General features: G+C 39.3%; 3 protein-coding genes across 5 annotated transcripts in view; 1 reads left to right on the top strand and 2 right to left on the bottom strand.

The window, feature by feature from the left end:
• Window positions 1–1,217: 1,217 nt before the first annotated feature.
• LOC135461657 (monocarboxylate transporter 12-like) lies at window positions 1,218–27,330 on the bottom strand. Its single transcript, XM_064738843.1, is given in 6 exon segments — window positions 1,218–2,859; window positions 3,382–3,754; window positions 4,163–4,404; window positions 4,407–4,441; window positions 4,821–5,154; window positions 27,040–27,330. Coding segments are annotated over 6 exon segments (1,902 nt in total). The 5' UTR covers window positions 27,266–27,330; the 3' UTR covers window positions 1,218–2,167.
• Window positions 27,331–37,780: 10,450 nt separating this feature from the next.
• On the bottom strand, window positions 37,781–47,959 carry LOC135482042 (transaldolase-like). The gene is made up of 9 exons (XM_064761868.1): window positions 47,743–47,959; window positions 45,381–45,504; window positions 44,524–44,631; window positions 43,422–43,553; window positions 42,447–42,507; window positions 41,452–41,566; window positions 40,506–40,635; window positions 39,846–39,913; window positions 37,781–38,018 (listed from the first exon to the last, which is right to left on the bottom strand). The coding sequence occupies exons 1-9, from the start codon at window positions 47,834–47,836 to the stop codon at window positions 37,858–37,860; spliced, it is 993 nt and encodes a 330-aa protein (XP_064617938.1). The 5' UTR covers window positions 47,837–47,959; the 3' UTR covers window positions 37,781–37,857.
• A 519-nt stretch (window positions 47,960–48,478) lies between these two features.
• LOC135481764 (synaptotagmin-1-like) overlaps window positions 48,479–60,948 on the top strand; it is a 37,791-nt gene continuing 25,321 nt past the window's right edge. For 2 of the 3 annotated variants that reach the window (XM_064761450.1, XM_064761447.1), the window contains exon 1: window positions 59,072–59,233. The gene's annotated coding sequence lies outside the window, so the exon portion shown is untranslated. Of the gene's footprint in view, window positions 48,508–50,342; window positions 50,425–59,071; window positions 59,234–60,948 lie in introns of those variants that run through there. The other variant, XM_064761448.1, reaches the window with a different exon arrangement.

Here is a 60,948-nt window from a genome sequence, read left to right as displayed (position 1 = left end):
AATGTAACCTCTCCTCTCATGTACCTCCCGTGTTTTTTGTCCTTGTTACAAACATAACCTCTCCTCTCGTATACCCCATGTGTTTTTTTTTTGTCCTCGTTACATAGGCAGCCTCTCCTCTCGCGTACCTTCTTTGGAACTGGTCCTTATTACAACGTTACCACAACCTATCGTGTATCTCAATTTAACTCTGTTCACGTCTTGTACATCTTATTGTAAAAGCGTACACATTTGGTATATATATCCCAGTAGCACGATTCACCTCTGGTATACGTCCTTGTAACACGGTTTATATCCCGTGTTTGACTACACTTGCGTTGAACTTTTTCACCAATAGGAAGCCTTCATCCCTTCTTTCATCTGGTACTGGGAATACAGCAAATAGAGAGCTGTAAACATTAAATTCGGACTACATTTTCGTGGAAGGGACAAGTGTTTGAAGGCAGATCTGCTTTGATATGATACAGTATGCAGACACTCATCTTACATTTGTACAAATTTAGCTGAGTGACAATCTATATAATAAAACCGATGCCTGTAAGAATATATATTTACATGTATCCAGTCACTTAACCCGCCAGCACTGAAGATAATATGCAATGTCAAGATGAAATGACCCGTATTCAAGTTGGTATCGTCAGTGTAGATATACTAGCAACTAGGATGTATCACATAGTCCGTCGGCCGCCAAAAATTACGGCCACTTGTAGGAAAAAAAGCCACGATCTTTGACAGCCGGACACGTGGATGTACAGTGGAAGATATAACACACACAGAGCTTCAATACATAGGCTGAATATTTAACCGATTTTTAAACCACGTGTCATCGTTATAAGTTCTCAACTTGAAAATAGTCACCATTTGCTCAATGGCAAGTTTTGGCAGCCGATTGCGAGCGGGAAAAGTAGCGAATATCTGGACCCTCTTCTTAATATAAAACAATAGTTACACAGTCCGCTTTAACATTGCTATATCTCGTGTAAAAATAGGGGTGGCCAACTAAACCTTGTCCACCGGGGGATATGTCATGGACACGGCTCAGGCTGGACTAGAGTCGATATCAACTTCTAAGAAAACTTGGTATTTGAGTTACTGGAAAAAAGTAACGCTTCTTTCTCTTTCGCTTTTGGTAATGATGATACGACTTGCTCTTCATGTATTGTCGACATGGCACCACTTAATGTTTACGTACTGCGAATAAGGTGCTACTCGCTGTTTATGTGTTGTCGACATGGCACCACTTAATGTTTACGCATTGTGAACATGGTGCCACTCGCTGTTTATGTATTGTCGAAATGGCACCGCTTAATGTTTACGCATTGTGAACATGGTGCCACTCGCTGTTTATGTATTGTCGACATGCATCACTTAATGTTTACGCATTGTGACCCTGGTGCCACTTGCTTTTTATGTATTGCCGACATGGCACCACTTAATGTTTACGTATTGTGACCCTGGTGCCACTTGCTGTTTATGTATTGCCGACATGGCACCACTTAAGGTTTACGTATCGTGAATATGGTGCCACTCGCTGTTTATGTATTGTCGACATGGCACCACTTAATGTTTACGTATCGTGAGCATGGTGCCACTCGCTGTTTATGTATTGTAGACATGGCACCATTTAATGTTTACGCATTGCGAACTTGGTGCTACTCGCTGATTATAGTTTCGAGGAAATATTCCATACCGTAGACACACAACTCGTTTTTGGTGGTTTGAAAATGGTACGCTTTTCTGTTAATGGTGTTACGAAAAACTTGCTTACGTGTTGTGAATAATGTACCATTTCATTCTACGATCTTATGAATGAAAGTTCTCAATGTTTACATGTTATAGGGTTGTCACCATATGAGACATGTGGTACAAATACATGACTGTGTCCCAGCGGCCTATTCACTGATCACCAGCTCTGACCATTTGATAATAAGAATAGTCAATGGGAGAAACTCCGCTGTCAGCAGTACTCTAAAACATGACCACCTTTAACTTCTTAGGTTCGCTCTGAAGAACAAAGTAGAGACACACGAGAACTTCGTGGGGGGAAAGGTTGTCATAACACTGACCTCATGCCAGCCTTGTACCCACCAGGCTACGGTTGTCTTTCAGAGTGTCTCCTAAATCGATGGATCGATGTTACATTTTTGTTACACAAGACTCATCCGAATCACACCTGAGCTTCACACAAGTTGATGTACAAGTCGCTGTCGTAAGACACAGTCGCTGTGGATTCCTTCTCCTGACTCGGCGGATCAAACAGTTCTACTTTCACCACTTTCTCCTTACGATCGTTCAGGTGTTTCTCTTGTCTGTTGTTTTTGTCCGACGATGATGAATTCTCAGAGATCAGGTGACACGGGTCCATGCCACTGCTGCTGTTACTCAAATCTTTATCTTCTTGGTCCTTTCGCCCCATCAAATAGTCCGCAACCTTGTCTAGCGTCGAGACATGGGGTACCTCTTTCAAATCGCACTGGCCCATTTCTCTTTCCTCCGAGATTTTGGACAGGACGCTCTGTTTTTGCTTCTCCTTATGAGTGAGATAACACTGAAGCTGCATGTTGTTGGCGTCGCGGACCGGCGGTTTCCTCAGCTGAATCGGTGAGATAACGTATTGGGCGTTGTTGAGCGGTTTAGAGATAACGCCATCGGCGGTGATGTCCAAAAGGGCGGCAGCCTCGGCAATTTGCTGGTCACAGGTACACGTGTGTTTCTGCAAGACGTCGGCGTTAGAGTGATGTGTCTCAGCGAAGGACATGACGAAAAACAAAAGACCGCCAGTCACCGTGCAAATGCCAGCGAATATGTAACCCTTGCCCGTTGTAGGGGAGGGCGGAGTGCGGATGTCGTTGAGGTACACTGAAAATGAATACAGAATAATGCGAAATGTTGTCAATCGAAAACGCTGTCATACAGAGATAGAATTCCTTTAATTGTACTGCACACCGTCTGGAAGATTTATTCAACATCACATCATCATTATTATTTTCCTTTTTGGCCCCTTTTTTTTACAAATTAATAATTATTGAATAAAACTAATCAAAGCCTACATCACAACGCAAGAAAAGTGGTTAGACATATTCACCAAACTATTTACCAAAAATACAAATATTGTATGTCAGATAACATCTAATTATTTATATATGCACTTGATACAAGTGTTTACTGAAAATTTTTAATTTTTGTCAGTTTTAAAAAGCAAATCCTCGAAAATTTCAAAGCATCATCCTATGATACATTGTTTGGTTTGCACGATCTGGCTCGCATGTGTATGTACACAATATCGTATCATGAAGATAAAAACAATAACAGGATGAAGTACCACTCGTCACAATTATAATCTCTTCTCTTGGAAAAAATGATGCGTATTAAAAGCCTTACCAGCGATGGGTGTGCCAACAAGAATGGACAAACACTGTGCGGCGCAGATAAAACCCCAGGCTCTTTCCATGATCTTAGTCTTCACCAGTTCGTACGTGTACATCTTCAGGCTGAAACAGTAGCCACCGTAACAAATGCCGAACACCCACGCGAACAAGGCGAATGCATTGTAGTCGTGCGCCATTGTGAGAAGTAGGCAGAGGACGCCGCAGCTCAAGGAGGCCGACTGGCAGAGGTAGCGGCGGGAGATGATACACTTGTTGTTGTTGCGGATGATGATGTAGCCGTGGGTGCAGCAGCCGATCATAAGGCCTATCCCCATGTACACGTTCAGAAGTATCAGAGCGTCGTTGTTGGCGAAGTCGTAGTTGATCTGGCGATTGTGGGAAGCTGGCTCACTTGATGTCGTTTTGTCCCAAGCTGTGTGTGTCTGAAGAAAAACGATAACCGAGTTTAATGCCAACCAAGTATAATAAAAAAAAACAAGAAATTTTAAAGAAAAAGCATGGCATTACTCAATGCTTGGTTGGTTATCATCTGTAAAACCTTTATAAATGCCAAAATATGAAATGCAAAATTCCCTGATCTTAGGTAGGTGATGACAAATATGTTTGTCTTCCTGTAGAAACGCCCTGGATTTGGTTCTCTTGGTAAAGCTTTTGTCAAATGTGGACCCTCACCAATTAAGCTTTTGTCAAAGTTGTAACGCCAATAAAACCGCGAACTTTGTCAATAAATTCAAAGCAGAGGGAACAGTATGACAAGTGGAACTGGTCAGTACAATACCTACCAGCAGAATGACCGGGACGTGAATTCCTAGGGCTATTAATGACGTTATCACCATCAGCATTTGAACGGAGCGCATGCGCAGAGCGCTAAAGTCGAAGTATGGCGGTTTGTCAGCGTTTCTATCTCGACGTGTTCTCTTCTGGCTCTTGATGTGCAGAATGACTTTCCTCCGGGGGTGATAGAGAGATGCTGGACGATACAAAGACCCGGCCAGGATGGTCAACACTAGCAAACGGCCACACACTGTAAGCCATGCATCCAGCTTAGGGTCCTGCAAAACAACACATGCGTACTGAAGTAGCATACTACTATCGCCGGATAGAATCTAGCCCTCGCTGCTTTGGATGCGACTTTTAGGCAGGAGGTTTGTCAGCTACCTGGCGAAGGACGGTTTATTTTCCTTCAAGGACGCTCAGTTTCCTCCATCCATAAACCAAACTGCAGTCAAATAAATAAATGTAAATGTACACTTTTATTTTGTTAGTTTCAGGGCATCAACTACCACTAATAATTTGCATTTTATTGTATTGTGATTTTCTGTAAAAGAACTTACATACTGAGTGAAAAATAAGTAGCACACAAAAATGTAGACTAATCTTCGCTTCATTAAGGATATCGTTTACTGTATATTGTATCAAAGATATACTTACTTGTAGAGTTTGGAGAAAAGCACAGACATGACGGCCGCGCCTAACCCCGTGCCAGACAGGACGATGACTTCCGCCAGCTCTCGCCTCTCCTTGAAATAGCGACCGATCATCATGTTAGCCGTAGACACGGTGATGCCTGTGCCCAGGGAAAAGACAACCCCATGGCTGATGAACAGCTGCTCCACCTGGGTGGAGAACGCGAGAAAAAGGCACCCGAGGGAGGAGATGAGCCCGCCGATGACGGCGTACAAGCGAGGGCTCTTCCGCCGGCAGATCGTTGTGATGACGGGTGAGAGTAGGAGGGTGACGCTGAGACCCAAGCTACCCAGCCAAACTGAAACAAAACAATCACAGGCATTACTGGTGTGTATAGGCTACCGAGCTAAATTGAAACAAAACAATCACAGACATTACTGGTGTGTATGGGCTGTCGAGCCAAACTGAAACAAAACAACCACAGCCATTACTGGTGTATATACGCTCAGCTAAACTGAAACAAAACAACCACAGGCATTACTGGTGTATATACGCTCAAATAAACTGAAACAAAAAAATAACAGACATTTCTGGTGTGTATATAGGCTGTCGAGACAAACTGAAACAAAACAACCACAGACATTACTGGTGTATATACGCTCAGCCAAACTGAAACAAAACAACCACAGACATTACTGGTGTATATACGCTCAGCCAAACTGAAACAAAACAGCCACAGACATTACTGGTGTATATAAGCTCAGCGAAACTGAAACCAAACAACCGCAAGCATTACTGGTGGATATAGAGCATAACGTGATAATTAACAAGGTATGGTCTTTATTTTCACTACAGCTACCAACGACAGCTAGCCAAATTTCGTCATCCGCCATTTTCAATAAAAAAGATGAAGTCGTGGATCGCTTGAATTGAAATCAACAAGATGTACACCATTAAAAGTGCGACTTACAACTTGTTTGGAAGCCTTAACATTAATTTTTACTTTAAAAACATGAATTCATAATAACGGGAAGCTGGTTTTCGTTGTGCACAACGTCCGGGTTTCATGTTAGTGAATAAAACGCTTCAGAGCGGTTAATGTGGCAACCGCATGAGCTGTGAACATGGACCAACTGATTGGTGTTTTACGCCGTACTCAAGAATATTTCACTTATACGACGGCGGGTAGCATTATGATAAAAAGGAAACCAGGCAGAGCACGAGGGAAACACACGACCATCCGCAGGTTATTGGAAGACGTTCTGACGTACGGTCGGAGAGGAAGCCAGAATCAGCTGGACTTGAACTCACAGCGACCGCATTGGTGTTACTTTAGTAGAACAGAAATTATGAAAAAGAAACTGTGGTAAGTGGTTTGTAGATGGAGTACGTGAAAGGCAAGCACAAAAGTTAGAGAGAGAGAGAGAGAGAGAGAAAAAGAGAATGTCTTTTAAATGTAAACAGACATTCGAACAAAAATACCTGTACAAATACCACCTTAAACTGTCTTAAAATAAACCCAACTGGCGTTAGTTTGAGACAAATTCACCCATATTTTCGCAAACCCACTTATTATCATCGAAACACTTAATAGACACGCGGCCAAATTGAGAAGGGCAGTCAGTCTGATTTAAGAACGTCAGCTAAAACTGTAGCCGATTTACGTAAATGCTCTACGCAAGTCAGGTTATCCGAGACCGCAATTTGGCCCCGCTCTGACGTCACGCCAAAGCTTGTCGATGCTTGTCCCATTAAGTCAATTGAAAGTCAACTGTATCGAAATAGTTATAGTGAGGATTGTGTATCGAGGTAATGGGACGTCGGGCAATGCTGGAAACGAGTTTAGCAAGCCATCAACACAGGGCATCTTAAGGCACTTAGGGAATACAGATGAAATGGGGCCAAAGAATGTAGGGGACATGGCATGTGTAAAAGGTCATAGGCAAATCAGTCCGCAAGGGTCTTTTTTATAAAAGTGAATGGAACAAAATGGCTGTTGATGTAACTTTTAGAAACCATGTTTGTTTGATAATTATAGAGATTTTGTACAGACAAGTTATTGTACCCCTAAAGCAGCTATACCATAATCATTGTTTGCACAATTGATTGGCCGGTTGAATTGATTGGTGTTTGACGCCGCACTCAAATATATTTCACTTATGACACCACAGTGGTGTTTCCAGTCTGATAAGTGCATTGTGGAAGCAGTGCCAGGAAGTCATCACTGGTCTTTGATGAACTTTCTTCCTCATGTCACGGATGGATCCCCCTTCCTCACCCCACCCCCACATGTTACGCATGGATCCCCGCTCCCTCACCCCACCCTCACATGTTACGGATGGATGCCCGCTGCCTCACCCCACCCCCACATGTTACGGATGGATCTCCGCTCCCTCACCCACCCCCACATGTTACGGGTGGATCCCAGTTCCCTCACCCGACCCCCACGATACGGATGGATCCCCGCTCCCTCACCCCACCTCAACATGTTACGGATGGATCCCAGTTCCATTCCCGCCCCTCTTGTAAAGCGAGTTCAATGTGTTGTGGTGGAAGGCAAATCTTCTGCATTAAATTTTTACCTAATACCAGTTACACTTTCATGCGAACCCAGGCGACTGCTTATTGTAACGGGGCAATTCCAGTTGGGAACTGTATCTTAAAATCTCCCTAATGAAAGATGGAAATGAAGAATTCATGATTTTGTGGACACACAGTGACTAACGTCCTAAAATGGCAACGGATGACCTTTGGTTTAACACAACAATGAGACTTAGTTAATTCAACCTTGCGCTACTTCATACCTTTTGTTTCGGAGTTGGAAGTTATTATTGACAAACGTAGATGTAGGGCCTACTCAAGAGAGAACACTGTTTGTGAGTACGCTGTCGCTATCAGTTTGCCCAGCTCATGCTGGCTTCCTATCTGGCCGTATATGGAAGGTCTGTCAACAACCTGCAGATGGCTGCGGATTCCCCCCTAGCTCTGCCCGGTTTCCTTCCACCATAATGCTGGCCGCCGTCGTGTAAGTGAAATATTCCTGAGTACGGCGTAAAACACCGATCAAAATAATAACTATTTGGGTCCCATAATCTGTTACATCCAAACTTGCAAACTTTAGTTACTTCTAAAGTTACCATTTAATTTGCATACATTAACTAATGTATAGGGTCGTAATAGGTAGCAGATGGGGGAATCAAACCAAGTTCAGACACAACGTACTTATTACCGTCTCCGTCCTTCTAGAAAACGCTCTCTGCATTGGTCAGAAAAGGTAACTCATATATGGCAAGAAAAAACAACACAAAAAACTTTTTAAAAAGGGCAACGCAATGAGAAACCATAGAGCCCTCAATTTTTTTTTGATGGGTGCCTTTTCCAAGACATCAGCCATCTGCAACGTTCCAAGAACTTCTGAGTGAATTGAGGAATACCTTGTTTACAAGTCTGTCCAGCCTAGAGGCACCGCCGCGTACGTCACACAAGGGGAAAGCCCTCCGGTATAATGCATGGTTACCATGAATCCAGCACTTAGATGTAATCCAGCCTGAACTGGGGTAATTTCCTCGAAACTCATCGCTTCTTTTTAATCCGAGAGCCAATTAAGTCCAGAGCTCTCAGAACAAATGTTCCTCAACCTGTGATATATGCCGTCTGTACAAACGCACCATAGTGTTGTGTTGAAGGCTATCATATTGCACAGACATCAAGTGACTTGGTGTCTCACGTCTCGTTCAATAAATGGCGTACAAGTTGGGTTTACCTATGAGTGGGGGAATGTATCATTCACAGCCGAATTGTGAAAATAAGTAATCTGAAGTTATACTATTGCGTAATGACTACTACACTCATCTACAGCTTGCCAGGGGTCTGGGGTTCAAATCCCGGGCACTGCTATAAGGGTATTAAGGAGTGGTCTTTATAAAGCTTGATCTTTCTCATTAACTAGACATCCGCCGTCGCTGGATTTAAAGGGCACTACAGGCCCTCCACAAGGTACGACTTTCCTGGACTTGCATTTGTACAAAGACAACAGGGTTTCCAGTCAAGTCGATTATATGACAGGGGGGATAGTTTCAGTTTTGACGTTCTGAATTGTCCTTACTTCAATAGTACTCACCAGCGCGCTGTTTGTGTGTTCAAGTCCAGCTCATGCTGGCTTCCTCTCCGGCCGTACATGTGAAGGTGTGCCAGCAGCCTGCGGATGGTCGTGGGTTTCCCCCGGGCTCTGCGCGGTTCCCTCCCACCATAATGCTGGCCGCCGTCGCATAAGTGAAATATTCTTGAGTAGGGCGTAAAACACCAATCAAATAAATAAATAAATAAACACTTGGATAGTAATATACCGAAGAGTGTTGCATATGACATGAGCATGTGAGCATATCCGGCCTTGTAGTAATTGTTATGTGTTGTGTGATTTCAGTCCGTCAGTCATTCACAAGTTACTAATGTACAAACAAGTGTGTCAAAGAAGTCAAAAGCAAAGCCATGTATTTCTACAAACAGTGACATGTCCAATTATTTTTACAAACAGTATCATGTCCAAGTATTTCTACAAACACTGTCATGTCCATGTATTTCTACAAACAGTGACATGTCCATGTATTTTTACAAACAGTGTCATATCCATGTATTTTTACAAACTGTGTCATGTCCATGTATTTCTACGAACAGTGTCATGTCCATGTATTTTTACAAACAGTGTCATATCCATGTATTTTTACAAACAGTGGCATGTCCAAGTATTTCTACAAACAGTATTATGTCCAATTATTTCTACAAACAGTATTACGTCCAAGTATTTTTACAAACAGATTCATGTCCAAGTATTTCTACAAACAGCATCATGTACAAGTGTTTCTACAAACAGTATCCTGTCCAAGTTTTTCTTCAGAGTAAGATCCGCGCGTTTCTACAAACAGTGTCATGTTCATGTGTTTCTACAAATAGTCTCATGTCCATGTATTGCTACAAATAGTATCCTGTCCAAGTTTTTCTTCAGAGTCAGATCCGCGCGTTTCTACCAACAGTGTCATGTCCACGTGTTTCTACAAATAGTCTAATGTCCATGTATATCTACTATGTCATGTCCCTGTATTAGAAATACAGGGACATGTTCCTGCCCATTTATTTCTACAAACAGTGTCATGCCCATGTATATCTACAATCTCATGTCCATGTGTTTCTACGAACACTGTCATGTCCATGTATTTCTACAAACAGTGTCATGTCCATGTATTTCTACAAACAGTGTCATGTCCAAGTATTTCTACAAACAGTGTCATGTCCATTTATTTCTACAGTGTCATGTCCATGCATTTTTACAAACAGTGTCATATCCATGTATTTTTACAAACAGTGTCATGTCCATGTATTTCTACAAACAGTGTCATGTTCATGTATTTTTACAAACAGTGTCATGTTCATGTATTTTTACAAACAGTATTATGTCCATGTCCAACTAGACTTAGAGGGTAAGTGAACAATTGTATGTTCTTTAACCATGATTTCTCGAAACACGTTGTGCATCTTATTGTACCAGCATCGCTGTGTTCCTGAACAACTGCTACAAGCAAGGTCATGTCACAAACTGCTCTGTATTGAAACAGAAGCCAAACACCGACAGTGAAGACACGATTTGGAAGCCTTGAAACAACATGCAGTTCTACTTTTTTTATTTATTTATTTGGTTTTATACACCGTACTCTTCAATATTTCACGCATACGACGGTGGCCATCATTCTGGTGGGAGTTGCTAGGAAATTAACCCAGAATGGGGACAAGAAACGAAGTCATCATATTTATCTGAGTTCAACTCTTTCCCAGAAAATAAAAAATATTGTGGTTGTTGTCTCCAATAAGTGTTCTGTTAATGTGACATCTGCGTTCTAACCACTGATTGGCTGAATGCTTTTTTATTTGAGACTGAGCTTGGTCAGTTTATTGATTGGTGGAATGCTCTTTTTAGAGACGTGGTTTGTCAGACCATTGGTTGATTGAAAGTTCTTTTTGGAAATGTGCTTTGCCAGTCAGTTTGTCCATTGCAAGGCAGTACAGCAAAGTCATCAAAATAACTTCTATGGCAGCGCCGGTCCAGTGTGGCGTAGCAAATGACGAAAACTCTCTGTAGTAGTCTACCGCTACTGGCTGCCAGGAATTCTGGTTAGGTAGTCATTTGTCATCTTTGCTCTTTGAGGAAACTCATCTGGGGACCGATCTAGAATAGGTAATGGCTTGTCGTACCATGCAATCATGGTAAATCTTTGCTAACTGCAATTTGTTGCTAGTTTAGTTTTTACTTTCTCAGAGTTTTATATTTATACATCATTTTGGTTACTTGCAACAAAAACACCAGAGACCTATATTCACAAGAGGTGTATATTCCCACTGAGACGGCCACGTCTCCACCTATCTCCTTATACACAGAGCCTACATATCCCAAGTTTGGATTCAAATTCGTTCACTCAAGTAACTCATCTTTTCAGTAAACTTCATTGCCTGTGCGATGCCTAAAGGACTATGATCTTTCCGACATCGTTCAGTGGACAGAGCTGGGGATATTAAGAGGCAGGTTAAGTGTCTCCGCCCTGTTATATTACGTCCTTCACCTCACAGCTACTTCCTGGTTGATTCTACAGACGGGGTTGAAGGTATTGATGTAAGTCATACAGTTCAACCGCACATCTGTGGTCTGTTCTATATTTACGCACACAATATCGGTTTACCTGGTAAAACCGTGCTTATAACGAAGACGAACTTTTCAACTCCGGTTTAAAAGGCGTCGTTAATCAAATACGTCCATTTCGTATTAAATCGGGATACGGTAGTATATTTATAAGACTGAGTTTGACAACTGATTTGGATATAGTGTTTGGACTTTACACTGAAAACTGTTGCTCCTTTATTTGCGGCAAGCCTTACTTCATGAACTGGTGGCTGCTTCCCTTTCGAACGAGACAAGTTTCATTTGACTCTCTGATGACTGATTCTGTTTCGTTTGGAACAAATGCTATTCCATACATACAGTTTTGTATGAGGAAGGTGTTAATGGCTATGTGGTGGAAATGAGCATTGAAAATGTGTATCGATTTTGATTGGTTTACGAATGGCAAGCAATTGCTAGGTTTGGCAATAAAACCCAATGCCAGCTGTCTCCCTATGAAATGGAAACAAATATGAAACGCTCTAAAAATTAGACCTATATAGATTACAATTAATGTCCGCTAAATAACCAAATTAATCTTTGGCCACTTTGCCCAGAGACCATTTGCCTTAGTCAGCACCAGATAAACACCTGCACAGGTAGAACAAATATTAATTACCTTAGAAGTTTCTTCTAGAATAACAGCATTATGTTTCTTTAGCTTTCTTATAAGACACCATAATACTGGTTATGCAGTTCTTATTTCCTTAAGCTATTATTCTATATTGTATTCTGTATATTATAATAGACCATTAATTTGCTTTATTTTAGCAAACATATCTTCGTTTTTCGTTTTATTGAGATATCCAAGGTCGCGATTTTGTTCATCAATATGCAGGTAATGTAAGGCGCTACGCATTTCCATTTTAGGTAAACACATCCATTGTCTCTTTTATAAGACATTATATATTACTGTATAGTTTCTAATTTGATTAAAATTTTTTTTTATCAAGGAGGGATATTTTTAGTTATTTTACATCTAAATTGACGAATTGTATGGTCCTAGAGAGAAATCTGGTAAAAGAAACGCCAATACCTGGTTACAGTTATAATTCTACATTTCCAAGGGTTCTCTTTCATATATGTGCTTCGCCTTCTAAATTGCGTCATAACCCATTTATATCTTAATAATTAATAGTGAGGTAGTCCATGTTATTACCAGGTGAAATCTGGGTTTGTGTGCTAGTTTTAAAGAAAAATTATGCAACTTCATTCTCCTACAAACCGGTTTGATCACGGCAATGTATGATACACAATCATGAAACATATCTCCACCCATCTTTTACTTTACTTATCAGAAATATGTACAAAGATATAACATCAAAGAAGAAAACAAAATTAAAAAAAAAATGAAATTAAGAAGAAGAAAGAAAAAAATGTATAAAAATAATAGCTCTGGATTCAAATTTCTGCAAACCTATTTTTCTGTTTGTTCGTATTTTTTCAGTGATGGTTTGGTTGTTTATCTGAAATGATCCACCCATTTATTCCAGGGAGCAAGAGTTATTTTCTGACGCGGACGAAACCCATAATCGAGGGTTTTATATGTGTTTTCACGCACTTCGGTGCAACAAGGTACTTACCACCTGCAAATAGCCACAGTTACACAAAAGGCGATGGCATATGGAAATATCAAGGCTATTTTGACGAGCACTTTGACGTCATTAATGATAACAACAATGGAAAAAAACCAACGACTGTCCGCCCAGGTCATTATTATACTCTCAGTGACGTAATAGCTCCACAAACATCGCTTGTTGGAAAGTTTGAAAGCCGGTGCCACAATGTCAGAGCACAGTTGATAATGAATCAGGATGACCATACGAATCATTTAAGGATAAAGGAAGTAAGCAAGGAAAAGTCGTAGGAAGTGGGTCCACCAAGTTGTGATCTTCTTTCTGAAAGCGTTATATGCGATCGTTTCTTTCTTACATATGCCAAGCAAATTCCACAAAAACGATATCTGACGTTTGTAGTGCTGAAAAGGGTCGGGCATATCACAACTAAAGGTTGAAAGGAATTCATTAAATCGTATACTAATACGATGTTCGAACATGTTTAGAACGTTTTATATCGTAAAGAATCATCGAATGTTTCACTTTTCCCATGTAAGATCAAGATGGAAAGAATTTGTCTTCACGGCAATTTTCGGGTCTAAATTTAGGCGTTCAAATATTCTTCATTTTGAGACATGTTTCCCATTTTGACTGAAGGTATGACTTTTTTTCCACAATCGCGCTACAGGAGTATAACTTGTATCCTTTCATACTCTAGACTCATGAAAACACTTATAAAACTATTTTCACCCCATCCATTATATGTATGCTTGGGGTTTAACTTCACCCCAACCAATCAACATGCAATCCCACAATATATATGCCTTTTATGAATGCGATGTATTTGCACCAAAAGAGCAATTATTCGTTAACGCAAACTTTCGGTGACACCAGGGACCAAGAGACACCGACATATATTGGTTGTTCTCGGCGACATGAAGGGTGTTTAAGTGTGTGACCTTTGTGAAGAAATCTTTTAATTTTAGCAAAACCGGTGGATGAAAATAGAACGGAGAACAGCGCTAATCTTTTCCATTACATGCTATAGACTTTACCATATCGATTGATTCCAGGATTCACGGTTTAGGCTTTATACTGAAACCTGTCTGCTACCGAGAGTCTTTGGTTTGTAAACCAAGGTATCAGACTACTCGATGTCAAATTTTCTAAAAGTTAAGGTGAAGTGTGCAAATGATCCGACATTTCTACAAGGATCACTTTTGTTTTTCGCAGTTTTATTCAAAACGCATGACAAAATAATCAAGATGGTTATAGGTCTAAAACTTGACGGCATCACGAGTATACAGAAGGTGGATCACTCTCAAAACATTCCATACAGTTCTCACTTAAAACAATAAGTAGGCTATAGACTATGCAATAGTTCGGAAGTTTTATTTTTATATATTCTTATACCAGCAATCAACCGATATTGACGTTTCAGGTCATACGAGTTTATTTAGAGAGGTTTTATTCCTGCACTGGGGCAGGCATACCGCTTCCCGCTCAATGTCAATTCGGGTACAAGCTGAACTGATCATTGTTATCTAGCAATGCATGTGTAATACGTCAATAATCTGCTCATAAAACGTCATCAGAATAAGTCATGAATAATAAACTACATAAGTGTGGCCCAAATTACTTTAGACGTGAAACGTTCCCCAACATTAGTTAGGGATATGACGTCCGCAAATATCCAGTTGTTTACGTTTTTGGCACTATATACCGAAATGATGTTATGACTTCAACGCCACGGATACATTATATGACGTGGTCAGCTATAGAATCGTATATAATGACTGCTGGTGACCAATTCAGGCATCAGCTGAGTGTATGCAAGGCGTGGGGTGTAAATGGTCCTTCTCTGTCTTCCCATAGGCTTGCCAGTCTTACCCTGGACTATCCCCTAACAACGCCACAGATTTAGCGACAATTAGCTGGAACTGCACATGTATCTATCACTACTTAACCAGGTGACTCGAACAAATGTCAAGGTCGAAGCTGTATAGCCACACATATGAACCAAATCCAGGACGCTGTCTTAAAATAAGACGCTGACGAAAACCATGGCAACTTATAAAATGGTACCGAACATGTACAAATCATAAGTTACTGCATGTGGCTCCATTGGATGACTGTATATGGGGACAACGGGCCTGCATATATGAGTTATAGCTGTAAACTAGATCGTTAGAGCCTAGGCCTGTATGATCACAGACCCAAAGTGGATGCTAAGACGAACGATTCAATCCGTCATCACCTGATCAGTGTCGTTCAAAAGAAGACCTAAAGCAACTGAATAGACTTTAACCATTTCCATCCGTTTAAACATCCATTTTTTTCTATACCTTAGTTTATCCAAGTGTTTCTCTTAAAGCCGAGTTAAAGCTTCATGGTTTGTGGCGCTGTCAAATCGTCGAATTCGGATAGCTAAATGAAAGTGATTTGTGGCGCTGTCAAATCGTCGAATTCGCATAGCTAAATGAAAGTGATATGTCGCGCTGTCAAATCGTCGAATTCGGATAGCTAAATGAAAGTGATTTGTCGCGCTGTCAAATCGTCGAATTCGGATAGCTAAATGAAAGTGATATGTCGCGCTGTCAAATCGTCGAATTCGAATAGCTAAATGAAAGTGATATGTCGCGCTGTCAAATCGTCGAATTCGGATAGCTAAATGAAAGTGATATGTCGCGCTGTCAAATCGTCGAATTCGGACAGCTAAATGAAAATAGGGCAAGCTGTGGTCCAAGGTCTATTAATGTCGGTTTAACACGAAGAGAGTTAACTGTTTTGTACGCCTTCCTCAGGACACAATGGCAAAAATTGATCACTCTGAACAGTCAACTACATAAACATGTTTCCATGAATATGTTTATCATTTATGCTAAACGCAAACAGAAGACGTATGAGGATTATCAGTTGTAATTATAAAGGCTACAGCACAGAGTGTAAAACCAGAGTAGCGACGATAGTGTGGTAATTGGCAAACAATCACACGTAACCCGTGAAATCTGGCCTCTTGTCAATTTACCTCGGTTTGGATTTTGATCACGCGGAATTAGACACAATTATAAACCAGAGTTCTTCATAAACTTTCTTAATTTGACCCAGCTCTTGATTTAACGAGTCATCGTGTGGATGAACTCTTGTTACACTCTTAAAACGCAAATGTTCAAATGACAACATTTTCCAAATATTAACATAATATATTACATACATACTTAATTTGAGTGTCAACATATGCCCTGTGACGACTGTAGCGCATCCAAGCTGTAAAATAGTGTTAGATTACAAGAAATTTGTAAAATTTATAATGGAAAACGCATCATAATGGTACTGGTGCGAAGAATAATCCCTAAAAATGTAAATTTGACAGTGCTACAAATTACATCATTTACACAAGGTTTTCAATGCTCAGGTAACGGCCCCGATAACTCAGTTGGTAGAACGTCCGCTTCAGGGGGCGGTAGTTCCAGGGTCTATCCTGGGTAGGGTCACACCTAAGACTTTCAAAGACGAACTTGTAACTTCCTCGCTTGGAGTTCAGCATGGAAGGGATAATGCGACGACTGGTTGACCAGTATCGGTATGACGGCCTGTTGGGGGCGCCTTACTTGCCTTCGGTAAGTCGTCTCACTGAAGCAGCACTAGATAAAAGAGCGGTGGAAATCCGTCCTGCAACAAGGAGGTACATTACATGCATTCTAAGGACTTCGTCCTCAGATGACTGAAAAAGTGTTAAGCACAATAAATCGGTTTTACTCCTTGTACTATAGTCTCTTATATTTTTAGTAGTATTAGTTCTAACACTTTAGAAGGTGGCAGTCTAACTTGATAAAAGATTTCCCTTCGTCACCATTGCTAAATTGCTGGATATTTATATCACATATAACTTTGGTTTAAGAGTGTAGTTGCGTATAATATCACCACTATACAATAAACCATTGCAAACGCGCAAGTACAATATACACTGGAAACAACTGCTAAAAACCTATTGTTTATGTAAAGTGCATAAACCAGAGTGGGAGTTGTGGTTTTCTAACTGTGCACTAGCCTATACGGTATATAGCTGATTACCGTTTACACAGTGCACCTGTGAAACACACTGTGCATTCCTTGACACGCACTCTACACACGTGACTCGCAATTTTTCTTTTACATTAAATACACTTTATAGCATATATATCCAAAGAGATTTTTGAAGAAACTAGAACTACGAAGCAGCATGTATATAGACTGTTAACCAAAAGTCATTTTTTCCAAAAAAGTTTCTCGCACACTCATTTTTTTCTGAAAACGTTTCTAAGTGCAATGACTCAAGTTTCAAGCAACCCTCAACAACAGTCATTGTTAATGTAAACAACTGAAATTGATGTATAAAGCTTCATGTCTATTTTTCTCGTCACGATATGACTGAAATACTGCTAAACTGGTGTAAAGCCATTATCATTCATTATTCTTTATTTTCAGGTCAACAGATGGCGGTGAAAGACAAAGGGAATCAATAACGCATATAAAGACGACGTACGAATTTAAGTGAGACATGGCAAATCACAGACTTAAACGAACATTTGGTCCTGGTTATTGCTAGTCAAAGTATATGGAAACATCATCTGTTTCGTGGAATACAAAGCCTTATTATAGATTCAGTAAACATTTCAACCAATTGTTTGGTGGCATACAAAAATCCTATAACAGATGAACATGGAAACCTTTCTATCTTCTCACGTGTGGTAGGAAGGTTTACGGGGATGTTATCACGATGACTTGACGCGTAAGTTCGAAGGATTCTAGGTATAGCGTGGATCATAGGTAAAGCGGTAAAACGTAATCATCAGAGGGTGCTGCACAGAATAACGGCTAATACCAGACCACCCGATTCAGAGCACGTGTTTGCGGTATAATCGTGGTGTGTGTGCTATGAGGAATGGATGCAACAATGTTAGAGCCATGGGAATTGTCCACATGAGATATAGGTTTTTTACATTGCTCACTGCACTCAGTACAGCAATCCATCCAGTAGTGTCGTTCAGTATTATTTCATATTTCCATTAGTTTCAAAATATCTTATTTGTAAGATCAATCGGGTGTTGTTTTTCATAACTGACGATTAAGAATAAGTAAACGTTTTTTTTTTTAATATTGCGGGGAAATCCTTTGCATCGAGAAAACGATTTCACCGCGAAGAAAATGATTTACTTCACAGTAGGGTGAATCTAAACACCACGAAGACAGTCATTTTACAACGGAATAATGTTTGAACCAGACTGACAATATTGTCTAAATAGCTGGCTGGAACACAACTGTTTTCACACTTCAGTCGGTTTTTAGTTGACTTTTTTTTATCATTCCACAAAAATTGTTGTCCTGCTAAGTAAAATGTTTGGTCCAGAAGAAATGTTTTGTTCTACAAAATTCTTTCTCTATGTTGCTGTTGTTGCCAAAGCTCATGTTACAGGTACAGAGAAAAGGGAAATAAAAAATAAGGAACCATAATGCCAATAGAGAAATTACATGGATGGACAGGAGGAAATTTTCTGTGGGTCACCGTATCCTGCTAATGTAAACTGATGATTGAGTCTGCGCACACGGCACATGGTGCGGTGAAACTAGTCCTCATCTGGTTTTAGTCGATGACTAACAGAGAAAAAAAGGTAAAGAGAAAAAAGCCTGATAATGACTCTTTTTGTAAGGGGCTACAAGCCACAGGTTCCAGAAACAGACGAATTGTTATGATTTATTTGTAACAGGGGTTGTTTGAAGAGGGGTTACGTTAGCTGGTCGGTGGGTATTTTGCACTACCGTGGTGGGTCATATCAAGGTTTTCCAGAAAAATTAGTTGAGGAAGAAGCACGTTTGTTTTTATGTTGTTTAATATTTCAAGGTGAGGTGTCAAAATTACTCCGTCCTGGTCGAGGGTCAAAATTACTCCCTCCTGGTGGGGTGTCAAAATTACTCTGTCTTGGGGGTCAAAATTACTTTGTCCAGGTCGGGGGTCAAAATTACTCTGCCAGGGTTGGGTGTTAAAATTACTCCACCCGAGTTGGGTGTCAAAATTACTCTGCGCAGGTGGGGTGTCAAAATTAGTCTGTTCCTGTGGGGTGTCAAAATTACTCTGCGTGGGTGGGGTGTCAAAATTAGTCTGTTCCTGTGTGGTGTCTAAATTACTCTGCGCGGGTGGGGTGTCAAAATTTACTGTTTCCGGATTGGGAGTGAAAATTACTGTATCCAGGTCAGATGTTGCCTGTCCTCTGTCCACTAGGGGTTCCATATACCCTAACTTCAATTAGTTGCTCCAGTAAGATGCAGTGATAGTGATTATGGAGTGTCGTGCCTGGTGTCGTCATTAATTGCCATCTGTTACGCAACAAGCGTAAGCCGGACCATAATAATGTTCAAACTGTCGTACAACCTGAAGCAACTCAGAATATGTTCTCTCCACCCAGGATAATACCCCGACCGTACATCCTCCTGTAGACACAGTCTTACAGCTAGGGTTAAAGAATTAGAAGTCGGTAATCTGTCTACCCGAATGACAAGGGAAGGGATGAGTTGGGGAGGGGGGGGGGCGAGGATACGGATGTCACACACCAGAGTTACGTCATGCTTCGTTCAGCACTCTCACAGCCAGATTACTTCGGATTAGGACCGTCGAGGAGTTGGCTTATCCCCGTCAGAAGAACAACTGAACATAACCAAAAGCTAGAAGAAAACTTCAGACGAAAACAAAAACTGGCTGAAGGGAAAAACGAGGATAATATTTGCTATACACACGGAGTCTTATTTATCGACAAACAACTTTTGTTTCTTCAAATCACGTACAGGCAATGACAAATCATACATAGAGGAGGACATTAGTGGCTTTGTTTATCATGAATATGCGCTCATCCGTTTCCAAAGAGAAGACGGTTGAAAAAAAAGACATTTGTTTTGCTGCATCCTAATTTTTATACGCCCTAATCTTACGAAGCGGTCGGATCATACGCTTTGTGTAACGTCCATGACAACATATTGTGAAGGTCACGACGGTATAAAGTGCGTCCTGAGTCAGCTTTATAAGACGGACCCCTTAAGTGTATGTAATCTCCTGATTCATATACCATGCTTATGTCAGTCACGATGCGCATACCAGCGTAATCTCCTGATGCATATACCATTCTGATGTCAGTCACGATGCGTATACCAGCGTAATCTCCGGATGTATCTACTATTCTTATGTCAGTTATGATGCCTACACCAGCGTAATACCATGATGCATATACCATTCGTATGTAAGTCATAATGCGTATACCAGCCTAATCTCCGGATGAATTAAAGTCAAATCTGGTTATTTTAAATAATGTTATTTATCAACAATGTTGCAAGATATAAACACATGTTATATACGACTGGCCTACGTGCTCCACGCTCCTATGTCTGGGTTCAGCTGTGCTTAAATCGTGACCTTGAATGACCTCTGCCTGGAATCTATTACACCATCAATTCAAACACTGCCGGCAAGTTTTTACAATGTAGTCAGTGAGCTTTGTTTGTTTGGAATAAAAGAAAACAAACGCTTAAAAGTACAGTGCAGTCACACAGGCCTTACAAAGGATCCATGTGACATCGAATTTTGTTTAGCCCACAAGCCAGGGATAAACATCACAGTTGGATGAGACGTGAAATCCGCTGACCGCTGGTTGCCTTGCTGTAGGCTATTTATAGTGCATGCCGACTCCAAAAATAGTCCATCCAAATGACATTTAATTAGACGTCGGTATCACGGTTACGTGAACCAAGATTCTCGATATGGCTAAAATCTGGTCGATTCGTGGGCTAAAAATGTATTCTGTGTGAGATATGGTGGTGACTGGCCCGAAAATAGAGACTTCAATGACACTAACAGATCGAGGCCACGAAACGGGTGTTTATTTGCCACGCTCTGGCGTACACGTAGTCTTCAATACTGCTTGGATAACAAATGAAACCCGGATCATGTCACACAGTATTCCACATACACTGACTGGAAAGCTTTATATATACCTCCTATGGTTCAAGTCAAATTGTATTAACCACCAGTACACAGATACCTACAGCAGTACTATCTACTGATTCATGCTTTTTTCACATAAATGTCTGCCCAACACCTATATATATCTTTACACGAGTACATCCTTTGCAGTTCAATGTTTACCATTGTCAAAAACCTCGTCTAGCTGACTACAGTTTAATTTCTGTCGACGTTTTCAAAGCGATCATGAATACTTTTAGATGTGGACACACTTTAAAGTTCTTTAAAGCTGACATCTGATGCATGCCACATCTGTTAAAGTGAATGACTCTGAAGAAGTATAGCCAAGGACAGACTTGAAAATTGCTGTTGAAGTCAGGTAAGTGACACATCTGTTAACGTAAAAGAATATGTAGACGTATAGCTAAGGATAAACGGATGACACGTTTTTGACCATATTAACGTGAAAAATGATGCAGACGCATGGCTGATGGCGGATTGAAAAGTTCTATTTTTTACGAGACTCTGGTTGATATGCCATGGATGTCACATCTGTTAACTTGAAAGAAGATAAACACATTTAGATTAGGATAAACTTCAGTTTTGTTAATAACACATGAATGTCACATTTATAAGCGTAAAAAATGACGAAACACCATAGCTTAGGATAGACTGACAAATTCCTTTTGATGTCACGTATATGAACCTAATACCAGAGTGAAGAACGCTGCAGACGAATTGATGGCGATAAACTGAACACTCCTGTCGATGATATCTTTACTTAATAACAAGAAAGAAGCTGATGTTCAGTTAAATGTGACAGATTATGTTCATGTCACGATGATGACAATATCATTAGCATAACCTTTACCGGAGAGATTATAAGAGTTGACAATAAAAAATCCCTTCATGTCACATTTGTTATCAAGAAAATGATGATACATGGCTTGGAACAGCCTTAATTAATGAACAGGTTCAGCCGAGGATACTACTTATGTTGATGTCACGTTTAATAACATGAAAATGACGAAGATTAATAACTGGCATATGCTGTGATATACCTCGTGTTGGAGATAAGTGTGTGCATTCCTTGCTCTTTCAAACATGATTTAAAACTGTGGACTGCTCCGCTTTGCATGAATCCGTGTTAATTTTATAATTTATATATTTGTTTTTAGCTCTTTGGTGGTTTGCGTTGATTCGCCATGGTTTTACTCTCTGTGCTACAGTCTTTTTATACTGAACGTTGTTTTGGGAATTCGCCTTGCGACTATTGACCTGGAACATGTACTCCGGTTGATGGCTGTTATATGAATATCTGTTTTGACGCCTAGATCCTTCTGACCTGAAATCGAGCAAATATCCGAAACCTGACCTTGGCCAGGTTTGAACCATACAGTGAACTGGCTTTAATCCATCGAGAAGGACAAGGGTGGTGCTTAAACACACGCTTTGTGCAGTGGTCCCGGGTCCGACAACATACCTTCTCTGATACGCCCGGGCCAACATTGCTTATAGGCACGGAGTTAGCAATGAAATATTGATTGGACCGTAGTTTATACACAGGGAGAGCATTTGTAGTTGAGCGTAGACAGTTTGGTTAGGCTGCACACATGTGAAACATTTCGTTACACAGCCTTGGTAAATGGCATTGGACGAGTGTTCTACATGCACTGTACACGACCTGACCTCCTAGCAGCCACCAAGGCATGCACCCCACCAAATCAAGGCAATCAGCGAGCAAAAATCACATTGCTATAAGGTATCCTGTCTTTACAATTCTGCGGAATGCTGTAAGTCCCTGGATTATTTGATATGCAGATCAGCTGATATGCAAAGAAAGCTAAGGCCGGGATGAATAACAATAAAGAGGGAATTCAATGCTGATGTGCGTATAACTGGTGTTGTAATTTACTCGATATTCATGCTCAATACAACCTCATATACTCTGACATCCCTCGATTATACCTGACACATCAGCTACTGCAAAATCAAGGTATTCAAATCTTAATTTCGATAAATAAGCAACAAGGAATGTGAAGCATGCTATTAGCGATAGATGATAGAATACAGCGCTTGATGTAGCTGAAGCACATGTACACACTAAACAATGCCTCTGGTAAGGTCACAGCTGCAGACGGTAAACGAGTGTATTTGAAAAAAGAGGTGTCTTACGGTGCTGGTTTAGAATCAGTCCCAATCAGATGTCCAATATCGCAAGAAGAATAACAATTCTTCATCAATGCTAATTTTGTCCAACATTTATTAAGTGTAGCCTATATGAGGATGGGAAAGCATGAAGAAAAATGGGATTTTTTGCACCAGAATAATTATTTGAAACAAATATTAAACACTAAAAGTTTCTGGAACAAAAGACATTTACGGCAAAATGCAGATAGTACACGGTATTGTTTGCTTTTGGAGTCTTTGATATTATCGATATTTCGCCATGGAGAGTATCCAGGCGATGAGAAGTGTTAAAGGGCGAAGTAGGCGATGCATGAACGCTGCTTTGTCCTCACACTTAACCGGTCATCAGCCGGCACTTAACACGGATCAGCGCATGATAGGATAACAGTGCAATACACTGAAACCATCCGGGGTGAATTATATATGCTATAGACACGTTACTACATCCACCGGGTTTACAGTCACTGCCCTTGAAACAAACTAGGTGTTATGGTTGTTTTGCAGCGGTTGTGTTTGGCTTAATGCATTGACAGCGGCTGTGTTTGGTTTAATGCATTGACAGCGGCTGTGTTTGGTTTAATGCGTTGACAGCGGCTGTGTTTGGTTTAATGCATTGACAGCGACTGTGTTTGGTTTAATGCATTAACAGCGGCTGTGTTTGGTTTAATGCATTGATACTGTTTGTGATACATCCTATATTTTTCTTTATTTTATATTCCTAACTCATGCACTCGGCGTCCCCCACCCAGTCATGAAGTGAACGACACCATTACTGTGTAACGTATAGAACGTCTTGTAATTTTTGCAGTCACAGGTCAGTGCAACTGCTTCGGACATTAACTCCCCACCAATTCAGGCATAGATTGCACAAAACAGAGCTGGAAATTACGTTAAAATTAACATGTTTATTTCAGACATGTTAGGGTATTTCTAAAAAAAGACCCATGTTTTAGTAAAGCATCTTGCATTAGAAGTATCTGGATTTGTGTAACAAGTGTATGATTTTAACAGGCCTTATGGTGTCTATCAAGTACCCATATGGGTTCAAATGGGCAAAAATAAGATGGAAAACTAACGGCATTTATACTATTTGGCAATAAGTTTTGCATCACGGATAGCGTGTCGTCTGATAAAAAAAACATTCATATATGTTTCTTGCCTGAAATAACTGCGATATTCTCAGCAGAACCTATTTTTGGATTATTGTTTTGTGATGTTTTCCAAAATATGCACGGGCTGATGGGCTCAAAAATGTTAGATATAACCTTGCAGCCCGGCCAGTTATATTGTATTTGTCTTTCGTTGAAAATGACCAAGTAAACGAGTGGGTTTATTCTTGGTTTCGATCTCTGATATGAAGCGAAATCTGACTGACGTGACTGACTCCATAATATATTATAGGTTATAGCACGGTAGTATCATACATAAATGATGGAAATGGTAGCCAGACAGAAAACCATGACAAATAACTTGCAGACTTTACCAACATGCGTAACACATGCTGGAAATGGCACAATTGTCCCGGGTTATTTTAAGCCACGCACCAAGTCGCCATGGTGATATGCCATAATGACCTGGCTAGTTGACAGCTGACAAATCTTAACACCTGGTCTATCAGGCAGCGCACACGTGGTCCTGAAATGATCAATCCAGTCTCCCTGCCATGTCACATCAGTTTCTTGGGAGAAAATAACAACAATGATACTGGTACAATATCGGTCCACATGTACGAACTGCGCAGACGTACTTGGGAGTGCTACAAGGCAATGGTGAACAGCGATCGATAAGAGATTCGGATTAAAGATTCCTAGGATGTTTTAAGTCATTAATCGCCAGGTCAATTTCTAAAACAACATTAAACACAATCCTCTAAAAAAAGTGTATAAAATATGAAATTACAGGACGGATTCATGGAAAGAAAAGCATTCGACAATATCCTTTGAAGGCCAAAAGAGGCAAGGAATACTAATGGCAAATTAGATGTAAATATCCAAATCGTGTACCATGTTACTTGAAATATGGCCTCTTTCTGTTGTGCAGCAAGTATACAATGTCTGTATCAATCAAACACACCGCGACAGTTCGTAGATAGAAATACAGATAAACAATAGCAGTCTTTGTCTTCACTAGTGCAGACCAGAATAAAGAGAAAATCTGTTCAAAACATTTTCCTCAATACACAACTTTCTGAAGTCTTCATCAGATCAGGCCTTACATAGACGCAATGATACTTTATATAGACACGATCATAACATCTTTTATTCGTACAGAATATTCATAAAATACTGCTGAAAATCAATTATCTAATCTAATGATAACGAGTTGATACATTTAAGGTGATCATATGTTATATTGTGAATTGAGGAGCCAACATTCTGTAACAAGTTAACGATGCGATCCTTCATGCACTGTGAGTCCAGCGGCATATTCCACAACACTCCCCTAGGCTAAGAGGATGGTAGTTACAATCTGCTGGTGTCGGAAGGTCTGACAGTAATCTGTGGGTGGTCATGGTTTTCTCCCGGGCTCTGTCCGGTTTCCTCTCACCATAATGCTGGCCGCCGTCGTACAAGTGAAATATTCTTGAGTACGGTGTAAATGAATATATAAACTCTGCTGGCTATAGATAATTTGATACTCTTGTGGAATGGGGCCCTGCTTTACTGTAAGGACAGTCATACAATGGATTTGCCAAAAAAATATCCTCAGTGTATAAAGGCTTAGGGTTAAAGATAGGGATGACATTTTGCCACATAGACAACAACTGAGCTTCCTGAATCACCATGCACTAGGACCTATGACGCATCCGCGTATGGCCAAGGGAACTACCAATACGTTACTTTGTGGTGTAATAGAGTTTGTACTAAATTTGTCACACACAAACACTTGGCAGCCCTGTGTATTATATCACCAACATAAACGATTACAGCATGGAAATTAGAAACATAGTCTGACGATCGTGTCATACTTGGCAAAATAGGGAAATTCAGGATCTTGTTAATTTACCTCATTTAGGGTCTTATTTCTAACTGTTGATATAAATGCCTGAATAGTCCCGCCACCAGCAAAGCCGTTTCTGCATCAATACACCGTAATATACATGTTCTCTTTTCCTCAGTTTTTATGTAAGGGCAGTTTTTGTGTATAGATGATTCTAGTCATCGCAGTGGTTCACTGACAGCCACGTGCTCCTGTATGGCCTACAAGCTGGCCACTATAATGTATTCACGAGAACAAGCGTGCCCCAATCAATATCAATAATAATCACATGTGATTGGCCTTATCGGCGTTAAAGCGCTGTATATCTTCAAACGCTATATGTGGCCGACTTGTTAGAAAGTAAAATTGGACCGTTAACTCGAAAACGTTTAAACACAATGATACCAGTCAGGAAAAATGCTGAATTTAGCACTGTTACGCAAATGGTACGTGCGTCAGACATATATATCCTTGACCACTTGTTACACAACTAGCCATTTTCTGTATGTATACATCTCAGTGCCTCTGTCTGCAATACAGACTTAACAGTATTGACAAGAACATTTTCGTTAACTTTTTGAGACCAAAATTGAGAGTCACAATGGCATATATAGTTTGGAAAGGCTGTATGTTTTATCAAAGAAAGCCATCTCGTTGGCATGCACGCAACAAGTGCTGATCGACCGTTTGACGTAGTTGCCCGCAGGTATTACACGACTTATGACGTTCGTACAGCCATTTGGTGGCACAGACAAACGTAGTTGGCTTCCCTATATAAGTATACATATTTACATACATACTGATGTGGTTTATTGCCGGGACACTTACCTGCATCAGCCAGCTCCGCTTTGAATTCTTTCATGATGATCAGGTAAAGAGCTCCGTAACTAAAGTGGAACCCATGGCACAAAACATACACAAGTCCAGCAGCGGCACATATAACCCATCCCCAGCCACCGTCGGGGTAGAAATCCCCGAAGTTGATACGGATGGTCGTAGATTGGGGTGGCTTCAGGTCATTTTTTCTTGGGGGCTTCGCTGGAGAGGGCACCATTTCACGACTACCCTGGGACGGGGTACTCCGGCTGCTCTCTCTGCTACTTTGTTTACTGTCAACCCCCATGTTGCCCAAGCCGGAAGAAGCGTTCTGACAAAACGGGCAAATATCCTTTTTGAAAATGGCACCGCTTTTGGTGAGTGCCACTGGTGACGTAGCTTCTTGCATGGTAATATGCGGCATGTTCCTGGAAGGCCACGGGGCAGACGCACAACACTGCGACAACTCCCGTTGTTCAGTTGGACTTGGCGTCGCGCGCAACCCAGCCAGTCAGTATAGGTGGAGATTCCAGGCCAGTTCGTCCGGGCCTAGCCAGCCACGCTATACAGCCAATCGAATTCACTGCTCCACGAAGACGTAGACTTAATCCAGCCAGAACAAACCCGGGTGAGGGTTTTTTTCTTGGACCCTAGATACGCAGACGACGATCGCGACCAGCTCTGACGTGTGCCAACGTCAGTCCAGTCAACGGGACAACTCAAGCCCTTTTACACGGCACGTCATTGCAAGGTTTCCGCAGAGAGAGACAATTAGCATGTGAGCATCCAGCGAGGCCAGCCAGACAAGATGGCTACACATTAGTTAACTGATAGACTAGACCCGTCGAAACGGTGCAACGTAGACAAAAGCTCGTTGACGATCGTATGATATCAGTTCGTGGCTGCCGCAGCATAGCACTATACGGGTTCCGATGGTATTCTCTCCACAGCCTAGCTCAAAATAAAGAGAGCTGTTCAGTGCAATAACCCTTTGCATGCCACATCGATATTCCCCTGCTCTATTTCTCCGGTCTCTTTCTGTTCCAAGTTTAGAGGTGTTGTCTGTTCTCAATCTGGACTGGATAAAATATTTGCAGAATCCCTAAACACTGTTCCATCCACACCTCCCAATGTTATTTGTCGTTCAACGATGCTTATATCAAACATGATCTACATTGTGGACAATGGAGATGGAATATCAGAGCCTGTATATATAAACACACACATATATACTTACAGCCTGCAGAGACAATAACATGTGGAAGCGGTTAGCATGCAAGCAGCAGTTTCAGATAAAGAACATAGATCCCTGGTAGCGTTTACACAATACAGAGTGAGAGAGAAATGACTTATATAGTATCTGATAGTAAATGACGTATAGTATCTGACAGGCTCTTTATTCAAGGCATTACCCATCAAACGGTTAAGGAAGTGATCGCAGTGCTTCGTTAAGATTCAGATAAAAAAGGCATGTGTTCTTTGGTCCCACGTTAAATCTGCTTTTACGCAGACACGCAGCTCAGCTTTGTGTTTTTTCAATGTCTGTTTCCCTGATCCAGAGCTATTCACCTGATCTCCGATCATTTTATCAGCGGGGTCGTCCTAAAGAGTGATGCTGTGCCTGACATATGGAGTTACAGTATATGATCTATAGAGACGAGCGAACTGAAGGGCTAATGATCGGAGGCTGTTGGATGTATCGAGCCCTCTCCTCTGTATACACCGTGGATCAGTATTATAGCCCAGAACGTCTGCCCTATCGGGTGGCCACTCGCTTTTCCTTTCATCTACCGCATTCTGCTCGACCAGTGGTTCCCTTTCGACCGCGTCACGGACAAGTTTATTCACACGGCCTTCAACGTTCGCCTATCATCTGCTTAGACAGACACGGTACCTGTGCCAAGACTTACACAGATGTAGTGTACAAAGGGGACGGCAGACCTCGTACAATGTGAAATATTCCTGAGTACGGCGTAAAACACTAATCAAATAGATAGATAAATAAATACAAGGGAACGGAGGACAACAGACATGAGGGAAAGAAGAGCCGATCTGTATCTATTGTCTGGCTATGTTGCCATCGCACACCAGAATAATTTCACCCTTGGCCTTATATTTTATTTATGTATGCTATGTGATTGCTGTTTGAGGCGTTCTAAAAGAATGCACTTATTTGAGGGCGGTAAGGGTTATGTGTGGAGGAAAGCACCGCTCTGTGTCAAGTACCGGACAACCCTACTTACCTAAAGCCGCAGTCCAATCAGTCAGAGTTGAATTCGAACACGCGATTTGATAGAGGCAAGGGACAGGCAGTGGACCATCGCTTTAACCGTCTTGTCCAGCAATGGGCTGGTTGACGTACATTTTAATTTACTACGTATCTTTTCGGAGTCAATGTATAATTAAAAAGAAATTAAAATTTCCAACACAAAAAAAAAAAATGTCAAGTTGAGGACACAGGCTCGAATCCAGCCCTAGCTAGTTTGGCTTCAGCTTCAAGTCAGAAAATTTGTCAGGCAGATCTAGCCGGAAAAGGTCGGCCGTTTACTGTGGTAACCTCCACCATGAACCTAGCTACCGTCGTGTATCAGTGCAAGTTGGTGAGCATAGGGTTAAACATCAATCAAATAAAACGACACAAAAGTCAATATCAATAATTTAGAAGTAAAGTACAAAAGCTAGCCTTTGTCGACATGTTTCTAATGTTGTCTTCGTTACAGACTATGTTAAATTATATCTGGGCCAAGCCTTGTCCACTGTTGTACGAAATACAACACGTGTGTACTGCGCTTAACTCTCTACGAGTTTTCTTTCGTTTTTCTTTTGTTGATTTCTAATGGGGAATGGCTTTTCCCCATTTGTATCTCGGTGTGTTTCCCTACATTAATTTATTCTGAGGGCCTGGTTATATGAACAAAACCTGCGACCTATACAATAAACATATGTTTATATTGACATACAACAACTGTAATAGTGCAACAAATGAAAACAATAATTCACAAGGCTGGTTTCGTGTAATATTGTTGCGGTGATTAGCTTTCATCAAGTTCATAGACAGAAGCCGCCATTATTCTATAGCCGATCTCTTCGTTGGCCGAATGGTTAGAGGGTCCGCCTCGAAGTCTGCAGTTCCCGCGATCAAAGATTTTAAAAATGGTATTTGTTGCTATCTGGCTTGATGCTCAGCACTGAACGGTTAGAGCAAGTAAACATTATTGGTTGGCCCCTTTGTCAGTATAATGGAACTGGTTGGGATGTCATGTCTGCGTGGCGTCTTTGGCATGATACTACAGTGACGGCAACACTTTGGCGGCATAGACTCGTCCTGTCACAAGAAGACACAATATACGTACGCGCACCTAATGACTCCGAATCAAATATCAATCTCGGAGGAACCAGTATGAAGGACCATGATTATTTGTATCTCAGATACCAGTATGACCTAAAAAGAGATGAACTACGGGTCAACATCCTTATTTAAGTAAAGAGGGTTCATCATGAGAACCGGCAAACTAAAAATTGTTTCCTCAGTTTTGGTATTCGCTCGACCAACATACGCGGCATGTCGCATGAGCTAATGTGGTTCTTTTGCATGCAGGGTTCAGGGACGCAGGCTTGTTGAAGAGTGGGAGAGGAGGTACGAATCCTCGGACCGTGGAATCCCGAAGAAAAGGGCGAGGGTACAGAAGGTCGCCTCGGCTCCGAGATCTCTAGAACCGCAGATGGCTGGCGAGTAAAGAGTTGGAGCAAGGCATATCAAGCACACAAGTCGTAATGCATGGACCATACAGGCATATTTAGCCAAAACTCAAATAATAGTACATATGGCCGTCTAGGTTTCATGACGGTTGAGACGCTTTCATAATGTAGGGGATGTGGCAAAGCAGAAAATTCGAGGGTCCACGGGCCACGTAGGCTCTGGAACCCCTCAGGGAGGAAAGTTAGAAGTAACATCGCATATCAAGCCATCAATACACAACTATAGATAAAGATTTTCCGAAACCAAGATGTTAGGCCTACTGCACGTCAGAACTTTTTATATCCAGATCACTGGGTGAACAACTCTATATTGTAAACTCCCATATTATCAATTATTACGACCAATGTTTCAATCTTTAAAAACAGCATCACTTAATGTTAAAGCGACATTTCTTTATTAAAAGGAAATGGCCATGTTTTTGTCCTTTTTTTCAGTCAGATTCGCTTAGCTAACCTTGCGTTAGTAAGCAACTGGTTTACTAGGGGTTTAAAGTCGCTTTCAGCGTTATTTCAGCCATACCTCAAAGATCATATTCCATACTGCATTAAGTCTCTCTAAGTGTCGACATATATAGTGCCGCTTTATTGGAAGTCCAGGCCTAAGACACCAAACATGATACTCGTCCCAGGCACCGTACGCTGAGACAGTAATGACTGATCCACACCCCATATACTGAGTGTCTAGAGAGGAGGAACCAAGCTTGAAAGTTCTGATTTGTCAAATTTTTCAAATAACCAGCGCCGGGATTGAACCGGGGTTCCCACCAACACGGCGAACGAACTAGCCATGCGGTGTACTGTATATAGAGATATCATCCATATTATCAGTGTTTTACTGATGAAACTCAAAGTTTTACTCGGAAATGATCCAGAAAGTATTAATCAAGGTATAACACAGAAAGAAAAACCCACATTGGTTTAGATACTCCATACGTTACAACGCGACAGGTTCTTCAAAACAGCTGTCATGTACTATAACGCAAGAGCATGTTGAGATAACCTGCCTTGCGCGAGAGCGTCGTGAAACGACCAGCTATGTCGTTTCATGACATTGACAGCGTTGTGAAGTGACGAGTCATGCGTTACACAGTGACAGCTTTGTGAAGTGACGAGTCGTGCGTTACACAGTGACAGCAATGTGAAGTGACAAGTCATGTGTTACACAGTGACAGCGTCGTGAAGTGACAAGTCATGCGTTACAGTGAGAGGGCTGTGAAGTGACACCACGCCACAGCCTTGTGAAATGACGAATCTTGCGTTACAGCGCAGCAATGTCGTGAAGTGACAAGTCTTGCGTTACACTGTGACAGCTTTGTGAAGTGACAAGTCGTGCGTTACTCAGTGTCAGCTTTGTGAAGTGACAAGTCATGCGTTACACAGTGACAGCTTTGTGAAATGACGAGTCTTGCGTTACACAGTGTCGTGAAGATACAACGGGACAGCGTCGTGATGTGATCGCTCATGCGTTACAGTGACAACGCCGTGAAGTGACCAGTCAAGCCTTAATAAATTTCCGGTCACTAAACCCGAGACGAAAATCATTAAATTTCGGAAACACTGTCTGGTATATGTGTGTATAATCCTAATTATATTTATTTTAACACAGATTTGTCAGTATCATGATGACATGTATGCTGCATTGAGATTTTTCTCATGATCACAGTGCTGATAATTGCACGTCCACGACAAATACATCTACATCTGCATTCGTGAACGTCATATCCACATGTGTCATTTCACTGTGCATTTAATTAAATTGGGTCCACACCGAAACTGACGACATCGCATCCTTTTATTTACTTAATGTAGGCGTAGGAGATTAAGTGTCCTCATGACAATCTTCTTTATCGCACCAATCAACCTAAACCACAAACTGATGACAAACAATGCGTGATTGAGAGTAGTGTATTTAACACAGATTTCGTGCCACGAAAATAAAAAAATGCAAGCGTGGTAAATTGTTATTGTTAATTGTTACAGATAACTGCGTTCTTCTTATACGTGTGCATGTAATACGTTTTCTTGTAATGCGTGTGCTTGTCATACACGTGCACCGGCAGCAATGACCAGGGTTTTATCCTTTATTTATGTATTGTTGATCTATATGGGTCAGGTTGCCCGCTAGGAAAATCCCATTTCAAACACGAAACAAGTCTTGTTTATTGTTAAAAATTATGCCAGTCGCGTCAACGGGAATATACGTCGCAATAACCTATAAATATGCTTAATAAAACCGTGTAAACTGAAATGGATCTTGCACATCCGCTTCTTCGGGGGATGCTTGTCTGATTGCAGAATTATGGGTTGCTGAATAGCTGTCGCTTCAGCTGGCAGATAATCAGCGGTCAGAAATGTCGCAAAATTCAAGGAAACACGCATTAGAAATCTAACATATACATGAAAACCTTCCGTAATCGTGGAGTGAGGGTGACGTTGGCGAATGCATGAGGATATGCCCAAACAAAAAGCAATGTAATGTGTACAGTGGATTAATAATTGCAAAATACATTTTTTATGTTTGTAATTTTATCTGTTTATATAATTTGAGTTTTAATGGAATACTCATGAATATTTCACGACGGCGATCAACATTATGGTCAGAAGAGCAACAAAAATGACAGGAGTACCTGGCGTAACCCACCGACTTTTGGCCAGATACTGATGAACTCTCCCACGTGTTATCATTAGTGCAAATATGACAAGGGGTCTTCAACGAACGTTAGTCTGCGTAAGCGGTTTCCTGGGCGTCGTCAACTGATTAGTTTCACTAAGGCCACATAATAATAATAAAAAAAAGTTTACAAATCCCTTGTCCAAAATACCCACATCTTGTGCATCCTAGCGGAACTATTCCGCGACGATCTCCCTCCTAAAGGTGAATTTTGAACTCCTGACAGATGAATTTCGCCGAAATTTTTACCCTAAATCTTATCCGAACAGCAGACCAAGAGCGTCACATACGAAATGGTAACCCTTTGCAAGCTGAGATACCCTTGTTTGGACGCCATTGATGATGAATGATGCAAAACTAGCTCAACAACATTAGTGACGTGTGACGCCATCAGTGATGACGAGGGACGCAAAATTAGTTTATCAACATTAAAAGGTTTGGCGCACGCAATAAGCTCACAAATTAGACCCATTTCTGTTGACAGAAGTGCTTCTCCAGAAGTGTGGTCATAATACTCTAGAAGAAAGCTAGAATCTTGGGTGCAGAGCTGAAAAAAACCCCAACTTTTAATGTTCCAGTTCATCCAAATAATGGACGTTGTTGATTGATGAATGTACGAGAAATTATTTGTTCAGATTTCAGACCACAGACCTGTATGGAAAAGTTACCGGAAATGTCAGTGTTGCTTGGGGAAGTTCTGGCGAAAACTCATACAGGAATAGACATACACAGGGCTTCTGTAAAAAAAAAATGACGTTTCTATTGAAAAATCAAGTTTCTAGACAGTGGACATTAGATTACAAGATATTATATTTGAAACCTGAAACCAATTGAAGACGACTTTGTTATTACGTAACTCTACTGGGACAATAAAGGCGGTATTCCATGGGGACTTTATTGTTTCCGTGAAGCTATGTGTGAATGTCAAATGCAACAGATTTATCACTGACAAGTCTTTGACTGATCGGTCATTATATACATCAACATTTAACAAAATACGAATGGGGTGAGCGCGGTGCTTTTGGTGCTTGAAGCTGAAAGCCAAACATACATCATCTTAAATCTGTATTCTAAAAAAAAAAAAAAAACATTTAAAGATTAATTTCACTTTTTAGGTTCCATACCTAATCCACCTCGGTGAAACAAAGTGCCAAAGTTTGTTCTATCAACGTCTAGGAGTTCTGGGACATGTTGGGACACATCTAAAATGGTGTATTCATAATTACTCCACGTAGCTAACTGTATAATTATATGAGATGGCTGAATGCATATAACGACGATGATGTATAAACCAACTTGAAGGCAAATAGTTTCATCATAGCGGCTCTTCTTGACTGAAAACGACAATTCAGATTAAAAGTAATATAACCAGAGATATTCAGGAAGAGGGGTCGAAACAGATCCAAACGGCAACAGCGAGTTATGTTATGTCACACGCCAGATCGGATTACACGCGCTGCAAGTATGAACATCTTGTTTATTTCACGTTTGGAGAACCGTACCGTTCTGCACTGTACACCGTCAGCGCGAACGTAACATAATGTTGGGTACATATCGTGAACTATCCATAAAGGATTCAAGGTTTTACACCACACTGAGTAAAACCGCAGAAGTTTTAAAAAAACATCAGCACGCGCTTCAAGATAATCTATAATTACACTGGCGACAATAAACTGTATATTATTGATATTGCCTACAGCCCTGCTATGTTGAATTCATCAACAACTTATGAAAGGCAATGTGACCAACTCAAGATGCCCAGAGAAACACGGAAAGTAAAAAACACATGAAAACCAATATGCAAATAGTCCACAGGAACCACATTGCTCATGCCTTCGTACTCTTTATTATTGCTTATGAGTGTACAGGTGATACTTCAGTCACATGCATAGGTATAGTCCTGGAACCCGGCATACAGAAGACCTGCTGACAACGATCAATGTGCACCAAATGTAATCACGCTCCAGCCACTGCCACGTTTGTGCCATAAAATGTAATTACTGTCACGTCGACGTACACAAGATGTAACTAAGGGCCAGTGTCACGACGTACACAAAAGCATCTGCAGCGATCAAACCCAGCTGCACAAAACGCAATCAAGGGTACGTTACTGCCTAGTCAATGTAGACAAAGCATTATAAAAAAAAAAAAGAAAAAAAAAAGGGTCAGCAACTGTCACGTCGATAGTCCCTGTCGCGTCAATTTACACAAAAGCTAATGGAGACTCGTCGATGAGTTGCACAGAATGATCCAAATGACCCTAGAAGGCATCGTTTTCTTTTGTGACGTTGCAGTGCGTGTGTAAATTCATATAGGTTTTATGGGCACACGTACACCAATAATTGTGAGGTAAAAAAAAGCAAAGAACAAAAGAGTTCACATAAGAGGACCGTCTTGAAACAGGCGGGAAGGAGTTTTACGAGTTCCCCATGGAGTTCCCCTAACAGTCACGTCGATGTACACAAAACATAATTCGGTACCGGTACACAAAAGAAGCAGAATTGAAAAGGTCAGTAAGGTCAGCTTACTGTAAATTTGTAAAATTCCCACAAAATGAACCATGGTTGCCACAGAATGGACCATTGTTGCTACAGATTGAAACCACTGTTGCCAGGGGATGAAGACACGGCCTCGGAATGAAAAGAGATCCAAAAGTTGATATAAACTGTACAGATTATCTATCAAAATCATCACATCAAAAAAAACAAAAAAAAAACAAAACATAGCACACCCACACATTAAAAGCACATCTGAATTAAGCACATCAGAACTGAACTCACGCGCACGATTTCAGAAACGGCCAGAGGACAGTTCAGGAAAACATACAGTGAACGTTTTCATCCATATTTTGAATAAGTATCAAGCACCTAAAGGAAAATGAAAACTTTAACAAATTACCTGCATCTACTAGTACGTGTAGTCAACACTCAATTACCCAGCCCACAAACTAGCACCTTCATTGTGATTCATACTTTGAGCAAAACTGTCGATGTGCCGAGACACACATCCAATGCCAACAACAACAACTTACTTCAAACCATTGTACATGGTTAAATGTGAATATGTTTCAGCCATTCTTTTAACCATGCAGATGAACTGATTAAACAAGTTTCTCTATTTTTACTCAAGTATATCAATGTACCTCATCTGTAGTAGTTTATTTAATTAACCCAAACATGCCAACATGAATCCAAGGTGAGAACTGCTTATATACCTCAGTTTTGTTTGACAAGACATAATTGCACTAAAAACAGACAGGGCAGTTCAATTCACCATATAGTTAAAACTATTGTCATGATTGTAGATCAATGCCTCTCTATATCTAGTACTACCATTAACAACCAGTCCTTTGATTAAAAAAAAAATGTACAGGACTACAAATGAAAGTATGTTTTATGGTTTTGAATGTCTAAAGATCAATTTTTCTTGCTTTATAGTTTATGCTAAACATACTTTAACAAAATAAAATTTCTTTTCTTAAAATATTTTTAATGGAATAAAATGATTTTAAAACATCTGATTCTATGGTGGTCTGTAGTGACCAAGAGGATATCACTGACATCACATCCAGAATCTATGGTGGTCTGTAGTGACCAAGAGGATATCACTGACATCACATCCAGAATCTATGGTGGTCTGTAGTGACCAAGAGGGTATCAGTGACATCACATCCAGAATCTATGGTGGTCTGTAGTGACCAAGAGGGTATCAGTGACATCACATCCATGGTTTTGTTTCGCTTGAAATTGTTTGTTTCAAGGTCCATTCAGCAAATACACTCATAGATGTGTACAGTGTACATGCATCTTAAATGATGAAATCTGACTGTCTGTGGGTTAAATGGTAAAAGCCTGACATGACTTCACTGATGCCACTATGGCCTGAAAAGACCACCATAGAATCCATAGTTTCATATGGATTTTTGTTACGATTATTATTTTTATGGACTGATATTTTCATCTAACATATCCTTCACGTTAGAATTTTCTTTGACTTTAACGTCTGACATAATATCCACTTCAGGCTATATACTCTCAATAAACTATAACATCTTAAGAAAATCTTAAACAATTTTAACACACCCACAAAAAAATTGAAATCTTAACATCAGTTGTGATCTGATACTTCTATTACAGTACAAATGAGACATTAACATCCGAATGCCTTACTATACATATGAGAAGAGAAAATATGTCTTTAGATAAATGCATCATACATCCTTTTATTTATATATATATATATATATATATATATATATATATATATATATATATATATATATATTGTACCATAGAGAACATTTTTCACCATAACTTGCCTCGGGCATGTCTGTTTTAACATAAAATAACTCCGTCTATATCCTCCACATGTGTTCTCACTGCTTGACCTTCACACTCACATTAGGCCAGTAACTCACGAATCTTGCTCTCTAATTTTACAGCATCAGCGGCAAATTTCCGAATGCCTTCCGAAAGTTTATCTGTGGCCATGGCATCTTCATTTAGCATCCAGCGAAAGGTTTTCTCATCCAGTTCTATCTTCTCTAGGTCAAGTTTTTTAGCTGTAAAAAGACAGAGCAAACATGGAGTTATAGTCACAATGTTTATACTGACTAACGCAGGGCTTCCTCTGGGTCAGTATTTTTTTTAGCCAGTCACTTTAGCCACCCATCAGATTTTGTAGCCAATACAATTTTTCTTTAGCCATAATTTGGTAGTAGCCTTGACTTTAACTGACTGAATGGGAGCAGTATCTATGACTCTTGGTGGTCTCCATCTGTAATTCATTTTTATCTGCCTTGGTTCAGCTGCTAGAATCAGTTTGGTCTCTTCCAGCTATGTCTGGAGTTTATCCCATGCCACACTTAGAACAATTGCCCTAAAAATAATGGCAGCGTGTTTTTGTTTTTGAAAAAATCAAACCTTTTTTCAATTAATCTGTGTAGGGTTCTAGTAAAATGCAATTATCTCTATCAGAAAAATTTGTTACAAAATAATTTATAAATTTAGTTCAAGACTGGACGTGTTGAATTTTTCAAGGGAGATGACTTCATTTACACGTCTAACACTACCTATATTTATCTCCCCTAATAGTTATTTTGTTTAATTTATATTTTTTTTTCTTTAGATTTGGCTATGAAAGGCATTCCAAAAATGCTATGATTCTCGTTCATTAGTTAACAAAACTGATTTTCAAGCGTTATCTAAAGTCAACTTCCAAGAACGCGGAGCCCTCGTTGTAGAATTTAAATCGCCGTGACTATGTTGTTGTTGTTTTGCTGAACTGAAGCCCTTTGAAATAAAAGTAAATGGATTCTTTTCATCAGAAAAATAGCGAAAATACGCATAAAACCACAGAAAACTCTCATGCTTGAAAAGTACTAGGAAAACTTCACCAGAAATAACGTTACTCATTATTTCCGTTAGAAAGGAGAACAACACATGGCCATGTGTATTGCGAGTCTTCATACTGTCGCAATTTCCACCTCTTCAATAGCCAGTATATATTCTCGAGGAAATAATTTTGCCGCCAGAAACTTTCGCCATTTCCCTAATTTTATCACCAATCCAAACTTTTATTCGCTACTGGCGACAATGGCGAGCGCCTGAGGAAGCCCTGCTAATGCCACACATCCAAAATTGTATTAGTTTACAACTACAATCAACATTCTGTTTGAAAAAGATCTTCCCAGTTTTTCTAAAATTGCGAAGAAGTCCATGGATAAAGAAAAGCTTGGAACTTTAACACTTAAAGTTTAGGTGAACAAAAAGCTACCAAAAAACTTTTTTTAAACATGTCCTCCCCCCCCCCCTCAACAAAATACTTTGTATCAGGATTAACTAAAATACAAATGGTCTTTTCCACCATGCCCGTGACACGCACACACATGGTCTTTTCCACCACGCCCGTGACACGCACACTTATGGTCTTTTCCACCACGCCTGTGACATGCACACTCATGGTCTTTTCCACCACGCCCGTGACACGCACACTCATGGTCTTTTCCGCAACGCCCGTGACTCGCACACACATGGTCTTTTCCACCACGCCCGTGACACGCACACACATGGTCTTTTCCACCACGCCCGTGACACGCACACACATGGTCTTTTCCACCACGCCCGTGACACGCTCACTCATGGTCTTTTCTACCACATCTATGATGCACATGGTCTTTTCCACCACGCCCGTGACACACACACACATGGTCTTTTCCACCACGCCTGTGACACGCACATGCATGGTCTTTTCCACCACGCCCGTGACACGCACATGCATGGTCTTTTCCACCACATCTCTGACACAAGTGGTCTTTTTCAACACGTTTCCCATACATAGTCTTCTACCATATCTGTGGCTATCACACAGATGGTTTTTTCAACAATACCTGCTTTAGCATCCAGCTTAACCACCAGCTTCTCTGTAGATTCAGACAGTTTCTCCAAGAGACTGGGCCTACAAACAGAAAATGATTACTGCTAACCCATACCTGTAGTGATTTAAATCATCTGGTGACAATTTTTAATCAAAATACAAAATCATTTTCTTTGAAATTTCAGAAGAATAAAAACAGTTTAATCCATTGAAGTGAGGCCTACTTATGTAGCATAATTCAAAATGTGTGGAGATTTACATAATCTGGAATAAATGCTTTCAACTGCACTGTACATTTCTGGGAAATGTTCAATAGATCCCTAAAGCCTGTGGTAAAGATATTACCACACTGCCAAGAGATAAATCAAACAGATGCTATTATAAAACAAAAATGGCTGAAACTGACAAAAATATAAATTGCTCACTTTATCTACACATGGGGTGTTTGGGAGTACACATATGTAATAGACAAATGACAAAAGTCAAAATTTAAAATCTCAAAATAGTAAACGGTTTATGGAACAAGAAGGCATAAAATATATTTTGACATTTTTCTTCTTGAGAAAGGCTCCAGATTTCTCTCCTAAGGTCCAAAAGTACAAAACTATATCACATTTCAAATTTTGGTGAAATCTTCCATTACATATTCATGGTAATGTTACAGTGTACTAACCCTATGGTGAGAAGATCACAGCCAGCCAGCTCAGTTATTTCCCCTGTATTCCTAAAAGATGCGCCCATAACAACGGTTTTGTAACCAAACTTCTTGTAGTAGTTGTAGATCTGGGTGACACTCTTCACACCTGACAAACAGAGAAAGGATATAATCACTAGAATTTCACAGAGTTGCACATTTTGCTCAATTCTGAAAGTTTTACTGATCTTGGATAGGTGCTTTGAGTTTGCGGAAAAAGGTATGATGATATCCTTGTGGATGGCAACAAAAGCAAAATTTTATGTCATTTATTTGTCTCTAAAAAGTGCATTTTTCTGGGCATAATTTCAGATCAATTCCGAATGTCTTAATCCAATTCTTACACCGACATAGATACGGAAAGACTTGACGCAGAAAAATCTCAGATGACAGACAATTTCCATAATGGTGATCAGCTACATGTCAAATGTTATATTGTTTCACTTGTGTTTAGCTTCATTCCAGGACAGTTACTTTGCTCTGATAATGACTGTTACGATCATTTGGCCACTTAAAAGAAAAGAAAATGAAGGGAAGTTTATTAAATTCACACACATGTGTTTTTTTGTTTGTTTTTTGTCTTGTTACATGGCTACATGCTACAACCATAAAAAAACATATTATTCTGGAAAAATATTAATTCTAAGTTATTTCCTGTAAAACTAAAATCATATTTTGAAATGGAGTTCAGTTGAACAATTCGGAGACTAATCCACACCAAAACTAATAGAAATTTTGTGTCAAAGTTCCTATCCAATTTCCAACCCTATCAAGAGCACTGAAAACAAAGAGTTGAATTGATGAGCATTGCTGTTTCAATTTCAGAATGCGTGAAATGAGATGGTTAACATATGAAAACTTACATTCTGACAAATGAATCTATTTAGCTGTTTGACTTCTTCTGGAAGAGATCTCCTGCACTTACCAGGGTCATCCTGAGGCTCAAAGCTTTTCTGGTCAGTGTTCTTCACATACCAGTCCAGGATACGGCCTACGAAAGGGGAGATAAGCGTAACACCAGCCTCTGCACATGCCACTGCCTGTTGGAAACATGACCACTAATTGGAGATATCTGTAACTTTCATGACAAGCAACTCAGGTTTTCTACACATACGGTGTTCACCTGTACATGTATCATTAAAACACTTGACATTTGACAGTAATTTCATGGCAGATGTAAAGTACTATGTTTGGCCTCAACAACCCAAAGAGGGAACAAAATATGTCACAGTCAATCAGGAAGCAGCTTTTTTTTTCAGGTTTCTTGTTTTCCTGTGGATCAACATCATTTAGAACATTATTTTTGGTCATATTAGTAGACTGTTTGTAGCAGACTGGTTTATAGTGCTGCCTCACTATAATAACATGCTAAGGACACCAGACATGACAAACTACTCTCATAGTACTATCCACCTGTGCTGTCTCCCAAGTGAGACAGTACGTTCAAATCTTACACAGGACCAAAAAGTAAAGGAAACCTGAACCTCCCGTCTAGGAGGTGGGCGCCTTAACAACTCAGCAAATGAGGTCAGATAAGCCGATAATTTGAACATCAAGTTAACAGAAAACTGAACTGAACAACTCCAGAACTGAACAACTCCAGAACTGAACAACTCCAGAACTGGTTAGGGGCTTTGTTTCACCTGCTACTCCTTTGGACCAGTCTTAATTTTTAACAACCCTCTTGAGATTATAATACTTCCTTAGCTATCATTGCATGCTCTTTTATGTCCAGACTAGTACCAAATAACAGCAGTTCTTTTTTGATGGTTTTCGATAGTTTATTTCCATCAATGCTTATAATTAAAACAAAAACAGAAAAGTTTCCATTCAACGGTTACTGAGATAGGTTAGCCTAGGGGATTGCCTCATGAAAAAGTCTGTAAAATTCAAAAAGGAAGTGTATAATTAAATACTGACCTGTGCAAAAGAGAAGAGCAGTGTGAGGTTACAGTGGATGCCATATTCCTCCTCCAGCTGCCTGTGAGAACAAACACAGACCAGCTCACGTCAGGGTGGGTTGTAAAAATATTGTCACACACAGTTTGAACGATACTTCACCTTGTTTCCAGGGTCACTGTCCACGAAACTGCTCAGCCAGCAGGCCAAACACAAGTTTTATGTTCAGACTTCCACAGACATGTGGTATTGTGTATGAAAATCCAGACATACTTTAAGAAAATCTGAGCAAATATACTCAGAGAACTTTATCTAAATGTCTACAGGTTAGCCTAGAGGACTGTAGACCCCAAATAGCACTCAGAGAAGGGTGATACTGACATGAAGAGTTCAAGTGCCATTTCTTACAAACTATTGAAAAAAAAAACATAAATTTATGGAAGTTTCAAAGTTCTAAAAATCTACATTTTACTTTTTCAAAACCGAGACACTTAAAGGATACATGAAATGTTTGGTTTCTATTTCTTAATATGTTGTAAATATTTAATATATATTTATATAACATAAAATTACAAGAAAGTTTATCACCTTTCTTCTTAGGGTGTAAAAATGGCTTTAAACTACTGTTTTCTTAAGGCTAGCTGTGGTGACATCAATGGTGACGGCTATCCACGATAGTCTATGATCAGGAATATTTTCAAAGTTCGTTAAAATCATACTCTTCATTTCATAGTACCATTCATGTATCCTCTAACTAGCTTCCGCCTAATCTTAATATATGTATGCATCAAGTCAGCAGGTAAATACAAACTTTAATTTGTTTATAAGCTTAGGTTCAAAATTTAATTTGAAAAATAAAAAAGTAAGAAAAAAAAAAAGAAATGGATTTATCAACCTTTTTGGAGTTACTAATCAGTTAATTCATTGGTCAGGACACAAAATTTTCATACGGACATGACAGAGCCTTGGTCTCATCCGTTAAGGGAGATAACTCACTTGGCAGCCTGAATACCTTCCCAGGTAGAACTCAGCTTAATGAGGATTCTTTCTTTATCAATACCGGCCTCTTTGTACAGCTGTATAAATCGCCGAGCCTTAGAAATCATCCCCTCTTGATCAAAAGACAATCTGTGAGAAACACACGTAAACACAGGCTGGTAAGGATGACAGAGGGAATTTGAAAGTACCATGGATTTCGCAGATAACATTTCCGAATTAAAAATTACAAATGTCAAATAAAACCTAGTCAAACAAAATCAATATATTTGCCAATTCCTAAACCAGAACGCATGTGTCATGGCGATTAGTAAAATAGACTGGTTTATTGGGACAGGCAAGTAGAACCACAAAGTACTTTACAGATACATCGGAAATTTCCATTCAGGAAGTATACGTAAAACAGGAATGAATAATAGAGAGTCCGAATGATGTAATACGGGGTCGAAATTAGCAACAAAATAAGGACTAGGTGCCCTTTGGTCCACACAACCAGGATATATGGAGACCTAAAGGTCATCTTGATATTAGCTGGTCCTTCAAGTAAGCATCAAAATCTTCTACGATGTATTTCCATCAGATCATCTAAATGTACAGCATCTCAGCAAAGCCCTATTTTTAGACTATTGTTTATAAATGTAGATATGGTTAATAGTAACTGAATAAAATGTTGATACAGGCCAGTCGGACAATGGCTTGTTTAACTTTTCTGCTGCAAAAACCAAATTTCCACAGGACCAGTAAATCAGTGCTGGTAATTCTGAGAAAGGGACACATTTCAGTTCTGCAGTGAAGTACCAAAATTGCTGTAGAATATGCACATTAAATTTTTCAACCATCCACACTTTTTTTTGAATAAGCAGATAAAAAGAAGCATAGCGCATAAATATCTTGCTTCTTCCTTCAAAATGACATGTATGTATGTATGTATGTATGTATGTGTGTGTGTATGTATGTATTAAACCTATTAGATAGATGACTGGTCATACTTTGAAGTCATTACCTTTGATCTTTTCAATCAGGGGTTGAAAGAAAAAAGAATTGTGGCTGCACACAGATAAACACACAAAAAAATGCAAAACCCTGATCTACACAATCTTACCTTGCATCTACTTCTGTAGAAACCCTTCCAGGGATAATTTTGAGAATTTCACATCCAAATAGGACAAAAAGCTTATCTGAGGCAATTGTCACTTGTTCATCTAGAGTTCTGAAAAAAGAAAAAAAAAAAAAGTCACTGTGGATATGTGTAGAAATGAATTTCACAGTCTGACTTTGCTCTAAAACAATTAGCTTGTTTTATCGGAGATTTCTCAGCCAACTGTATGTATTTGTTTGATGATAATGAGCAGGTAGACTATTAGAACAAACGGCCTTAATGACAGCAATCTGTGAAAACAAGAAAGCTGGAAACTCCCTTCATCACAGAATGAGATCACCGGTCATGCCACATGTGTCAATGTCTATATGTCTCCACCCACACCCACCCCATGCCACGCCCACCTTTCATCCCCACATGATTCACCCTCTCCCTTACTCTTCTCAATAATAACAAATCTGCACTATCACAACAAAATCACATCTACACTTGTAAGATTCCATCCAAGCTTAAAAATGACTTTAAAACAAAAATTTCATAACAAACTTAATAATAATCATTATGAAAATTATACATTGATATTTTTAGGATGTTGTCCTTAAAACAGTAAGTTGCAGGTAATACGAACGTATCCAAATACATCACATATGCCCCAGTTTGAAAGATTTTCATTTCCCCAGTTTTGGCTCCCTGGTCAGGCATTTATTTGCCTTTACAATGTATAATGGTGTCTCGGGCAGTCGCTACAATATAGCTGAAATGTTGCCCTTGTAGCGCTAAGCCACAATCATTGATTGCTGAGCAAGATTATAAATCTGTCCCCGAACCACAGGGGTTTATTTAAGCTCTTCTTCACTTACTTCCCATGTTTTTTTGCATAGTTGACTGCTTCAGAAATGAGGCCTTTATAGTTCGGCATGCCAGCAGCTGCCAGGATCAGCGAGGGGTTAGTAGTGGCATCTGTAGGTTTGTACTTCTTCATGGCTGAAAAAAAATACAGAAGAGAGTTGTAAAGGAAGTGCTATACATGTTAAAAATACTTACACAAATTCCTCTGCAACCAAGCATTATAATTTCTTGAATATATGTGTAAGTACATCACAGATCTAAATAATTTATTTCGGTATTCAACAAGAAAATATAATTAACGATATGCATGATAGTAATAGTGTTCCCAAGGCTTGTCAGGGGGCGCCACCAGCTTGTTTTGTTGAATGGCTGAAAGCTGACCTCAAGATCCCAGTCTTAGGGTCACAGATGCACCACGTTTTTCTCTATGATTACATCCCTATAGCTTCCAATAGCACCCAACAGATAGTGGAGATCGAGGAGCCCCTGTTTTACAGTGAGCGAGTGCTTGGGGTTTAAACGTTGTACTTAACAATTTTTCAGTCATATGGCAACGAAGGAATCCTTAGAGTGCATGTAATGTGCCTCCTTGTTGCAGGATGGATTTCCACCGCTCTTTATCTAGTGCTGCTTCGCTGAGATACATTACCGAAGGCAAGTAAGATGCCCCGTCCGAGACATTATACTGATGCAGGTTAACCAGTCGTCACACTATCCCCTTCGTGATAAACCCCAAGAAAGGAAGTTACAACTTCCTCCTTTAAGGTCTTAAGACTTCAGTAGATACAAATGCTGATTTTATGCGTATTACACAGATGACAATAGTTAAAAGCAAAAGACCAACTTATTGCCTAACAATGACCTGCTTCTTGTTTGATTTTAAGTGAGGACCAGAGTGATTTTAGAGCTAATTTTGATGGTTGGGGTTTGACAGCAGGAGGTACCAAAATGATTAATGAGCACGCAATGAAAGAGTTTGTTTACACTGGAGCACAAAGTGTCCACAGCATTGTTCAGTCACTGTGTAGTGTTCAATAGTCTGGTTCTACGTTCACAATGGCATACTAATTGTGCATGATCAGGTCATATAATCAGCTCATTTTAAAACGGAATTATGTGATATAAGTAAATGCCTTATTAAACAAATAAAATAAATTTGAATGGCAAAGGATGGAATTTATATGCCTCCAGAAGCAATGAGCTCTTAAGTTCAGAAATACTTGAAAGCTGATTATATGTGAAGAGATTATGGCATTTGCTTAGACAGTGTAATGTGAGATTACAAAATAAATAATTATTAATATTTAGGTAAAATAATTGAAAAATATAACACAAACAGTACTTTCTTTTAAGACAAATATTGACAGGGTGGATTTCACAAAAGAATGTCTGACTTAAATCATTTTCAGTTAAAAATTAAAATTTCCAAACACTTTGTTAGTAATTAATTTTTATTTGTTACACATTAACCAAAGCAGAAATATTTTTCGAGAATCGACTTCTGTAAAATCAAAATGGTGCACCCAAACAGCTGAACTTCTGCATTTTTTATATTTAATTTTGCAACTTGTACCCCTAAATTTACCACTGATTCTTACATACTATAATTCTTCTTTTTATATTATAACATTGTGCCTATATACTTCCCAGCAACACATTACTGGAATAATTAGGTCTTATTTTCAGCCCAAAAAATTGAGGTCATTTTTGGCTATTTTCAGACAATTCCTGTTTTTTGGGGGGTGGGGGGGGGGCTGTATTCCAGGTGGTCACATGTGAATTTGTCTCCTCGTTGAATTAAGAACATTTTTGAAATACACATATGTTGAGTTTTCCAAAAATGTATTGATTTTTAAAAATCATTTGAGTATGCTAATATTAAGGCCTATAACTGATTGGACTCCTTGCTTGTTCCACCCAAGGTAGTTCTAAATCGTCAACTTAAAATTACAATGGAAGGCAGTTTATCACTTATTATTGGAGGCGGCTCTCTTTGGGAAAACCAGGGACAAATCTCAACAACACGTTTATATCTACAAATTTGTCTACCTTCCCAAGGTTAATACCTCATGCATATTGTCGAAAAGTGTGTGTCTACTGGAATAGCCAGTGCGACGGGTGAAAATACAAACGCAATCATTTTCAAAACTACATGGAGCTGTTTTTACTGTCAATGTAACGCCAAATTGTTTGTCTTTTTTTGTTTTTAGTTTACTATAATCACAAAAATGATTTAACGCTATAGTAGCAGTATTACTATCAGAGATAATTTCCACAGGTCAATTTCATTGCATCCATTTTTTAACTTCTCACGGCTGTCGGCTAATCCACCGCTTGCACGTCCTGGATTTTCATGCAACGCGTAGCGCTTACCTTCAAAGTCGCCGGTGTCGGCGACAACCGTGGTGAAGCTTTTCAGTTGATCGAGCGTAGACATGGCTTGTATCTTGGCGTTTGGCTCTGTCATTCTGACTTTGCTTGTCTCCGAATTTAATTGATTTCAGTTGAATTGAGATGCAAATCAGGTGTTTTCATGAAACCTGCGAATCACACCGGAAAGTTTCATGCAGCTCAACCATGCGTGGGAACAGCTACTGCCACCTAGCGAGAAGTACCTGTTGATTTCGGGGAACATATTAATTTAGTTCGATAGAATGTGTTCATTACTCTCTTTGGGTGCCCGAAAACGCACTAACGTCGCGAAGGGAAATAACCCCGTCTGTCGTGCTAGCCAAATATCACCATTCATTTCCAACATGTATACGGCGTCGTTTTGAACTTTACTCGATTGCAAACTCTACAAAAGAGACATAACTAGATTGATAAATTAGAAACAAGTAAGATTGTTCACATTTGAACATTTAATCAGTTCTTTTGTCTACATTTAACCATCGGTTAAACATCGAAACTTTTCTGGGAGGAACAGATATTCAGGGGCGATAACTTCTAGGCTTCAAATTTTTAGCAGTTTTGATTAGAGTTATCTCCTCTTATCCGTAATTCACAGGGGAGATAATTGATTTGACAGATCATTTTGGGGTCATAATGGAAGAGTTATCTGTTCTTTGTATGTATTATGACGTCACAGAAAGGCAACCGAAGCAGGTGTGTTGGGAAGCAAGCTGTCACAAACCGCAGGTTTGACGATTTTTTTTTGGGTAAGAATGGGACAGATTCTAAATGGGATTGACAACTGCCTATATCAACGGTGTGTCAACTAATACTGAATAGATAGACACAGTTCATTCTGTGTGAATCGGATAACGTATGTCGAGTTACAACCGTCAAATGCTTCCAAACACTAAACAGTAACGGTGACTCGTCTCTGCTTGAAGTTGACATCCTCGAGGGTTTTGCGGTTTAATGTTTAATTTATTTTAGAAGTTAGGACGGAAAACAGCGAGAACAAACAAAATTGGGCAATGGCAGTAGGTCATTAGAAAGGATAGTCAAACAAGATTCGTCAACAGATTTGTATATCGTACCGGTACGTTGTACTTGTAATTTATAAATGTTAACGTACATGGATGCCGCCATCAATGGTTCTAAATTCTAATCACCTGTTGGAATACAAATGGTTGAAATAAAACCTTAAGTTAAGTAAGCTTTATTTCCAAAATCATTAAAGCCTTGGTTAAAAGACACAAGGCAAGGTGTTGTATAGCCCTTCCTCTTCACAGCTGGTAGAATTAACATCTGGGTTACCCGGTACATCATTGTTTTTTTCACTTTCCTGATTTCCCAGGGTTCATTCAACCGTATTACTTAGCATGCTGGAAAACTAGAGTATTGTTTCGATAACTTATGTTTTTGGTTTTGTTTGGGTTATTTTTTTATGGACAAATAGGCCTACAGTCATTTTTATTTTCCAATCTGACCAATGTGCTATGGGGAGTGGATTCATTTTACCCATAGACCTTTATGTCACCACAGACCTGTACCAGTATTTAACAAGATAATACTTATAACAGTCATAAGAAAATCTCTGTATGAGATTTAATGCCAAGTCCTTCTTGCATGTAATTAAACATGGGTAATTGAAATGGTTACACTTTTGGGGACTTTTTTCACTTCTAATTTCTGTTTGTAAAATATGGAAAATCTGCCCATATAGAATAAGAAATAAAAAAATTGAAGAAAATGGAAAATTTGTAAACATGTTTGGAGCAGTGATATTTCACAGTATGACTCATACTGTGGCATGACCTGGTGCAATAAAATGAACATCAGTATGTCATAAGATACCACTTTTATAATTATCTTTTGGGTATATCGAATTAAAGTAACAGAATGAGTCATTTTATCTGCAGAATCAAAGACATGCATATATACCTGACTCACTGTACTCCTGATGTTTATGACATGTTTTTCTTGGTGTCCTGATTACACTGATCGTTTTTCTGTCTCCATATTCTTCAGTTATTTAAAGTAGGATTTGAAATTGCCAGGTAGATTATAGTGTTTGTACATCATCGTCATGATTAACATGCATTTTAACTGCCTTCCTTGTTTCATGTACAGGCCTAAACTTGGCTTAGATAGGAGACTGAATTATATATAAATATACAAATGTACTCATTAAATTCATAATGTTTATTTTTCTTTTGTCATCTTGTGGCTTAGAGATCAGAAAAGCAAATTAAGCTCATCTCCCAAGGTGACAAAAATTAGGAAGCCAAGGTAAAAACTGAATGCAGTCACTTATTCAAAGGCTAAGGCTTTATTAAAATAGGTGGTGGTGGTGGTTGTATAGAAATGTTAGGAAATAAATTATTATCACTGCATGTTATATGTAATTTTTTTCAGTTTGAATTGGTTGAAGGTGACAGTTACTGACCGACTGGTAAAAACCAAGAAGACCTTGGTAAAATGTTGCGTGGTTTCACTTTCAAGTCTTGCGTTTGTATGTGTCTTGAAAATGTTGTTATAATTGTGATAAATGAAACTACAATTTTTTTTTTTATGTCTTGTAGATTTATTACTGTATCCTGGCCGGAGATCTCTGAGACACGAGGTCAGTCTGAGTGACCTCCTGACCTCTCATCTTTTGTCACGGTAAGTCACAGCATTTAGGTACATATTTCTGTTAATCAGTTGTCACAGAATTGGGTGGTGTTTGCTAATGTGGATTATACACTGCTGTAAAAGGTTGTGCATTTTTTTCATTTTTTTTTTACCTACTTTTGGTATCAGAGTGTTTCTGAAGAGATCAAGGAGGAAAAAAAAAAACTCCCAGAAAATGATCTTGGGCCCCTAGACAATAAGCCAATAGAATTACGTTTTGCTTCGCTCTTTCGTTGAAACACTCGTGTTTGTGACACTATAATTGGATGATTATCTTGGGTCGAAAGATCTTTTTCTGGGTTTTTTTTTTCATCTGCTTGAAAAAAAGAAAATCTCCAATCTGATCTCTTTTTCTCAGAGTTTTTTAGTGGGGGGGCTGGGAGGTGCTGCTTAAAAAAAGAAAATTTCTGACTGCAAAAGTGGGGAAAAAAAACAAAACAAAAAATGCACAGTTAAAAAAAAAAAAGAAACCGCCATGTCCCTTTGAAGGCTCGGTGGAACTATGCCTAAGCAACATATTTTTAATGATGGCCAAGCACTGCCAATGTGGTTTGATTCCATATCCATATCCGTGTGTCATGGAATACACACGGAATATCGTCGATATGGCATAATTTGGCCATGTATTCATTAATGCATGAGAGAAAAATCTTTGAGCGTAATGAATATTGACTTCAGCCAAAGATAAGGTTCAATCTGTCGAATATAACCAGAAGGTCATGTGAAATAAGCTGGACTGAAATGATCAAGTCTAGGTTTTCACTTTTATTTACTTACCTGTGAAGATTGATGAAAGCTGTCAGAGTTTCTGTCACAAGACTCATTTGAGCCTTGAAAAAACAGGTCATTTTACAGTCGCCATAGCTATAGCCCTCTATAGACGTACCCTGGCAGCTTTCACAGTAAAGGTCACTCCCTTTATATTGTCAACATACACACATGTATAATGAATAATCCCTGTAAATACCTGTATTTGGATTGGTATATTGTGTACCGGTATATGTACATGACTGCTCAGTCTTTGAAGATCAAAGCTTTAGTACATGTATCATGAGATATACACATCAAAGCTAGTTTACTGTGTTGGCATTTTTCAACTGTCTCTTTCTTTCTCTCTCTAAGTGTATGTATACACTAGTGCTGAATTTTTTTGAGTTTATAACCTGAAGAAGTTGTCTTGAAATTCTCATGTTCCTAGCAGTATCATGCTCCACATGTAATTGCCATTTTACATGGTTATGGACTTTTGGCCTATCACATTTAATAGATTTCTAATTATATCCCTTCACATGCCTGTACGTCATTTTTAACATTGGCATTTAAACTCATTGTCACATTGTCACACAACTTTAAGAATGAAAAGCAAAATATTTTGTCCCAAGCAATAATTTTCCAAAATTTTCTAACAGGAAAACAAGACATCAAGTGCCATTAGCCTTCAGTAGTATATGGTGGTATCTTCAGTTATAGTCAATAGGGTCTGGTTTGTCTTCAAAATGTTTACTATAACCTTGATAAAATCCTGATTCAGTAGACTTTTAAATCTGAAAATTGAAAATACTAGTGCTATATTCAACGACACGTCACCCCAAGGCAGTGGCAGTTGTTTTGGTGACCTAGTGTAAATGCAAAGTGGATATACGGTTTATGTCAGCTGTTAAAAATAGTTGGCAAAGATACATTATGATAATGAGGTTTTCATGATCCGTCTGTTGTGATGACTTGGTGTAATATCGGGAGATGAAATGCTCAAAACAGCTCGTTTTGAATTCATAAGGCTTCATTTCTAGGTGCTGATAATATCCATCGGACACTTTGGTTCAAATGCTGCTCCCATGCGCTTATTGGATTACTGGAATAAATCTTTGGCTAGGAAAGTTGAAGCCATGTTAGATGTGAGAACACAGGAGACCTGTGGGGAATTGGGGACCCTTGCTTACGTCACTGGTAGCCAATAGCAACAGCGTAGGCTGATGGGTAAAATGCTCGACGTAGATAGCACATTATTGATCTCTCTGTAGCAAGAATCAATATTCACCAACACCTTGTATTGTCAGTGCTGTGTTCAGCCTGAGATTGTAACCCTCCATTACCACTCGCTGAGCTGGGCTGGCTGGGTATACACTCGCATGTACCTCACACATGACACTGCTCAGGCCAACCTTTCTAATCAGTTGGGATTGTATCAATTGTGTTCACCCTCCTCTGATCCATTGTGTAGACCCACAGAGTTTCTTGCTGTTTGCAATTCACCCTGAGATTCTGCCCTTGGTTGCAGTTACCATCAATTTCTTTCATTGGTGGTTGACTCTTAGGTTCTCACTCACAGTTGTAATTTGCTCTCAGTTTCCCTCACTGATTGTACTTGGCCTCATTTAAAAGATTGTAGTTGACCCTCATTTCCTTAACATATTGAACTTGACCCTCAGTTTTTTTAACTGATTGTAGTTGAACCTCATTTTACTTAACTGATTGTATTTGACCTTTGGTTTCCTTAACTGATTGTAGTTGACCCTCATTTTCCATAACGGATTGTAGTTGACCATCAGTTTCCCTGTCTAATTGTAGTGGACCCTCGGTTGTTCTATCTGATTCTAGTTGACCCTCAGTTTCCATAACTGATTGTACTTGACCTTCAGTTTCCTTAAACTGATTGTAGTTGACCCTCCGTTGCCCTATCTGATTGTAGTTGACCCTCAGTTTCCATAACTGATTGTAGTTGACCATCAGTTTCCTTAACTGATTGTACTTAACCTTCAGTTTCCTTAACTGATTGTAGTCGACTTTCAGTCGCCCTATCTGATTGTAGTTGACCCTCGGTTGCCCTATCTGATTGTAGTTGACCCTCAGTTGCCATCACTGATTGTAGTTGACCCTCAGCCCTGTCTGATTGTAGTTGACCCTCAGTTGCCCTGCCTGAATGGAGTTAACCCTCTCAGTTTCCATAACTGATTGTAGTTGATCATCAGTTTCCCTATCTGATTGTAGTGACAGGCAGTTTTCCTCAGTGGTTGTAGTTAACTCTCAGTGGTTGTAGTTGTCCCTCAGTGGTTGTAGTTGAGTCTCAGTGGTTGTAGTTGTCCCTCAGTGCTTGTAGTTGACTCTCAGTGGTTGTAGTTGTCCCTCAATGGTTGTAGTTGACTCACAGTGGTTGTAGTTGACTCACAGTGGTTCTAGTTGTCCCTCAGTGGTTGTAGTTGTCCCTCAGTGGTTGTAGTTGACTCACAGTGGTTGTAGTTGACTCACAGTGGTTGTAGTTGTCCCTCAGTGGTTGTAGTTGACCCTCGGTCTATCTAGATGATTATAGTTGATCCTTTAATTGTTTCTCACAATGGTTGGCCCTGAGTTTCTCCATTGACTGTAGTTTCCTTCAGTCCTCAGTTTCCTTCAATGGTTATAGCTTAATTAATTTCTTTAATTTCACCTAAACTATGGCCTGAAAAAATCCATTTTCAGAATTACTTGTGATACTAAAACTTAAGTTTTTCTGCACACAAAGAATGGCCCATGAAACAATCTATAAGGAGCCAAACTAAGCAACAGAACGTCATGCTATGTCTTTTAAGGTTTTCTTTGCTCTCTGTTGTATTTGCAAATGTTGGGGGAATGAAAAGGGGGTATTTCGAACATGCAGCTTCTGGTTTCTTTAATCCCATGGCATAACATACATCGTGCTGGAAACCTACGTGTACAGAGGAACAGACTGACCCATAAGGAAGCAGTGGACTGTTGTTAAATCTAGGGATATTAATGGCTTTTGGTCCTGGTGGGGCTGAAAATTCCATCTCATAAAAATAAGATCAAAGTATACATATGGCCTTAACAGTCACCAGCAATCATATTACCTATAAAATCTACATATTGCTACATTATTGAGTCTGTTAAACACAGGGCTAATGGTGGAGCTGTCAAATAGGGTTTAAATTTATTTAAATCAAATGCAAGGCTGGCTCGTTAGCTCATTTGACTAAAGCCTTCATCTCTCTGCACCCCTTTAGCTTCAGGCCAGTGTTATCACAGGTGTCACATGCACAAATTCAACAATTGCCAGCTTGTCTTTTGCTTAAAGTCAAGAGCTTTTTCAGGAAATCCATAAAAAAAATCCCTTTGTCAAGGGGGGGGGGGGAGTGGGGAGGGCACACGACCCTGCCAGACAAAATAAAGTAGGTCAGTAGGGAAATCTATTTTCTTATACTGGCCATTGAAAAAGATTGGGATTTTAAGTTACCATGAATGACCCAAAATTTCACTCATAAAAGTGCATTTTGGGGAGGCCAAAAAAAAATGACACAATTAAAATGCTACTTTTTGGTGTTGAAATTTACGATTTGCCAGTAGAATATCATCCCAAGCTCCAAGCAAACCTCAAAACATCTTTTCTCAAATCAGTTACTTGGAACTCTCAAAATCAGGAATAATGGGCAGGCTAGTCATGGATGAAATTTATGGTCATTTAGGGTAATTAACATTGAGAGACGAAAACAGAAGGAAGTTCCATCAGAGGTATAGTAAAAACTTTAAGGTAATGCCCGTTTGTTTTTTTTTTTTGGTTTTTTTTTTGAAGGTTGGTCAGGTTACTCCCAATAAAATGCTTCTAATGCACAATTCTTCAGGTATCTGGTGTTATTAGAGTGATGGTTCACGGCAGGCACTCTGGTTACCTTCACATACAAACCAGACTACTGTCACATAAGTGACAAATGTGATGGCGTTATTAAGGCACTTATTCAATAAACTCCCAACTTCCATCAGGCTCCCAACCTTGAGGTTCCATACCTGTATTGATTCTCCAAGGACATATTGCAAGATGACAAAATTATTCCCAAAACTGCATTTTATTATCTCAAGGCCTGTAATTTGAAGGTCTACGGATACATATAGTGGACATGTACAATGGGTACAAGTACAAAATTTAAAATTTCATCACTGATGGCAAAGTTGAAGATTAATGACGTGTAGGTATATGATATGTCAGGGTGTGCCCTGATACTGTCTAATTTTAATTGTTTCTGCTCATTAAACATAGGTTATATTGATAGAAAATGAATAAATAAATAAATTAAGAAAGCAGTAATAATAATATATATTGTGATAAATTTAAAGTAGGCTTTGAAATGTTTAACAACACTCTGGTATCACAGTACATGTAAAAGAATTAGCTGAAGTATAATTATGTCCCTTTAATAAATTCTTAATATGACTTAACTCAGGTTTGTCATAACCTGAAAGAAATGTGTCTGAACTGTTATTTTCTACATTGTGTGTACATGCAGATGTTCATATATATACATGTGTGAGCTGATTGTGTGTGTTTATGCTGGTGACTAATGTCTGTTTACTTCTCATTACTGGCTGTTGGACATGTCCTCACAAAATGACTCGAATTAATGACATTTAATTGATAATTACACACCAACGCTCTGCAGTTCAAATTTGACCCAGTGCAGCATTAATGATACACGTAGTTTTACAGTGACATGTTATAAACATTACTCACTTAATGTTAACTGTTTTAATGTACAGTGATGGCATGGACATTATGATATACACATTATACACTGACAGCTAACAGGAATTTGACCCCGAACCTGACCCCTATTATTAAAGTATTCAGTCTAGAGTAAATGATGGTTTTAACATGATGAGAGGGTTAATTGACGGTAAACATTTATGTATATTGATGAATGTTTTGTGTTCTTTAGTACGACTATTAATAATGTAGTACATGTATTTACATGTGCAGTATGTGTTGTTAGGGGTTATAGAGTATATTTTGTGCTCCAATTAATTTATTGATGCATATATTAATTATTCTTTATTAAAAATATATCTAGGCATAAACACACCAGCACACATGAGTCAACTCGTACATCTCTATGTTTCTTTGTTCAAATAAACCAGTCGTCAAAAAATGTGTGAAACACAGGAACTTCCATAGTTCCACTTAAATGGAGGCCAGTCATTTTAATTTTATTTTCATTTAAAAAACTGCATGTGAAGTTGCATATGACAAAATCTTTATCTTTGCATACCGCACCACTGCATGTTTTTTAGTTGCAACCTGATATATGTAAATTATTTTTTTAATTTAATTTATTTAGTCAAGAAGTTTTAACTTCAAGGATACAGTGGCGATCTGTTAAACATATTGAAAGGGGTGGGAAAAAATGTGGTTATGTAAATTATGTTAGTCATATACACGTATCATTAAATCAGGAGCACTGCATACCATAGCCGGGAGTGTGACAGCAAGAGCAAGTGTGAATGTCATCTGTGCTTAATATTCATACTTTATTGACTATAAATTTGGTGTAGAATGGCAGATTTCATAGCCTATTTTTCCGTTATGGTTTGAAAATCAATATATAAATGCCTGGATCTGGCTTCTAAAAACTTACAAGTAAAGATCAGAAAATTGCTTTATTCAGTATTTTTTGGCTGAGTCCATTATGAAGTGTTTCTGGATTAAACCTAAGACATATACGCCAAATTAACAACTTAAATTACTCAGCTAAGCAATTACACTTTAGCTGAAAAAAACTTTTCTTTAGCTAAACTTTTCGCAAGAACGCTGTATCATTTTGCCCAAATGATCCCAGATATTTTCTGAAATATGTTTATCCTAATTATAAAAAAAAAAAGGATCTATTCAGCCGTATTACATATGGGCCTTCTCATTGTATGTCATAGAAAAGTTATATTTGATATTGTTGATAATCATAAATACACCTTTTTACAATGCATTAGAGAGTTACAAGATGTGGCAGCTAATGTCTCCACTACAGTCACTGAGGCTGTCAGAAGAGCTCAGATGCTGAGAGAGGACTATACAGTGGACATAGGTTTCCATGGCAGTGGTCATTACTTCACAGTTCCTGTAGCTCATTAGTGTACATGTAAGGTGATAACCCATCTGTTGTGGTGGGGGGTAGGACATGTGTATGGACATACATTGGGCCCTTTTCCCTGTAGGTATATATATATATATATATATATATATATATATATATATATATATATATATATATACATGTACACTGATAATAATACAGTACCAGACATGTCAGATTTCTGGCAGGCTTATCTAGCAGTGTAGACTCTTCCATATCAATTTAGATGGAGTTAATTATTATAGGCTTCCATGAGTCTACTGAAAATTTACATTGTAGTATGTGTTAAAATGACAGTTATGGTAGGTTTAATTATACTGCATGTGCACGCACTTAATTGCTGATGTCGTCATTGCCAGTGGTTTTCAGTGTCTATTCCTCAGTTTGTGTTATCATTCAAATCAAACGCTACCCTTATATGTACTGTCTTGTCTTGTTTCATACAAGAGGTACATGCTAATTTTTTCATTTGTCACCAATGTTGTGGAATGGTGGGAAGATCTAATTGTGTACATGTAAATAGTATGCATAAAGCCATCACTCAACTACGTTCCCGTTGAAGAATCTACGTAGACAGTAATAACTAATGGGAGACAGGCTACACAAAAGTCCCACATTGGAGTGAAACACACCGTTTTCTGCTATAGCAGTGTACATATACGAGTATGCACAGAGCACATGTACACAGAACTAGAACGTGCGTCATAAATACTACAGAAAAGAGAGAAAAATGTGTATAGCTTTGGATCACTCAAACAGTATCTCAAACATGGTAACTTATGTACATCAGTAGAAATTTATATTGTCACTCAAGTGTCCAGGGGCAAATGATGAATATTCTGGCTGACTCAGCCATGTTTCCTCCCACCATAAGGCCATCGTGTACATGAAATATTCTTGAGTATGGCGTAAAACACCGATCAAATCCATCAGATGGTGAATATATACAGTGTTTGAACTGCAGATTGTGGATTTCTCTGGTAGAACTGATCAGTTTGCTTATGGATGCGTTTTCAGACTTTTAATCCGGAAGACAGGTTCGTGTTTTTGATGTATGAACTGGACCATCTTATAAATCCTGTCCTTCAAAGTTCTTGTTCTCGTAGAATGAAAGCCCTTGTCCTCGTGCATGTTGTGGAATTTAGTAAGCTTTAGACGCAGGATTCTGTTGAAGTGTGCTGTAATAGACTTCTACAGCAAAGTAATCTCTTTAAGTGTAATCAGTGGAAATACGGGATGTTATATTGATTTTACATGCTTTAGAACCTGGCTGAACGGAGCTGGCACTGTTGGGCTAGATGCATTTCACTAACGAGGTGACCGCGAAGTTCTATTAGATGCTTGTCTGGTTTCTGCAGATATTGACTTCACTCTTTCGAAGCATTGATGCGACCTTGACGAGCTATACTCATGGTTTATTGGCCCATGTAGTGTATTCTATATGACCTTTCTAGTGTATGTATATATGTGACAGATTACATAATATGATTATCTCTGCTCATTCAGTTATGTTTTACATGTGGAATTGCTCCCCCACTTTCATCCCAAACTGGTGTCTGGCAAAGAACACAATAGCGTTAGTTCTGAATGCACAGAAGGTTTTCACAGTCCCAGTGTGTCATTGGAATCCTGGCTGCATGGCCTCTCTTTGGCTAGCGGATGCTTTATTGATCGGCTTTTGGAAGAAATCCATTACCCAGAATGCCTCAGTGTATATTGATCGGACAACAGACTTAGCGAACGGGACTAATGGTGAAAACTGGGGCAGCTTGATACGCGTCGAGTGTCTGGCAGTCAGATCCAAGGAAAACCATCACACTAAACCAGCCAAAATGCTGGTCTGAACAGCATAGTCGGCCATTTAATCTAACTGGGACGGATTTACAACTGTGTCTGTTTTGCTGACTACGGTAAGTGAGGGATTTTTTTGTTGGGGTTTGGGTGTATGTCAGTAACCTTGTTTTGGAAGTATCATACAGCTGAGCGCCTGACTGGCTCTCTGGTGACCATATTGGGAAAAAGGGAGAAGACGCAGAAGCAGTGTTCAGCCATTCTCACATCTAATTAGCACCTAAATCAGCTTCTCTGTGTTACCCTTCACTCTCTGTTAGGAAGAATTCCATTCTCCCTATTGACAGCATTTCCTACTAAATCCTTTATGTTTTACACCAATGCTTATTAGTGTGTTTCTTGGCAAATTATAAATATTGTTTACTGTGCCATTATGGCTTACCACATAATTACCCAATTCCAGTTATATCACGTATGCCAAACAGAACATGAATTATAGCTGATGTAACATTTTTAGATACCTGTAGTTACAGACACCACGCTTGGGTGGTATGTAATGACTGCATGGTTTATACCGTCTGAGGAGAATTTCCCTTATCATGATTATTGTCTTTGTATATTATGTAAGAATAAGCACGTCAGCGTCCCGTGAAGTGGACACGTAGGCACATATATGCATGTAGGTGTACGGCTTGAACATGTACAGCGGTGGGAAGGATGTTCAGAGTATATCTACCATTAGTTTAATTTTTTCAAACTCAGTACAACAATAATAGTTTACATAATCTTCATTTATTTTGAAAATAATCATTCCTCTACTGATGAAGTAGTATGACTATTATTCCCAGTTCAACCTGTTTGAAATTAACTGTCTTTCCCAATGTTTACAGGCATTGTGTATTTCCCAGTAACCATGAAAGGCTATTATAAACTTAGATTATTCATGTGTTTAGGAATGTTGGTTTCACTTCAAGGATTCTTTAAATTTCATACTATTATATCCTTGAAATGAAGTACCATAAATGCTGAATAATATAAAAAAAATTTCATGATTTTATTATGTCTCGTCTTATTGTCTTTATTGTCCTAAAGTATATCATATAAGCCGTATCTTAATACGTGGATGTGTGTAGTAATCATGTCATGAAATTGAAGTAGTGAAAAGTAATTACCTATTTCAGCCACTTTTTTTTTCTTTTAATTTCAAGAATATATATATAAAAAGGGGACGAAGGGAAATATAATCTATGAAAGAGGACAACCTCCCCACCTCACCCCACCCCACCCCACCCCACCCCACCCAACGTATGACCTAATCAGGATTTATTTTTACCTACCATGTTACGGACTGAAGGATTGATGAAGCTGGGCTGTTGCCAGTTAGAATAAGTGGACATACACTTATGTAGTGCACATGATATGATGAGGCTTAAGATATGTTTACATTTTATTGTTTAAATAAACATATATATTGGCAGTGACCTGGGCTGGGTTGTTGACCTCAGTACACCTGGAACCCCTGTGTTCTGTTCAATATAAAGATCAGATAAAACATGGCTGAGAGAAGACATACAGGTATCGCTGGATCAGGGATCGGGCCTAGCTATGCCACAGCTGCAGATTATGGATCTCGTTAGTCAATCTTAGCCCACCAGGACAGATGGCGCTATTGAAGACGTCACGATCTTTGTAGCTAAATACCCAGAATATTGATACAAACTGACAGAGCCTTTTAGCCCTCATTCATAATATCTGTGATTATTGATTAGCCAGATTTTGTTCTTATCCTAGCTGTTAGCAGAATGTAAGTATAAAGGGCCCTCCAGATGTGATT

This window comes from Liolophura sinensis, chromosome 1 (genome assembly GCF_032854445.1).
Source record: "Liolophura sinensis isolate JHLJ2023 chromosome 1, CUHK_Ljap_v2, whole genome shotgun sequence".
Classification (NCBI taxonomy): Eukaryota; Metazoa; Mollusca; class Polyplacophora; order Chitonida; family Chitonidae; genus Liolophura; species Liolophura sinensis.
Note: the sequence above shows the minus strand (reverse complement) of the source record. Positions and strands in the feature narration are given on the sequence as shown.

Excerpts from the sequence above, each read along its gene's own strand:
- LOC135482042 (XM_064761868.1), bottom strand. The coding sequence starts at position 47,836 with ATGACAGAGCCAAACGCCAAGATACAAGCCATGTCTACGCTCGATCAA. Across the intron at positions 42,508-43,421 it reads GAAGGTATTCAGGCTGCCAA|GCAGCTGGAGGAGGAATATG; the intron begins GTGAGTTATCTC and ends TTGTTCTCACAG. Across the intron at positions 40,636-41,451 it reads TGAGCCTCAGGATGACCCTG|GTGTGAAGAGTGTCACCCAG; the intron begins GTAAGTGCAGGA and ends TCTGTTTGTCAG.